Source organism: Herpailurus yagouaroundi, unplaced genomic scaffold (genome assembly GCF_014898765.1).
Source record: "Herpailurus yagouaroundi ecotype Mexico unplaced genomic scaffold, PumYag 28, whole genome shotgun sequence".
Lineage (NCBI taxonomy): Eukaryota > Metazoa > Chordata > Mammalia > Carnivora > Felidae > Herpailurus > Herpailurus yagouaroundi.
Genome location: NW_024412376.1, coordinates 98,226,436 through 98,298,524, shown reverse-complemented (window position 1 = coordinate 98,298,524; position 72,089 = coordinate 98,226,436).

The window sequence follows — 72,089 nt, the reverse complement described above, 5'->3', positions numbered from 1 at the left end:
ATACAAAAACGTAGCAAGCTTTTTTCTCTTGTCCTGAAGTCATATAAACACAAGCACTGTAATAATGGATAGTATCCAGAGAAATCAGACCCTTCACAGTTACTTTTTTTGCAGCTCTGTTTCAGACCTATCATTATTACAGCCCTTACCTTCTTTAGTCTTTGTTACTGTATAAGAGTAGTTTCTCTGTCATCTTAGGGTTTGGATATGAAAAAAAAAGGTCAGATCAGGTTCTTCCGTAACATGATTATTGTTTCATATGTATTCACCCTCAGATAAACTCAAGGTCCTCCGTAAAACAAAGAATTGTGTTAAAGTGGGATAAACCCTTTGTGCAGAGGCCAGATGGAAAGGGATCCAGGCATGTGCAGCAAACTCCTCTGGGAATAGAGGAACAAACACGAAGGGCTATTTCTAAGCAGAGCCTGGTCCCCAACTTACAGTTCATGAATAAGGTGATTGTGGAGAATAACAAGAGGATATCTGTGACAATAAACAAACAAAACCCATGTTTGTTTTTAACATGATTGAGAATTCTATGAACATGAATAAGCAAAGCATAAGTTTAAATGAAGGTAGAAATAAAAGGTTCATGAAAAATATAAAAAAGTAACAGGAAGAAAATAAAATATAAGGTAATTTTGGAACATTGTTAGGATAAATAATATATATTGACAATTTGCTATTTAAGCAATTATATTCTTTACATTTGCTTTTAAAACTAAATAAAAAAATTAAACCTGGGCAGGTATATAATCTCAGAGATGAGCATAAATAAATTATAGAATTTTAAGATACGTATTACCAGGACACGTAAGTGCTTAACTTACACTGGAACACAAAAACTAAATGGAATAGAAGCTTCAATACACATATTTTTAAATTACATAACCACTATATTTAAAATATACACCCATTTTTCCAAACTGTTAGGTAGAACAATAATAGCATATTATTTTTTCTTGTTTGAAAGAACCAGATGGAAGATAAATGGGGATTTCTGGGGTCTCTGGGGATCACGGAAATTGAATGACTATAAAAAAACCATATTCCAGACAAGGTTATAGTCTTGGGGTAAATGTTCAATTTTATTCTCATAATCGCTGTTCTTTTAGAAAAGACAATATTTCTGTTCCAATGTCTTCCTCTTTAAACGGACTGTCCAAAATATCAAGTGAATAATGACAAGCCATATTTATCTGCACTGATTGAAATTTAGTATCATTCTTCACTCCTCAATTTAGAGAACTCCTTATAATTAACTGATGAGCTGTCCTCGAGACATTGCCATTTAGAGTCATTACTGCATTCTAATTGGGGAGAAATGCTTTTAGAAAGTTCCAATTAGAGACTTTTTCTGTTCTTATAAATACATTCGAAGGAGGTACTGAAACATTTGTTTTGTGGGCTTTGTTTTGTTTTTTGTTTTTGTTTTTGCTTTGGTGGGGAGGAGGTCATAGATTGGTGCTTTGTTCTTGTGTTTTTGCTTAAGTAAATAGCAGAAGATAAAACTTTAAATTTTGAAAAGTAACAACCACTTGAAGAACCCAAATAGTAATAATTTTTGCTTTTGCTTATAATAATGATCATGATTATAATAGAAAAAGTGTTTTCTGAACACTTCATAATTAGTGAATTGTATTTCTACTTAAAGGTTGAAACCTTCCTTGATCTTTAACCCCTTTATATATACTTATGGAGAGTTCAGACTTTTAAACCAGTATGTTGGCAATGTTTTTACAAGTTAACTATTGTGCTAGGCAGACTAGGTTTATCTCACTCATAAAAAAAATATGTTGGCAAAAAATTTCAAATGGCTTATTATAAGCCATTTAGTGTATATTTAATGACACTCTGAAGAGTCTCCTGACTCTCAATGTCAAAAACTTCAGAGTTTAAAGGATAATCTTACAAGTGGGAAACTGAAGCCCAATGAAACTTTTAACTGTACCACATTAGTTTAAATATAATTTAAACTTTATTTCCAGAAGTACTGTTCAGCACTGACCTTTTTCAGAAATAAAGCTAAGGAACAAAGTAAAATAAACTGGGTTTTTATGTTGTTTACAAAAATGAGAATAATTGCAATAAAACAAAAAGCAAATTGAAAAAGAATTTAAGAAAATTCAAATTGACTAAAAATGTATGAAATTATTCTTTTAATCTAGAACATCCCTTATTCTATAATATTTAATTTTTTGTCAAAAAGTATAAAGTTAACCCTCAAAAATACTGTTATTTAATAGATTGAATCTAAATTAGGAGTCTAAGAAAGGAACCTCTTAGCTAAATAAAGTAAAACACTGCCATCTGCTGACCATATGAAAAATAAGTTGCTCTTTGACCCATCTGTAAGAAGATAAGAAATTCAAGGCAACAGTATTAATTTATTCCATATATCTTTTAACAATTCTAAAAAGTACTATGCTGGGCGATGTAAAATTAATTAATTTCCTATATAAAAACTTTGGATTCTATATTCTATATTAGCATGTGGTTGTTGGTAGCACTATTTGAAAGCAGGCTGCAAAGCAGAAGAGACTTAAAAACTAAGAACAAACTGAGGGTTGATGGGGGGTGAGAGGGAGGGGAGGGTGGGTGAAGGGCATTGAGGAGGGCACCTTTTGGGATGAGCACTGGGTGTTGTATGGAAACCAATTTGACAATAAACTTCATATATTGAAATAAAAAAAAAAGAAAGCAGGCTGACAGTTAAATCTGATCATATTAATAAAATAGCCATATTTGGCCAAAACCACATTTACTTTTATGGGTAAAATTTAAATGAGCAAGCAAAGCTATTAACTTGGAATTTTAAATTGGGTAAATTATATGTAAAGATTTTTGTTTAAAAACATGTAACCAGAGTGGTCCCTGGCTGGCTCAGTTGGAGGAACATGCAACTCATGATCTTGGAGTCATGAGTTCGAGCCTCAAGTTGGGTGTAGAGATTACTAAAAATAAATAAACTTCAAAAATATGGAACCACACTAAAAATTATTTGGGAAATAAAAAATTATAAAGTTTGATTCTTGACATATTTATTTCATTTTGCAAATATTTGAGTGGTTGCTATGCCAGAAACTTCATTGTCTAATGGATATATATCAGACCTAGTGTCTGCCTTCATGTAGTTCACAGTCAAGTGAAGGAAAGAGATATAAAACAAAGTACAATGTATTAAGAATTATAATATGTAATGGTACGTGAGTACCTCATTCTGTTCTACTAGGGCACACAAATAGTTATCAGCAGTTCGTATAAATGGAAGTCTAGTAAGCATTTATTCCTGTCTTTAATTGTTGTGCATAATCCTGGGACTTGTGCAAGAACTGTATTTTATTTTATTTTATTATTTTTAATGTTTATTTATTTTGAGAGAGAGAGAACGTGAGCAGGGGAGAGGTACAGATGGGGAGAGAGAGAATCTTAAGTGGGCTCCATGCTCTGCATGGACGCAAGGCTCAATCTCACAACTGTGAGATCATGACCTGAGCTGGTAAAAAGAGTCAGACGCTTAAGGGACTGAGCTACCCAAGCGCCCTAAGAACTGTATTTTAAAACTTTCTCCCTGAGTGTTGTTTTCTATTGCTTGACTCAGAAACCTCAAAAGGCAACATTTATAACACTTCAATTTCTCCCATTCCCTGCATCAAGTCTACTCCCTAAATCTCTCTCAAACATCAACACTTCTTTCCATTTTCTCGGTCACTACCCTAGTCTCACTTTCACAACTACAATGACTTCTTACTGGTCTACCCACATTCACTTGGATCCCTTCCAATCCATCATTCCCACTTTCAAACTTTCACTGGTTCTTGGGACCTAGCGTGGTTGGTCCACCATATACCTCTGTAGCATCAGCGAACACCATGATTTGTTGCATTTTTTTTGCAGTTGCCACCCTGGTCTGCTTTCAATCCCTCTTTCTTGGCATGCTCCCTCTATCACAGGGCATTTCCACTGTCTATTCCCTGTCTCTCTGTTCTTCACTTACCATAAAGAAGCCTTCACTGAGCTATGTAAGTCACAAAATCTCACCATTAAGTTTTTGCAGAGGCACTCAACCTTTCTTCATAGCTCTCATCAGAAATGCAATTTTACAGTTTTATATGTTAGTAATAATATGTTATTAATAACATGTCTGTAGGTGCAAGAACAATGACTCTCTGGGATTTTTATTGTTTCAATTTTTGGCAACATAATTTTGCATTACAAAAATTTTCCAATTTGTATAAAAAAGTATTAAATCAAACAATTAAGAGCTTTCACTACTTGATGATATATACTAATAGAAGGGATGAATAAAACAAGCTGGATGATTGAGATTCCAAACACGTAATACTTTCTCTTATTGGAACACCAATTTTCTTTATTATTTTTCCTGCTTCTTTCCTATATGTCACAATAAGACTAGGAAACATATTTGCTTTCTTTAAGATTGCCTACTGGATCTAGTTATCTCAATCAGAATGCTTGTTAACTTAGAGGTGTGCTATCTTCAAGACAATATTATACTAGGGGAGGAGCTACAAATAAAGATAAACATGGACCTATTTTTTTCTTGATCTTCCCCATCACTGAAATGCTCTGTGCTTCCTCTTTTGTTTTTCCTTATCTCCTGACATTTCTGCCAACATTATGTGCCTTTAAAAATCAAGTTCCTGGGGCGCCTGGGTGGCGCAGTCGGTTAAGCGTCCGACTTCAGCCAGGTCACGATCTCGCGGTCCGTGAGTTCGAGCCCCGCATCGGGCTCTGGGCTGATGGCTCAGAGCCTGGAGCCTGTTTCCGATTCTGTGTCTCCCTCTCTCTCTGCCCCTCCCCCGTTCATGCTCTGTCTCTCTCTGTCCCAAAAAAATAAATAAAAACGTTGGGAAAAAAAAAAATTAAAAAAATAAAAATCAAGTTCCTTTTTTACTGTACTTTTGAAACTTCCAGCCAGTGGGATATGAGTAGAGGGACATAATAACAAACAAATCAACCAAAAACACAACCTACAGCTTCTTTGTTTTACTTTTACATTTTCTCAATATCTTGAGTTTCTAAATAGAACCAGTCACTAATATACATCTCTATTTTCTTGCCTTGTCAAGAAGTTAAATCATTCTGAATTCAAATCGAGTTTATAGAAAGTCAATTTACTTTATACATATAATATCAAACATTCATTTTTCTTTAAATCAATCCAGATTTCATTTACTGACATAGTGAAATGGTTAATTTTATGTGTCAGGTTGAGTGGACCATCAGGTGCCCAGATATTTGGTTAAACATTCTTGGTTTGTCTATGAGGGTATTTCTTTTTTTTTTTTTTTAATTTTTTTTTTTTAACGTTTATTTATTTTTGAGACAGAGAGAGTCAGAGCATGAGCAGGGGAGGGGCAGAGAGAGAGGGAGACACAGAATCTGAAACAGGCTCCAGGCTCTGAGCTGTCAGCACAGAGCCCGATGCGGAGCTCGAACTCACAGATCCCGGGATCGTGACCTGAGCCGAAGTCGGCCGCTTAACTGACTGAGCCACCCAGGCGCCCCTGTGAGGGTATTTCTAAATGATATTAACATTTAAATAGGTACACTGAGTAAAGCAGATTGCCTTACCCAATGTGGGTAGACCACATCCACTCTATCGAAGGCCTAAATAGAACAAAAAGGCAGAATAAGAGAGAAGTTACCTGTTGCATGACTAGCATCTTCAAGCTGGGACACTGGATTTCTCCTAGCTATGGACTTGGACTTAGACTGGAAATTATACCATTTTTTTCTTTCTTTCTTTTTTTTTTTTTTTTAATGTTTGTTTATTTATTTTGAGAGAGAGAAGGAGAGTGAGCTGGGGAGGAGCAGAGACATGCTTCTTCCTGGTTCCTCTCAAATTCTTTACCCATTCTTTCTCTCCTTTGCCAAATCTGTTTCTTCTTCCTGATCTTTACAGTTATTGTTCTCTGAGGTGACACCATTATTCCAGTGCTTCTTTCAGCAATGCTTAATAAATTCAGTTCTATACACTGATTACATAATTTGACATCCCCAACTAGACCTTTCCCCATACGTTCAGCCTCATATCCAATTACCCCTAGATATTTTATACTCAACTCTCTAAAACCAAAATCATTATCTTTCCCCTAAACTGATTCCTGCTCCTATTTCTTATATCTCAGTTGTAGTAGTTTTCATTTAACCTTCTTCTTTATGAATGAAAATGCTAGCATAATGGAGCAGTATTTGTGACATACAGCGGGTGTAGTAAATTGCATTATTGTTTACAACTGCAGTTTACAAGTACTGGCTGTCCATCCCTAGGAGACAACTGTACTTCCCGGCCTTATTGACAACAGGTTTGACCATGTGACTTGCTCTGGCCAATGAAATGCAAGTGTAATGACTTGTCACTTCCTAGCAGGTACTTAAGAGCCAGAACATACTTTGTCATGCCCTTTTTGCCCTATGCAGGACAACCATAATATTCTAGACGTTCCGTCATCTTAGGGGTAGCATGAAAATGAAGCCAATATGCCAAGAAATAGTAGTGTGACTGGAAATAAAGCCTTAAAATTCTAGTCACTGAATTTTGGGACTCATTTGTTAACATAACACATCTTAGCCTCTACTGACTAAGCTGGGACTAGAGAAGTTTTAAGCAGAGAACTTTATATCCATCCATTTAATAATAATGTGTAAAGGCAACAGAAAGATGTTCTCAGATATGTAAGTCCTATCAGAGAGTCTTTATATGATTTTTAAAATAAACACCTTAAATATTTCTCCAAGGAGTGAAATATGAGGCAAAATTTGGCACTAACAGAAAATGAGAATTTAAAATGACTGACTGCCAGCACTGAAATGTGGTAAAAGAGTGATATCTGAAAAAATGGATGCAAATCTGCTTATAAACTGAATGCAAATATCATAGATAATTCCTAAAAGGAATATATAAAAATATTAATATAGTAACACCTTGAATCTACATCCCATATTGTATTAGCAAAGATGGATAAATTGGAAAAGGAAAAAAGTTTATAAAATTCATTGTATCAAATAGAAAGAATTTAAAATATATCATTCTAACTCTCAGCTATGAATATTATAGAAATAGAGATTAAATAATTATGTTAAAGCTCTTAAAGAGTTTAGTAGAGACTTTTAAATATGGCAAAATAAAGACATTTTTACTTTATTCTCCTCCTTGAAACCTACTAAAAATAAAAAAAAAAATTGAAAAACAAGGTAGAGAGGGAGAAAACCCTCATCTTCAATGAAACAAGGAAATGATACAACCCTAAATTACAAAACAGGAAGCAGGTCTACCAGGCAATGAAGTGAAATGAGGAAAGAGACTGAGTGTATTGAGAACCAAAGCATGCCCTCTCTAACCTTTAGCAGGACATGGACTTCTGTCAAAGGAAGAGCACAGTCCTGAAAGACTGTGATTTGAATAGCAAGATCTGGGCCTGGAGGAGCCTCACAAAAGTGGAATGTCTAAGCTGAAGTTTAAGGGGTGGCGGAACTAAAGAAGACACCAGGCTGGCATGCCATCTTTACAGCCTTCCGCCTGCTCTCCGAGCCAAGGAGATTGCTGGAGCTAAAGCAGAGTGAGGAAAGGAAATGAAGAGCCAACAATCTCATATCACTCTCCAGCCCTGGATGAAATTTTGCCAGTAACTCATTTACAAGTACTTTGTGTCATGGCAACCACTAGCTGTAAGGACGACAGGGAAAACAAATACCTATTATAGCTTCTGCCATAGAGACAAGCAAAGGAGAAAGGTAGGCAAATCTGCATTTTTTGCCACTATACAAAAAAAAGACGACGAATCAGAATAGAATCTAGGAAAAAAAAAAAAAAGAGGAGAAAAAGAAAATAAATGAACCGGAAAAGGAGAGTATACAGTGCAAAATAAATTACCTAATAAATAGACCAAGAGTTAAAATATGTTTCTGCGTACTCTTTGAAGTGGGTTGAATAAAGTTACCCCAAAATTCATGCCTTCTTAGAACCTCAGAATGTAATTAAGATATAAGTCTTTGCAAATGTAATTAGTAAAGACAGGTCATATTGGATTAGGGTGGACCCTAAATGCAATGACTGGTATCCTGATAAGAAGAGGTGAGGACATGCAGAGATACATATAGAAAAGAAGGGCATGTGAGAGTGAAGGCAGAAATTGGAGTGCTGTGTCTACAAGCCAAAGAATGTCATGAATTCCAAGGAGCTACCAGAAGCTAGGAAGAAGCAAAGAAGAATTCTTCTTTAGATCTTCAGAGGAAGCATAGCCTGGCTGACATCTTGCTTTCAGACTTCTAGCCTTCAGAACTATGAATCAATAAAATTTTCTTTCAAGCCACCCAATTCATGTTACTTTGTTATGACAGCCCTAAGAAACTAATACAATCTCCAGGAATTTATATACAACATGAATGTGGTAGACACATTCTAGGGTAGTTCCCATGATTTCTATTTCTTGGTGTTAATGCCCTTGTATTATTTTTTTTCTCCTTCAGTACAGGCAGGACCTGTAATTTGCTTTTAACTAATAGAATTCAGTAAATGGAATAGGATGTATATAATTATATGAATGATATGGAGGTTAGTCAAAAATCCCCCTGTTCAGTCAAAAATCCACATAAACTTTATTTTTTAATTTATTTCATTTTTTAAGTTTATTTGTTTTGAGAGAGAGAGAGAGAGAGAGAGAGAGAGAGAGAGAGAGAAGGAGCTCAAGCGTGAGGAGGAGGGGCAGAGAGAGAGAGGGAGAGACAGAGAATCCCAAGCAGGCTCTGCTCTGTCAACGCAGAGCCCAATATGGGGCTCGAATTCAAGAACCGTGAGATCATGACCTGAGCCAAAATCAAGAGTTAGACGCTTAACTAACTGAGCCACCCACGCGTCCCCACTCTGATTCGTGAATCATTTAATAAAGCCAATTAGATCATCACATTCACTTGATTGAATCTTGTTATTTAACAAGAGTGATAGTTCACTGTATTCCCGGGAGTATGCTGAGCAGTAATTCACCACCATGTTGTGGGGCAGGTATGACGGGGTGTTTATCCTTTAAAACTTCTATTCCCTCTGTACATATTTGTTCATCTCAAAAATAAAGGCCAATTTTCAGATTTCTAAGAAAAAAAAAAGAAAAGAAAAAAATTAGACTGATTATACAATCTAATGAAATCACAATGTAAAATGATATAGCAATATACCATGATCTGACATGAAAAAAAAGATACCATATAGGCATAAGGAATAAAATAGATTTGAGGAAGAAAATAGAACAAATGTAGTTAAGTGAATAACAATAAAACAATTACATGGCATTTTCTGGACATTAAGACCAGAATTTGCAGATTGCAAGAGCAAACTTTATCCAAGGGGGGTGGGGAACTGATGCAAAATGAGTACTCCAAAAAAGTATCCTGGTACCCAATTCTATGGAAATTCTATGCAAAAAAGCAAGTAGCATTCAAGGTGGAAAAGAAAAAAGGCTCTCTTTGGATTTCCTCATAGTAGTACGTGAATGCCAGAAAACATAGGAATAATGTCTATAAATTTCTGAGGGAGAGAAAGTGTGACTGTAAAGTTTATCCCTCGCCTGGTTGTCCTTCAAGTATACAAAGAAAGGCACATATTCTCAAAGGTACAGAAACTCAGGGGATACATTTCCCATAGGTCTTTTTGAAAAAAAGTATGTCAATGCAATTTAGTCAACTAAGAGGTGTATAGAATCATAGAACTCAAGAAAAAATACACCAAGGTAAAAAGACTGATAATGAACACTGAATCCCTTTAAGTGTAAAGCCACCATTGAAAAGTGTCAACAATTTTTATTGCAGAATAAAATGTAAATGTTATAAATCTTGACATTATATAATTAAAAATATGAGAAATGCAAATCTGGGAGAGGGTAATGGAAAAAGCTGTAAGTACAAAAACCTCCCCTTCTTTCAAACAAAAAGGCTATGACTGTGCAAATTCACATGTGGCTTCCAAAGACATGACCCCAACCTCCTAACAGTTTTCTTGACTAAAGAGAAATGTTTTAACTTATTGTTAGCAGTAAAGAGACATTGACTTCAAGTTCACCAATTCCTCCAGCTTCATTTCAGTTTCTCTTTTCATTCAATTACATTTTAATTGAATAATTTATCAAAAACAATCCTTTAATCCCCATTTTGATTCTATTTGCATAATTGAACATAGAAAAGTGAAATTACACTAATCAAAGTTTAGTAATGGCTATTTTTGGGCAAAAGGACTTAGGATAAATTTCAGATATTTCCTTTGTACTTTTGTGAATTGCTTATTTAGATTTTCAAAATGATAAATGTGTACATTTTTATAAAACTGATTTTTCTTATAAATAAGTCTCGTTAATTACTAATAAAATTAAAAGCATAATGTATATACCTAATAAAATGAAAGAGAAGATGAAATAAATTAATGATTTCATAAATGTCTACAGTCAAAATTCAACTATATGCTATTTATAAATATATACAGAACAAAATGATTTAATAAGCCTATAGATCATTGTGCAAGAAAACTTTAGGAAAATGCAAGCAAAAAGAAAGCATAGTTGCTATAAGAAATGAATGCATTTCAGAAAAAAAGCCACCTACATTAAACAAGTTTTATAAACAATAAAGGAGACAATTCACAAATGTAACTTAAATATCATGTGTATTATAATGTATTAAGTAAAGCTATTTGAATAAAAGAAGAAATTAGCAGAGATACAAGTGAGAAAATTTAATTTAGAGTAGGCCAAAAAATAAAACAATTAAAAATATACAAAATATAAATAAAATCAGTTTGTACCCTACAAACAAAGAATATAATTTCTCATTGTCCAAGAACATCTATGAAATCTGAATATATATTGAGTGAAAAAAAAAATGATGATTTCTGAAAGAAAGCCATATTCCCTGACCAAATTCGATAAAATTAAATAAATAAAAAGTGACAACAAGAACAACAACAAAAGAGGAACTATCCAATCACGTGGAAATAATATTTTGCTAAAGAAATCATTGGTTAAAAAAAAAAAATGAAACCTGAAATTATATACCAGTTAGATAGACACAACAACAATGCTATGTATCAAAATATGAGTTAGACCCAAAGCCTTCTCAGAAAATAATGCATAGTGTTCAGGTTTTTATTTAAATTCCACTGTACTTACTCTTTAACAAGATAAGGAAGAAAGTGGAAGAAAGGTAAGCAGGAAAGAAGGAAGGAAGAAAAGAAGGAAAAGAATGAAATGTATCTAAGAACCAAGAAAAATAACAATAGACAGCTATATAGAGAAATGGAACCAGTAAATATAAATCGGGTATTAATGAATTAGAAAATGGTAGGACTATCAGAAATACTTAGCTTTAGGGAACAGAAACTATTTTAACTATTTTCAATAGAGATGAATATAGTACAGTGAATCTGATACTTATAACCTAATTAGAAGGGCTGGAAAATCAAGCTTTTGCGTAGGCCTACAGGAATTGCCGGAAAAAATTTCTGAACAGCACTGCCAGTTGTTTTTTTAATTCATGAAAAAAAAAATCCCTGATTTTTCTTCCTAAACTGTTTTTTTTTTCCTTCGTGAAAAAAACAACCCTGTTTTTTCTTCCTCAACTGAAACACAAAAATCTTATCAAGGAACAGATATAAGAACAGTCCACCTAATACCTGTGCAACATTCAATTCCACCTTGTTATACTAAGAGGCTACAACTGGAATGGTTGAATTCAAGAACACTGGTTAATATACAGGAACTGGAAATCGTGGATCAGAAGCTACCACTGTTGCAATTTCCTCTGCGCTGCTCTCATGGTTTGCTCTTGCAGGAAAAAAACAGCATTTCCACCATATGGGCAGGCAGTGGCAACAGCGGCAGCTGGATTAGATACCATCTATTTTGCATCCAGAACCCTGCCTCAAATGGACCTGGAAAATGTAGTTTTAGGTTTAAGATGCTTCAGTACAAAAAGTGACATTAAAAGCAGGCTGGAATAAATGCTTCGTACTAATAACCTATATCTACCATCATAACTAATATTTCCTAAGCAGTAATACTAGGCATTGTTTTAAACATTTTACATGTTTAAATGTAAACTTAAATTAAGTTACGTGTTAAATTAACTGATTTAATCTATATACTATCCCTACAATTTTGGTATATTTATTAACCTCTAGTTTATAGGCAAGGAACATGTGTATAGAGATCAAGTAACTTATGCCAAGTCTCGTGGTAAACGTTTGAGTCAGGATTCGAATACACACATTCTCTGACTCTAGAATTGGCACTCCAAACTTTATATACAACATTTGTGGGTTTTTTTTCCTTTTTAAAGACCAAGAAAAATGTAAAACTTCCATGAAAGTTATTGGAGAAAAAAAAAAGGAGCAAAAAACCAAATATACACTACTAGGAGTTAGGGGTTCTACAGCTGAGACAAAGGACATGACAAATATTATATGATGGTACCAGAGGTACCTCGATAGTATTAAATTCATAAATCTTAATGAAATGGATATCTCTAAGTAAATATAGTAGTCTAAAAGGGATGCAAAAATGAATTTGGAAATGTGAGTGTATCAATAATCATGGTAAAAAATAGCCACCTCCCCTAAAATATAAGATCCAGACAGTTTTGTAAGCAACAGCTGAAAAATCCTCAGGGATTTTTATACCATTTTCATACCAATTTCTATACCATTGTGCTATTTATAAAATTTCTGAGCCACGTTATCAAGTATAGTGAAAATGTCACATTGCTTTTCTATAGTTCAACTTAACCACATTAAAAACAACCACATTATTTCAGGGCCCCTATTACAGCAGAAAAATAAGATTTTCATAGACATAATTCTCCCTATTGCTTTCTCCCTGCGTCTCCCTCTCCCTGGGTTAGCATTTACTCAAAGCATTTTTTTGAAGGACTTAAAAAACAAAACAAAACAAAAAATCAAAGGGCTTAAGTATAGTCTCCTCATATGATGGTGTGAGCTTTCTGCAGCTCCTGGGCAGGCATCTGCCTGAGGGTTCAACCCCCAGTTATAGTCACCTTTCCTGAATGTCATCTGCCGACTCCGGGTTGACCTTATCTGTTTTCCAGTCATGCGATTCCATTACTGTCTACTGCCTAATTACCTCTCTCTTACCTGAGAGACTTCTTCAGTCTTCATAGGGTTCAAACTATCAGGAAGAAAAACATTTGGCTGCTCTGTCATTCCTTCTTAGGACACAAAGTGGCTCTCCATGAGCCTGTCTCACTTCAGAACTCCTAGATGTTGGGCAGAGGTTTTACTCGGCTATCCCACACTGTAAGTTTGAGGACATTTCTGGGTTCAGTATTCTGTAGATGCAACCAGACCTGATACTGAGCACAGGTCTCTTCTAGTTTCAGATCCCCAGTATTTCCTGAGAGATCATCACTATCCCCTCTCTCTTTTAGGAGCTAATGGATCAGAGTGGAGGCTCACATGGAAAGGCAGGGGAACACTTGGCTTTTTCTTGGAGATTGTACCAGTGTCTAAGCCTTGCTTCCTCTCCATCTCTATAGAGAGAAGAGAGGGAGAGACCATACTGATAGGAAACTAAATTATTTAGAAACTTGGAATCAGGAATGTGGTGGTCAGGAGTGGTTATTTACATGTCCTGTCAAAATATTTCTTTCTTAAACCTAGACTGGACCTTTGATGTTCAAAACTAAGAACTTGATGCTTTTGTTTCTCTGCTTTCACTAGGAAAGGAAATTAAAAAAGGAAAAGAGTTTGCTGACCTGTGGACTAATAACCGTCAACACTTTTAATCGATTGTAAGTTCAGTGCACACTTTCCTCAAAAAGTTACCACCAGAGTGCAGTTTAAATACCAGTCTCCTTTCTCTGGACTTTCTCTCAAGGCATGGTTGCAAAAATGGTCAACTTTTCTGCCATGTACTCGACCTTTATTTTCTATACCCAGTCCCTGGATCCTTATCTATTATCCTCACCAAGGTATACTCAGTCTAAAATGGAGACCAACCTATTGCTAAAAGTTATAAAGTAAAATCAAGTATATTAAACTTTCACAAAATGAATTTGAAACTGGGTAGGGATAATTGTGCTTCATTGAAAGATTTTTGTAGTTGTTGTTTTCTCAGGTAAACATGAGGTTTATCTAATTGGGTTGTGGATACCCTGGGGCTCACGGACTAAATATTTATAGTTCTTTGTGTATATGATACGCTAAGTGGGAGCTTCCACAACAGCTCCAGCTGCAGAATTACTTTCTTGGTCTAGATGGAAACACAAAGCAACTCTACCGCTAGCTGAAGACTCCTTACCCATTTTCAGAATTTGTTGGCCACTCTCCTCACCTTCCATCTCTCCCATCCCTCTGCCAGCTGGTCCTATATTCTTCCCTCTCATTCTGATATCTTCTAAGTCTCTGCTCTGACTGCATGAACCCCTGGCACAGATCTCACTGTTTAGTTCTTGACTCTGAACAGAGCTTGCCTTCTCCGCGTCCACTCCACTTTGCCTCAGCTTCCTTTATTCCTTCTGAGAGGGCACAGCCAAAACATCTCCTACTCTGCCTCTGCTTCATCTCTCTTATCTTTTCGCAATCTCCTCCTTTGTTATTATTCCCAACATACTGCACTTACTCTCTAAATATTTGTTGATTGATTGGTTGGTTCTGCATAATACAAAAGGGTTACTGACTCTATTTAAAAAATAATGAGAATTGTGACTTCCCGCAAGCATGAGTAGGGAATAAACTCCTGCATGACTAATTGAGAAAATAAACACTTTATCTTAGTAGATTGTTTCCACCGAGATGCGAATGAAACAAGTGATAAATCACCACCAACTAAATTATAAACACTGCTTAGGTTTATAATAATCATTATTATATTTGCAACCATTTTTTGTTGTTTTTAAAATTACTATCTTGGTCAAAGGGAGTATGAAAAATGCCCATCGGATCAATAATGTGTTCTTTTAACTTGACCCAAACTCCTAACAGTGGTTGCAGACATATTAAATGTTGGTTACTGTGGGGCTCCATCAGGGGATAAGGGATCAACACCAACATAAAGGGCAGCACTCCTGTTAAAGCTACACTATCTTGTATCCCACTTCTGTTCCGTTAACAGCTAGTCCATGGGTTCCACAATGTTTGATATATGAAGATCTGGATTTTGTATTCATTTTAATTCATTTGATTTTTTTTAATGTTCGTGAGAGAAAGAGAGAGAGAGAGAGCATGCACGCAAGTGGGGGAGGGGCAGAGAGAGAGGGAGACAGAGGATCCAAAGCTCTGAGCTGTCAGCACAGAGTCTGATGCGGGGCTCGAACCCATGAACTGTGAGATCATGACCTGAGCTGAAGTCTGATGCTTAACCACTTAACCGACCGAGCCACCCAGGTGCCCCTTCATTTGATTTTTCTGAGTGATGCTAGACTGGTTTCACTCACTCCCTTACTGAATTGTGTTCTCCATCCTCACCATGGTTTCATGGTTTCAAAAGACTGAGTCATTCTTCTCAAAATTTAGAAATATAATAAAATAGATTGAGTAGCTGATTGCACGTGAGCATCATTCCTCTTGTTTATGCCTCTATTGTAGGATTATTACATTAGTTGCTTTTCTGTCTTTTTAATTTACCAGATTAAAATGTCAGGGGATCATGGCTTGTTCACTCCTATTTATATACAGTCTGGAACATTGGTGATGCTCATTATATATTTAACGAATAAATAAATGAGTGGCTATGAATACAAGAGTTGGGAACAGAGAAGAAAAGGCATTTCTATTGGTTTACGATGTGACAAAACAGAGAGAGGCAGGAAAAAGCAAAGGGTATTTAGGATAAATAAAGGATAAAGACATTTCCTTACCTTGGTTGAAAGTTGTGACATGTATGCTGGGAATGGTTGAATGTGTTCAAATTTGAATCCTAGAATGAATGCCAGATTTAGGAGTTTGGGTCTTTATTCTATAGATAGTAAGAAGTTTGAACTATTTGTAACAGAAAAATGTCTTGGGGGAACAATGCTTTAGGAAGATTACTCTATCTGCAGAATGCAGGAAGGACTAAATTCGAGAAAGATTGGAGATTATGTTATATTTGGGTTTGGAGAGCAAAGAACTATATGAAAGATGACTTTTGACTTCAGAGTCAGGTTAACAAAAACACTGTTAGTTCTAATGCCAATAAAATAGGAACCTGGTGCCATGTTGGGAGGGGGAAGGCATTGGAAATAGATTTTAGATATTTTACTTTTTTTTTTTTATTTTACTTTTTTTTTTAACGTTTATTTTTGAGACAGAGAGAGACAGAGCATGAGCGGGGGAGGGTCAGAGAGAGGGAGACACAGAATCTGAAACAGGCTCCAGGCTCTGAGCTGTCAGCACAGAGCCCGACGTGGGGCTCAAACTCACGGACCGCGAGATCATGACCTGAGTCGAAGTCAGCCGCTCAACTGACTGAGCCACCCAGGAGCCCCAGATATTTTACTTTTAAGGAGACTGAGAAATACATGCATATAAATATCTCACACATTGTTTAAGATGAGGGACTAAAATTCTGTGGAGAAAACTAGACCAAAAATAAACATTTGGTAGTAATCTATAAAAAAGTGATAGCTGATTTTTAGAGAATGGAAAAACTCTCTAAGAGAGATGCTAAGAGAACAGTAGTAATAAAAATTAAACCTTGGGATCATCTATATTAGATATGGTCATTTGTGGATGATGTACATGGAAAAGTAAGATTATCAAATTGTTGTTTGTAATTATTTTTCACTTTACCAGACAACTTAATTGTATTTTAATCTTTTTAAATAAATGTCTTAAAATAACTTAAGCTGAGTTCAAAGAGCTAATGATGATTAAAGGAATTCCATCCATCCTCATAGTTTTCAAAGTGGGAGATATTTAAAATCACAAACAGGGATGTTATTTTACTTATCATCTCATTCTACTCCTATATATATTTTATATGAATATAAAAATAACTTTGAGAAATTTATTATTTGTCAGTTTTGGCATTCCATGATGTTATAATATCAGAGTACACCCTTTCCACCCTCCCTAGTTTATTGTGATAATAGGACATCTTAATGTCAAATTTCTAAAAAGTCTTAGAAACAGTTACGCTTTTATCCAAATAACATTATGCAGATTGTCTCACATAATTCTTTTACTTATCTTATGTCTCAATATCCTGCAGGCTTATAACTCCCACTGAAATGTTATTAGTATTAACCAATAGTTATACAGTGTTTTATAATGTACTTTGTACATAATATTCAATTTGATGTTCATAGTAAATCTGTCAGCATGATATTATTATTATAATTACCAGCTTACAGATGAATGAAATGAAGCTCAGAGAAGTGAAGTAACTTTCCTAAGTTTGTTTTTTTTTCTATTTTTCTTTTTACTCCAAAGGCTCATGAACTCCCCATGGTCTCTAAACAATGGAATCAAGGAATGCACAAAAAATCCACTAGCTGTGAGAAATAATGATTACTTCTGTATTTTAAATCTAAAAATAAGAAAGAAGTTCAATTTTACTGATACTGTTATACAGACTGATCCGTGTATGCCAAATAGTTGGTATGTCATATGGTCATACTCTCAGGCACTCAGAGTCCACAGGTTCTGGAGGGAGGTGTGGGAGCTCCACATGCAAATGACTTCACAGGGGCCCCTCTTGTTGCTCTCTCTCAGTATATTATGTCACAGAGCAGCTTGCATGTGCCCATTTGAGAGGATTTATGGATTAGATGACTCATTTTTAACTAAACTCAGCCCTACAAAAAGTACAAATGACATACAGAGATTCTTATAAAAAAAGGAACATTGGAATAAATATTAACAATGCTTAAGCAAGTGAATTACAAAATGGCAGAACTGCCACTTCTGTTACTCATAGTGTAAGATTTTTATCAGCCATATTATAAGATAAAATAATGATCTGAAGAGCGATTGGCCAAAAAAAAATTTTTTTTGACAATCAAGGATATTATTTAAAATACAGATTTACATTCACTGTCATTATTCATGAATGTCACATGAAGTGTATTTTCCCTTGAGATGTTGGTTAATGATTAGTAAGCCATGTTAACACTAAGTACCTAACATGAAGACAAACTCCATGTTGGAAATCAAACTCAATCCAGTATTTTACAAAATTTTGCTAAAACCTAATGAAAAATTTCAGAGCTTTCTTTAAAATTTCTTATTCAATTGCAAAGGCAGCAGGACACACTTGCTCCAGACTTCCCTGTTTGAGGGATAATCTAGACATTGTTGGCTTCCATCAAAGTTTGATTTCTTCCTCTACCCCACTCCATTTTCTTTCTCTTTTCATTATAGACCTCTGTTCTTGAAAAACATCTTGTCCCCAACTCAGAAATATCTGCTTTCTGAGAACCTACCCTGCAACATGTATCACTTAGTAAAACCCCCTGTGCATAGTAAAAATTTGGAAACAGATTTTCTTAACTTGCTTTAAAATCTTTTTTAAAACAAAACTTTAAAATAGTTTTGAAAATATTTTCTAAAAAAAAATTTTTTTTTTTCCAACGTTTATTTATTTTTTGGGACAGAGAGAGACAGAGCATGAACGGGGGAGGGGCAGAGAGAGAGGTAGACACAGAATCGGAAACAGGCTCCAGGCTCTGAGCCATCAGCCCAGAGCCTGACGCGGGGCTCGAACTCACGGACCGCGAGATCGTGACCTGGCTGAAGTCGGACGCTTAACCGACTGCGCCACCCAGGCACCCCTTGAAAATATTTTCAAGAATGTAAAAATTAACTTTTGATGAGTTTATAGGATTTTAGTGATCAAAATCATGGAAGATCAAAATTTACTCTTCGAATTTCAACAAAATCTTCACTTATTTAGTAGGTTGAAGTGAATTATTTTAATAAGCAGAATTAATGATGAACTTTCTGGATTAAGTGGTGTATTTTTGAGCCAAAAACCCATTAATTCCAATTATTGGAATAAAATGAACTTAGATTTAGACTGTCAAATTGGTATATTACAAAGTATTAAAACAATGTTTTCAAGAATAATAAAATATTCACATTATTCTTCTAAAAACATTGGTCTCACTGAAGTAATTATTACTAGTGAGAGCAAGAATGTTTCACATACTCAATGAATAAAAATTCTATTTCGTCTTTTCAATATATTTTGTTTATATGTATATAATTCATAAATATATTGGGGGTACTTAAAATTTTTTCACTGATATGGATACAACATTAAAAATTTTGGTCATAATTGTAGTATACCATGCACCATCTTTGATATTCCAAGAAAAAAGACCTGTGACAAAGAGCTAGATGAACATAGGTAACATGAGAGGAGAACAGAGAAAAAAGTTTATATTTTAGCAATTAGGACACATTCCCTTATCCTGGAATAACATAAATTACTACCACAGGAGGCTAGACTCTCAGGAGGTTTTATTTGCCTACCACATAGTGTATTTTCACACCCTGGAATTCAGGCAATGTTGTAGATTAAGAGTGTGATAGTTGGGGCACCTGGGTGGCTCAGTCGGTTAAGCATCAGACTTCAGCTCAGGTCATGATCTCATGGCTCGTGGGTTTGAGCCCTGCATCGGACTTTGTGCTGACAGTGAGAAGTCTGCTTGGGATTCTCTCTCTCTCTCTGCACCCCCAACCCTTGAAATAAATAAATAAATTAAAAAAAAAAAAAAAAGAGTGTGATAATTAATTCTACATGTCAATTTGCCTGGGTCACAGGGTGCCAAGATGTTTGGTCAAACATTATTCTCGGAGTATTCATAAGGGTGTTTCTGAATGAGGTTATCATTTGCATCAGTAGACTGAGTAAAGCAGATTGACCTTCCTAATGCCGGTGGGCTTTATCCAATCAATTGAAGACCTGGAGAGAACAAAAAGGCTGAGTAACTAGGAATTTTGAGTGCCTGAGCTGCAACATTGATCTTCTTCTTTCAGACTAGAATATATGCTATCAGCTCTCCTGGTTTATAGCTTGCTAAATACAGATCTTGGAACTTCTTAGCCTCCCTAATCACATGAGCAAATTCCTTATAATTGTCTGTCTGTCTATAACTGAAGTGCAAGGGTGCAAGAGCACCTGGGAGCAGGGATCCCAAACAGATCAGATTCATCCACTTGCCACTAACAAAATCCAAAATAGAGAGAGTATGGTGAAACAAGAAAGGAATTTATTTCAGTGAGGCCAACACTGGGAAGACAGCAGACTAGCCTCTCAAAGACTGTCTACAAAATGCTGAAAATACTTACAGGTTTATATAAGGAAAATGTGGGACAAAGGTTGGTGGATATATGCAGGTGGGAAGTAAAGGTCAGGTGGATCATTATCTTGGAGTCTGTCACCTGGGGCTTATTGTCTCAGGGCAGTCCTTATTGCTTAAGGGGTAGTTTAGTTCCCATCAGGTGATGGTTTGCCAGCAGGATCTTTTGCTTGAGTCAAGAGATAAGCTGGAAAGATGAATTTAATCAATTAGTGCAGACTGAGGTCAAAATAAAGGTAATTGAAGTTCTTCTTTATGTCTATCTATCTATCATCTCTCTATTGATCCAATTATATAGATATAATTATATGTATAATTATATATAGATGTACCTATTTGATTAGATAGGTAATTCTCCTGCTTTCCTTCATCACCTTCTTCACAAAAACACTTTAACCTCTACCTGGTAAGCATAGGGAGGTGGAGGGAATGTTACCAAGTGAAGTTGAACTCTTTGTCCTTTGTCCTGAGAGGTCTCTAATTCTACATTGTTGGAAGTTCTTGGCATTAAGAAAATTCTAACATCCACCCTATTTGGCAAAGAATCGAACTATATTACTCACTTTATTACTTAGATCAAACTTAAAAAAAACAAGTTTAGGTATCAGGTAAGGAAAAAAGACTATACTTTTCCAAGTTACCTCAAAACAGAGAGAGTTAAATAATGAACCATACTTCCATTGTCAAACTGAACAATTATCAATATCTGCTATCCTTGTTTAATCTACTAGTTTATTCATTCTTTTCCTCTTATTTTTTTCTGTTCTGTTTAAGATAAATTCCTGAAACTATAAATAATTTAATATGCACCACTAAAAAATAAGAATTTATTTCATTCTGACACAAACACACTGCCAACACCATTTTAAACCCAATTAACATATGTTCATAATAACAGTTAATGTATAGTTCATATTTCAATTTCTCCAATTGCATCCAAACTCCCTTTTCATGGTTGGTATATCTGATTAGAAATGCACATAAGATTCACACTTAGTATATTATTTGCTCTATTTTAACCTAAAAGAGTCTCACCTTTTTTTTTTTTTTTCCAACTTGCCATTGATTTATTGGAGAAACTGGGTCACTTGTCTTGGGTCTTGAGAAATGACCCATTTGTCTAATTGTTTTCTTGTGGTATTGTTTAACCTGTCCTCTACCCCCTATATTTCTTAAGCTAGAATTTGGTGTGAAAGTTCTAATTAGATTCAGATTTAATTTTTTTTTTTTGCAAGGCTATTTGTGCTGTATACTATATATTGCATCATACCTGAAGACAGATGATATATGACTTTCCAATTTTATTGATACTTTGATCGCTGGTTTTTGGTGGTGGTAAATTGATCCTCCCATTGTTAAAGGTTCCTAGCAATTTTTCTCCTTGGATTTTCTTCATTCCATGAATTCATTTACATTTATTTTCTGTAATTTTTCTCCAAGAAACTTTCCTTTATCAATGAGGACTATTTTAAATATGTTACACAGAACTGATATGAAACCTTATTACTTTCTCAGTCATTGCCATTTTCAAAGAAACAAGTCAGTGCTCTAAATACCTCCAATGATTTCTGATGGGTTCTTGTTAATTTTTTGTTTTTGGCTACCTCTCTGTTGGAATAGCATTATCACTTATGCATTTTTATAAAATTATTTTCAATGAATTGAAATTATTGTTTTTATGCTCAAATTGTTGGCCAAGCTGACTCTTTTGTCCTTTTGACAAAACCCTATTCTATTTTGATGGCTGCTTTGTCTCTTGTCACTACAAGATATCTAAAGTTATAAATTTCCTGACCTGGACTAGAATCCAGCCATTTTTACAAACAGCCCAGTTTCTTTTATTGATGAATGATAGCTAGAGTTCATAATCTGTCACTAGACATGGTCATTGCTTAGACCTTTTCAGTAGACAGAGCTAAATTCTTCTCATTGAAAATTTAACCTCATATTATAGAAAATTTTAAACATACCTATAAGTAGAGAGAATAGCATAATAAATCCCTCATGTGCCATCTTCCAGTTTCAACAGATATCTGTGTTTGCTCATTTTGTTTTATCTAGTTCCCACCTTTCTATAAAAAGCTCTTGAAAATCTAGAATAGAAATATGGACAAGGGACAGGAAGTAAAACTCCATAAATGAGAAACCACAAAATGGTCAGAATACTTGGAATGATATTTGAATTTCACAATAATTCATTTTCAAATGACAAGAAATAAAGATTTAAAAAATGATTGCCTGTTGTGTTATAGGTTATAGAAAAACAGAACGTTCATACAATGCTAAAGGGAATACAAATTGGTGTGAGCTTTCTGGACAGCAATTTAACAATCATATAAGAAACCTTAAAACTATTCTCTCTTCTGTAACAAAGAGACTGTACAATGTAATGATTTAATTAAGAAAGAGGTTTATTTCTTTCTGCTCCATGGAGTCATTCAAGGGCACAGGTCAGCAGGAAGGCTGCCACATTATAAGGCATTTTCATCATGTGCATGGTAAATGCTGTATCACCACTACATCCAACTTCCTGGTGGCAGAAAGTGGGAAAAACATGGAAGAGGCATGTCCAATGTTGTCAAGACCAAGCCTGGCACATGTCACTTCTACTCATATTCTACTGGTGAAAATGTAGTTATATGGTGAAAATGTAGTTACATACTAATTTGCAGGCAAACCTGGGGAACATAGATTTTACATGGGCAGCCATGTAAAAGAAGAAGGAGAAAACAAATTTTTGTGAACGGCTAGTAATCTCTGTCATACTTTTGACCCACTAATTTCGTTCTAAAAATTTAACTTTAAAAATTATGACTGTTCCCAAAGTTTTACCTATAAGTATCACAGCTTCTAATTGTAGAAATTGGAATCAACACAAATGTCTAAACAGTGGATTCTTTACATAGATTATTATGCATCATTATGAAGGAATACTCTGTAGCCCTTAAAAATGATGTATTGAATATTTAATGACAACAAAAGGAGTTCAATGCTATGGTAGAAATGTTTGAAACTCAAAGTGAATTAAAGACCTAAATGTAAGACCTGAAACCACAAGACCCCTAAAAGGATATAGAGGCAGTAATCTCTTGGGCATAGCCCTTAACAACACATTTATACATATGTCTCCTCAGGCAAGGGTAACAAAAGCAAAAATAAAATACTGGAACTACACCAAAATAAAAAGCTTTTGCATGGCAAAGGAGACACTGAACAAAACAAAAAGGCAACCCACTGAATGACAGAAGATATTTACAAATGACATAATCTGATAAAGGGTTAATATCCAAACTATATAGAGAATTTACACAACTCAACATCAAAACAAAACAAAACAACCAAACAGTTTAATTATAAAATGGGCAGAGGATCTGAATATATATTTTTCCAAAGAAGACATACAGATGGCCAACAGACAAATGAAAGATGTTCAACATCACTAGCATCAGGGAAATGCAAATCAAAACCACAATGAGGTATCACCTCACACCTGTAAGAATGGGTAGTATCCGAAGGACAAGAAATAACAAATATTGGCCAGAATGTGAAGAAAGGAGAAGCCTTATGCACTGTTGGTGGAAAGATTAATTGGTGCAGCCACTGTAGAACACAACATGGGGGGCTCTCAAAAAATTAAAAATGGAACTACTGTATGATCTAGCAATTCCACTACTGAATATTTTACCCAAAGAAAGTAAAAAACATGAACTTGAAAAGATAAAGGCACCCCTATGTTTATTTAGCATTATTTACAATAGACAAGATATGGGAGCAATCCAAGTGTTCATCAATACATGAATGGATGAAGATGTTAACACACACACACACACACACACACACACACACACACACACACACACAGTGGAATATTATTCAGGTATAAAAATGAGATCTTGTCATTTGTGACAACATGGATGGACCTACATATATTATGTTAAGTGAAACAAGTCAGACAGAGAAAGACAAATACCATATGATTTTACTTTTATGTGAGCCTAAAAACTAAACAAATGAACAAACAAACAGAAAAATTACTCTTAAATACAGAGAAAAAACTGGCTGTTGCCAGAGGGGAGGTGGGTAGGGGGATGGGCAAAATAGATAAAGAGGATTAAGAGGTATGAACTTCCAGTTGTAAAATAAATAAGACACAGTGAGGAAGAGTATAGCACAGGGAATATAGTCAATAATACTATAATAACACTGTGTGGTGACAGATGGTCACTATACTTACTATGATGAGCATTGAGTAATGTGTAGAATTGTCAAATCAATATGTTGTACACCTGAAGCTAATATAACATTATATGTCAATTATACTTCAATAATTAAAAAGAAGAGAGAGAAATGTTAGAGGTACTCATCCAGCTCACAATATTTTACAATTAAATTTTAATCCCTATTTAAGGGGTGGGCTTAGGTAACCATTTTCATACCAAGTGATACTATTGTAGTAATCATTGGTGTTTATGTGAGAAATAATCTTAAATATGTTTTTTCTCAATGTTTTGAACAAAGATGCACAGAACGTACTCATATTATATTGGGCACTGATGTTATAAGATGACATACAGTCTCAGCTGAATGTATATTTTCATGTTCTGTCCATAAATTCTACTTCTGTTCTAAGATTCTTTGAATATTTTGTTTCTTGCAGTCAATGATCTAAAAGATATTATATATTTTTACCTAAAAAAGAAAACAAGCAGGTGACATGAACAGTATGATTCCTCTTTTCAAAAAGACAAGTGATAGAAAACAGTTTCTACTACTGACAATAAGAATATCTCTGGGTGGTAGTATTACAGTTGATTTTTATTTTCTTCTATTGATCTGTATTTTCTGAACTTTCTAAAATGAACATGTTTTCTTTTTATTAAAAAAATATGAATATTGTTTTCTAAAATTTGATAGAAAATTCTAAAAATCGGTAAATACTAAAAATCGGTAACTTCACTGTCCTTTGGCACATCAGTCTGTCCCTGCTTCTGGGTATCGCTCCCATGAGAAGCTCAGGCAGAACTTATCAATACAGAGCAGTTGAAAAATTACCATATGGGAAATTACAAGCTTTGCATCTTATGGATTTATTGAAAACATTAATGTATTGAGTATGTATAAATTTTAATCTAATTTGCTTTTATAATCCTCAGTGTGAGATTAAGGAATAAGGAGAATTGCAGGGAGGTGTGATAGGTATTGAAATCAGATATCAGTGTAGCATTTGTACCTGGATTTGTTCAACACACAGAGGGAAAAATTCTCAAAGAATGAGACATAATGAGAATGCTTCAAACCTGAACAGCATATGCACAAAACAGACATTGTTTTGCATAATCTGTATGAACCCTCTAACAAAGATAACAAAGATAATTTGAGCCTCTCGGCTGAGGTGGCCCGCAAAGAAACAGCAAGACAAAAAAACCACAATTAGAATAAGGATTAAATTGTAGAAAAACCATTTTAAAAATAGCTGTAACACTTCGCAATTTCAGTGGCAATCCTGCCTCTGATGCAATATAAATCATGTATTAGACTTTCAGCCTCCACAATAAATTTTTTATCAGCACCGCAAATTTAGACTATATAAAAATATCAGCACCATTATCCCAGTTAGCGGCATAACACAGTTCTCGCAGCTGTGATGTTCTGAAGAGCAGACTGAGAGAATCACCAGAACAAATTAACAATACAGCTTAATAGAAGACTTTATGAGGGTATAAAATGTATTTTCTTAGGGAATAATGATTTGTTTGCAGACTTTCAGTTATAGATAGCCCACCTCATCCAAAATCATCTTCCCTTCCTATTTCCTTTTGTCAATTTCCTTTTCCTTGTTTCCTGTCATTTAGGTTTAACATACCAGCATAATCTCTGATTTGTTCCAGTATTATTAATTGTCTACAGTCGCAGGGCACTGCATAGGGAATGGATGCGATATGAAGATAATATATCACTTTTGCCCTCAAGGGGTTTGTAACGTACATACAAAAAATTTTACAAAAATGTAACTAAGACTTTTAGAAATAATGTGGCTAAAACATTAAAAATAATTCATCAACATTTTGTAGTTCATTAGATTTGTAATTTTAGTGTGAATATTGATAAGTTACTCTTGTCATGATATAAAGTCATATTCTCTTACTTTAATCTCTTGAAAAAAGTCACAAATCATTCATTGTATTTTAAGACAAAGTGTGTGACAGTTGAGTAAAAAGTTAAAAGTTTAGCTTTCTGAATTAATTCAAAGCTATAATTCAAATGAGCTTTGGAAAACACGAACTTTTGTCCGATTAGTCACTTTAATGGAGCATCTACAACAATCATTGCACTTTAATACTCAAAATGGGCAGTAACAGAAGTATGGAGATTATTCCTCAGTACCTTTGTCAGATTATTCCTCAAATTTTGTAAACCTATGCACGCCAAAGGGCAAGGCTCATGATAATCTGATAGCAGTCGGGCCGGAGGTCATGCTGCCCTGAAATGTTATCTCCCTTCCCTGCTCTGCCGTGTGGGGGAGGCAACGTGGAGGACGTGACCGCCGCTTGACCCAGGAGCTACACCTGGGTAATCAATCAGAGGCTCCTCACCCCGCCCGCCCTTCCCCCCCCCTCTGTCTTTGGAATGTACGCTTCTCCCCTGTTCCGGCACCAGGAGCCACTTCAAGAATAGAGACAGAAATGAATTAGGAATGTGTTCCTGAGAATCTCTGGAGTATACACATGACTGAACCCTATTAAGGCCTTTATAAACCCTTGTTTCTGGCAGGCTGGTGCGGAGGTCTCACCTGGCTGGCCCTCATTTGACAGACAAGCCTTGTGTATAAAAATAAGTTCCCTTGCTAATGAAACCTGCCATCTACAGACCCGGATCGGCCTGCCTCTTTCTTGGGTCTCTCCTTGCCCTCCCGCACCAGCGCCAGGTCAGAATTTCATCTGAGGAACCTCCGAGGTGTTCAAACCAACATATGGTAAGACGGTTTTGGACTGTTTAATTTTTTAAACTGAAGTGTTCAGATAAATATCCTAAATCAGTATCAAATTGGGAAGGGAGGAGTTTTGACTTTAATTACATTTGCTCTCATGTTCTACATGAAGCCTTTTAAGACCCATAGTCTCCTCTTTCTTCCCATGGCTTTCTTACCTCAGTCCCTTCATCAAGTACGCCCCTTCCTTGTGTTCTGACTCTTCCCTGGGGAGACTCCCAACTCTCTCCAGGTGACAGAAGAGTCTTGAGGGAATCCCAGCTCCCAGACCTTTTTATACCTCCCATTAGCTTTCCTGTGGCAGGTTTCCGCTGGGAGGGCTTCACCTGTCCTGGAGACTCTGGGTCTCAGGGGATAGGAGGAGTCCGATCTCTGGAGCAGCACTGAACTGGTAGGTGCTTTGACTTTGCTTCAGGGTCTCCATCAGCAAATGGTGAGGCTGTTTATTTCCTGAGTTTGCCTATGCCCAAACATGCCTCACCTATGTTAATATTCCTCTGAAAACCGGTCTATTCTCAACATGAACCATTTAAAAAAATTTTTTTTAACATTTATTCATTTTTGAGAGTGAGAGAGACAGAGCATGAGTGGGGGGAGGGGCAGAGATAGAGGGAGACACAGACGGAAGCAGGTTCCAGGCTCTGAGCTGTCAGCACAGAGCCTGACACGGGGCTTGAGCTCACGGATCAGGAGATCATGACCTGAGCTGAAGTTGGATGCTTAACCGCTGAGCCACTCAGGCACCCCCAACACGAATCATTTTGATTCTTCCTATTAATAGGACTCCGACACTAAGCTTTAGGGCATAGTAGTGTTAAAGTCATTAAACAAGGAGGCCATTAGACTGAAATGGTGCTAATGTGTTGGCAGCCTGTGTAAACAAAGCAAAACCTAAGTCAGAGTCAATGCCTATTCAAGTCTCAGGGACGGGAGAGTAAAAACCAAGGAAAACCAATCGCGAACAGCCATCTAGACTTTCTCAAACAGGCAACTGCTTAAATTTAGCCAATCAAATAATTTCCTTGCTTTGCTTCTCTGCCTCTGCTCTATAAAGGCCTCTCCCCCAGCTCTTATTGGTGGAGCACTCCTAACCACTTTCAGTTTGCTGCTAAATGCTCAATTTGAGTAGAGGTATGTTCAAATACACAATTCAAAATTGTAATGTACCTCAGTTTATCTTTTAACAATAGTGTTATTATTATTAATAGTGTGCTATTTAAAATTTTTTTTTGTTAACATTTATTCATTTTTGAGAGGCAGAGAGACAGAGCGTGAGGAGGAGCAGAGAGAGAGGGAGACAAAGAATCCGAAGCAGGCTCCAGGCTCTGGGCTGTCAGCACAGAGGCCTATGCAAGGCTCGAACCCACAAACCGTGAGATGACTTGAGGTGGAGCCAGATGCTCAACCCGACTAAGCCACCCAGGCGTCCCAGTAGTTCGCTATTATTATTGTGCTAGAGGAGGAAGCCCCTGGAAGGGAAAGGTGATGTATTCTTTACATAGGTATTTTATAAGGCTGGATTGTTCAGAAACAATACCAAAGTTTTAAGCCTGAGTTTAGTTTTCCTCCTGATAGTAAGTGATGAATTTCAATTCAGTTTGCCCCCAAAATATTAACCTCATGCAACACATATAACATCTTCCCAGAACAGAAGCCAGGGGCTCAAGTCTCTTCTTACCAAGTCCAATTTGCCATCATATCTACTATCTCTTGATTCGGTTTCCTTTTTTCCAACCTTTCTTAAGCTATTGGACCTACAGGATAAATTCTAAACTTTGTAGCACTGAATTCAAGGCATTTTATCATCTGATCCTTGCCTAGCTACTTTGTGGTCTCATTTGTAGCTACTCTTCCATTTGTGGTCATGAAAATGCAGTACTCAGGTTTTCTACTGCAGGAAGCATAATTGACTGATGGCCCTTGTGTTACAATATTAAACCTTGTTAAGCAACTAGGGGCTCACCCTGTTGCATCTGATATTTCTGCTCTGTTCTTAAGGCTTCTGGCTGTTGATTTTTAGACTCCCCAGAGAGCCTTTTCTAGGTTTATATGCTCTGGTTCCTCCCTACCTCTTCAGCTTTGCCTCAGAGTAACCTCTTAAAATAAAAGATCATTCATTCTAAAAGATTTACTTATTGAAAGTCTACTGTGTGCCAGGCACTTGGGACACGTTACTAAACAAGATAGAAAAAAAGGTGGGGGGTGGTGGCTGGGTGGCTCAGTCCTTAAAGACCCTTGATTTTGGCTTAGGTCATGGTCTCTTGGTGGTGGGATTGAGCCCTGCAATGAGCTCGGCACTGGGTTTGGAGCCTGCTTGGGGTTTTCTCTCACCCCCTCTCTCTCTGCCCATTCCCTGCTTGCGTTTTCTCTCTCTCTCAAAATAAATAAATAAACATTAAAAAAAGAAGAAAAAGACAACAAGTTTTGTTTTTGTGGGGCTTAACTTGTAACTAGGGGAGATAGTCAATAAGTAATAAATATAATATATAATTTAATATAAAGTATGTAAGATGATATGTAGTATGGAATAAAATTGAACAGAGTAAGACACATCTTGAGTGTGTATGGGGATGGTGGGTGAGTTGTAATTTTCAATAGTTTGCAATATATTCAATCTTCTGCTCAAAACCCTCCAATTGCTCAATGAAGTTCAGCATTGGACAGCGAGAACCCACACAGTGTGGTCCCTACAATCTCTCTGACCTCATCTCATTATACTGTCCTCCTCTTTCCCTCTATTTGACTACACTGGCCTCCTTGCTGTTTCTAGAATAGTCCAAGCATGCATCTAACTCTGGCTGGACCAAGCTCTCTCAGATATTCACACAGTTGGATTCTTTATCATGTTAGGGGTTCTCAAATTTCACTTTCTCAGTGAAGCTGTTTACAACCACTTTATTTTAAATTGCTTTTTTTAATCCCCTGTAAGCCTTTCTCCCATCTCTTTAATCTGATTTCTTCTCAGTTGCATGTATATGTAATATACCATGTAATGATTTATTTACTCTCTGCCTCTCCCTGGTCTGAATATAAGCTCTATGAGGGCAGTGTTCTACTGTGCCCTGCTGTTCTACTGTGGAACTTAATAAATATTCAATAAATATTGGTAGAAAAAGAGTCTGAGCCTGGATCAAAATGGAGAACCTGAAAGATGGTGGCAGATGGGACTTGTTCATGTGCAACTTGAGACCTATAGGATAAAATTATCTTAGATAGTCTCCTTAGATTCATGTGTATTTTATCGCTTTCTGTAGTCTGGAGAAATTTGTTATCAAGTAGTAACTATAAATAGCCTCGGTAGCTTTGATGATTGTGATGTCTCCATACTTTGGTCTGTTGCATATCAGGAGCCAGCTTGTTGTGATCTGCTAGGAGACAACAGAATATATACTTAAAAATCTAGAAAGGTAATTTTTCTTTACCTCATAACCATAGAAATGAGATTGTACCTGTTGCTAATTTCTCTGTCAAGTTAAAATTACTAGTGTTGAAGTTGTGTTTGTACCTGCATGTATTGATTTTACCATTTTCCATGAACTGTGAAATTTAGGTTTTGCAATTCACCAGAGCAGAGAGAGAGAGAAATTTACATATTTTAGAATCTCAGTTGTAATTGCTACTTTCTCCCCAAAAGTAGGGTTACTACACCTGAAGTTATGTTTATTATTTAGGTTTATACCTGCACATGTTGCTTTTACTATTTTTCTACTAACTGGAAGTTTGGTTTTGAAATGTATCACAGCAGAAGGATGGACATTCATACACTACAGTATCTCAGCTGTAATCAGCTGAGCACTGCTGCGAGCCATGATTTCCAAGTGTTGGGAACAGATGCTATGTGCTGATTTCTATTCCTCTTATCTCCTGTAGAGAAGATTAGGTTACTATGTAGGACATGCAGGTATCCTTTTGGGCATGAAATAGAATGGATTGCTTTTTCATGAACGTAATAAAGGCTTATGCAAGACATAGGCTGGCATGGTTTGATGCTATATTTACGAAGTTTTAGACTATATTAAAATTCTACCGTTCCTGTCAGACTGTATTTTAAATATCATTATATAAGATGCACAGCTCACATTTTGTTTATTTCCTTGACTTCTACCTTAGCTAGTCTATCTCCTAAATTAGGAATTTTGAAGACATTGTTTAGGAACTCTATCTGATCCTCATAGTTTCTCCTTTATTTGCTGGGTTTCTAATGATTTTGTTTCTTAGTCGTAGGTCCCTGGAATTTTCTAAGTGAATACTATTAATTCAAGTCTCTAAATTCTCTGGGAACTGTTTTTTTTTTTTTTTTTTTTTAATTTTTAATGCTTATTTATTTTTGAGAGAGAGAGAGACAGAAAGAGGGAGAGAAAGAGAGACAGAACGTGGGTGGGGAAGGGGCAGAGAGAGAGGCATACACATACAGAATCCGAAGCAGGCTCTAGGCTTTGAGCTGTCAGCACAGAGCCCTCTGCAGGGCTTCAACTCACAAACTGTGAGATCATGACCTGAGCCAAAGTTGGACGCTTAATCAACTGAACCACCCAGGTGCCCCTGGGGACTGGTTATTAATATCACATACACCTTTTTGGTGTTCGAGCCTTTTAATAACAACATTGTTGATATCGTTGTTATGCTTACTGTATTCCCTGTATTGCTTTCATCAAAATGACTCTCTTTTGATTAGTTTACTTGACAATATATTTGTTTGAATTTTCTTTACTATTCCATCTGGGTGGGCTAATTTACAAAGGTATAGTATACCTAATATACATCTTAACCGTTGAAATATTGACAAATCTGGGCATAACAGCAGGTAACAAAAGGTGAATATCTGAATTCAACTGAGTTGAAGCATTAGTTATTGGGATGTTCAAGTTAAATATAAACATCAGTATTGATAAGCGTTGGTCTTTCTATAACAGTTTTTGTGACTCTTTTTATATTGTAACTTAAAAATACACTGGATGACAGGAAAGACTTATTAACATTGCTTTATTGAGTTGCTAGAAGTTTATGCATCTGAGAGAAAGAGCTTTCCAGTAGAAAGCTTGATATTTGTGAGAGATGCATTCATCATTCATATATTCAACAAATATTTTATAAGAAAATGACATGCTAGGTAACGATAGTAACTAACAATACAAGAAATAGTCTTGGCTGTTATCAGCTAATAGGTGAGGACAACAAAGGAACATACAAATACATGACAATTCTGGTAGTAATAAGTCCTGTAAAAACACTAGGAAGAATAGTACTGACAGTGACTCAGATAACTTTAATGGAATTCCAGAGAAAGTTTCTGGAGAAAATGGCATTAAAGAAGAGATGAATAAATTAGCAAAACAAGGGCTGCAAAAATCCAAGAAAGTAATGGTATGGCTGGATTAAAGGAGTGAATGGTACAAAATCAGGTTGGAGAGAAAAGCAAGAGTCAGATCATGGGTGGCCTTGTGGGCCATAGCAAGGAATTTGCGTTTTATTCTAATTGTGACTGAAGGCCACTGAGGAGTATGCAGGGGAGAGATACAATCTAATGAATTCTGAAAAGATCGCTCTGGTTTCAGTGGCGAAAATGGAGAGGGGAGTAGTGTGGCTGCTTTGGAAACTAATTTTTCTACATCATGAACAGAAAGCAGGCAGTAGCATGGGGAAAATAAGAATCACTATACCTTTTTTACATACTTGAAAATCTGGAAATGGTTGATTTAGCTAGAACTTGCTGCTGCCTTCAACCAAATTGGGTTTATGCTAAACACACATACATTATATTCGATAAATGTCTAGAATGCTTATTAATATGATTCTTTTTGATGGTTTTACCCATTTTTCTTTTTTTTAAGTTTATTTTTTTTTTAAGAGAGTGAGAGGCAGCATGAGTGGGGAGGGGCAGAGAGTGAGGGGGAGAGAGAAAGAGAGAGAGGGAGAGAATCCCGAGCAGGCTTTGAGGCTGCCAGTGAAGAGCCCACGGCGAGGGGGGGGGGCCCGGCGCGGCGGCGGCAGCTCAAAATCATGAAATTGTGAGATCATGACCTGAGCCAAACCCAAGAGTCAGAAGCTTAACCCACTGAGCCACTCAGGTGCCCCTTACCCATTTTTCCACTCTCTTGTCTGCCTTCTTCTCGAGGTTTTCTCATTTCCTTGAACTCAGGTATAGGAGAAAACATTTCCCTTGTTAAGGATTTCTCTCTCTTTAAACCTTCTGTCAAATTTCTATAATGCAGATTAAATCCTTTAAATGAGAATAGGTAAAGATGAAAGTGAGAAATGAAATGTAACGCATTAAGTCAAATGTTAAAGAAAAGGCTTGTTGAAGAAAAACCCAAGCTGGAGCATAAAAGCAGATTTGATTCGGGAATCATTGTGATAGGGAAAAAAAGATCTTGGTATGCAACTGGGCTCAATTCTGAATGCAATAAGGACAAGTGGGGTATTTACTGCCAAGGAGCAGGCTAGGGGCTCAGTGTATAGAAAATTACTAAGAGGAAACACCAGGGAGGATTCTTGCTAAGTGGACTTGCCAGGATTCTTGATGAACTGGGCAATCCAGGCCCAACAAGTGTGGACACTGAAGCTCAAGGTTGAATCCTACTTGAAAAAAGGGCTCCGGGGAGCCTAGCTGAAGTTTGGTGGAGGAGACAGTCTGTCAACCAGGCAGAAATAATCACCTATGTATTGCTACCTCTTCACTGCTAACATGAACAGGAAGGATTAATCTTGTGTAGACTGCAGGGTCCAGGGAATGATTTTTATTCAGAGGTAATAGTGTTAAGTGGATCTTAAGGGCAGTCTTAAGGGGAAAATAAAATGTCATAGGAGAACCATGTGCATTTTTTTTTGAAGGATGTATAAAAGGGAGAAACAATAAACCAGTTATATGTTCAATACCTTAATGACTTAGGAAGCAGTGGATAAGTATTTTCAGAGCCACTGAGGGCTCTACTTTATTCTAGGAAAATGAATTACAGTGCTTGCTGCATTCATGACCTGTATGCTACTCTACCTATATCCCTCATTTCCATACTCACAGCATGAAGAAAAAGATGAATCAACAGCCACATTTTATATCATTTGGCTCTGTCCCTTTGGCTATTGGTATTGGATTAGGAGCACTTGATCTAATGGTAGCTAATGCATAGATCTGTCTGTAACCTATGACATATATGACTTACCATGAAATGATGATTTGGGCCAATCACATTCTCACTCCCATTTACATGAATCAAGAAAAGAAAAAAACAGGCCATTAATATTGGGTTTGAGAGGTGTCTGGGGGATCAGTTGGTCAAGTGCCTGACTGTGGCTCAGGTCATGATCTCATGGCTCATGAGTTCAAGCCCAGTGTCGGACTCTGTGCTGACAGCCCAGAGCCTGGAGCCTGCTTTAGATTCTGTGTCTCCCTCTCTCTGCTCCTCCCTGCTTGTGCTCTGTCTATGTCTTTCTCAAAAAAAAAAACAAAAAAAAAACAAAAAAAACATTAAAATTATCTTGGGTTTGAAACTGAGGGTGCATAGAGGGAAACCCTTGAGATGAATTTGTAGCTATGTATGAGAGATTAGGTTTAAGTCTATGAAAGGCCAGGACAATCCAAGTTATAAGCAGAAGCTGTGGGGAAGTGGGGGTCAGAGGAATTCTAGAATACAGAAAGAAAAAACTACGCTAATTGGTGTAGTAAACTAAAGATGGCTACAAATTCTTTGACACTCTGTCCTACGTGAAGTTGAGGTCTGTATCTCCTCCCTTTTAATCTGAGTGGATTTTTTTTCTTTGTTACTTGATCAATAAAATACAGTGGAAGTAACCTTGTGCTATTTTGGAATCTCAAGAGATTGTTAGCATCCAATTTCTGTCTCTTTGAAAACTTGATCTAGGAAACTAGCCAACGTGTTATGCCACTAAGAAGGCTCAGGGAGAAGCCCATGTGGAGAACTAAGGCCCCTCTCTTTTCTCAATAACCTAGGGTGGGCTCCCAGCCAACAGCAGCACAACATACCATTCATGTGAGTAACCCATTAAAGAAGTGGATCCTCTAGGTACAATTGAGTGGCTCCAGTTGAAACCATGTGAAATGGAGATAGTGCCATCTTCATTCAGCCCTGCCCAAATTGCAGGTTCATGAACAGTATAAATGACTACTATTGGTGTTTTTATTTTTAATTGTGGTGAAATACACATAACATGAAATTTATCATCTTAACCACTTTTAAGGGCACAGTTCAGTGTCATTAATTATATGCACATTATTGTGCAGCCATCATCACCATGCATCTCCAGAACTATTTTCATCTTGCAATACTGAAACTCTGTACCCATTGAGCAACTCCCCATTCTCTCTCCCCTGATCCCTGGAAACCAGAAATACTTTATGTGTCTATGAATTTGACTACTCTAAATACCTCATATAAGTGGAATAATTCAAGACTGATTGATTTTCTGTTTTTGATGACTGGCTTATTTTACTTAGTGTCATGTTGTCATCCTTAGCATAACAGTCATCAATGTTGTAGTATCAGAATTTCCTTTTTTCTTTTTTTAAGTCTGAATAATATTTCATTGGGTGTACATATCACATTGTGTTTATATACCACATTCATCTGTCGGTAGATACTTGGTTGCTTCCAGTTTTTGCTTATTGTGAATAATGCTGCTATGAATATGGATATACAAATACCTGTTTGAACCCCTGCTTTCAGTTATTTTGGATGTATAATTAGAAATGGAATTGTTCACTGTCATTTGTTTCTGAAAAGTGGAAATATATTAAACTAAGGTGGTACTATTCTACTCGTTATATGTTTCCCAAACTGGTCGAGAGCAAGCAATCCCTTTAGTATAGAATATATGGCAAACAAATCACTAAACAGACACCTATAAATTTTCTAGATAGTATTTTTACTGGATATTATGGTGCCTTGTTCCAGAAATTACACTTAAAACTTTTAAATGAGACAACTTTCCCCAAAATCATTGAAACTTTGAATCCCTACAAATGTAGATGTTCCAGAGCTTTATAATATTAAAAATATATGTTCACAAATTGTTTTATTTTCAGATAATTTATTACTTAAAAGTACACACTTTATTTTGTCTCTGTCTTGTATTAGTCTTTTGATTTCTATTTGATTATTCTAAAACTCACAGGTTAAAAGAACCATTGATTTTAACCATCAGCTTCAAGTGACTATCCTCTCCAGCTTGTCAATAAAATTAGCTACTTTTTATCTGCCTATATTCCTACCTTGATAGACTCTCTGAAAGGAGATAATGAGGAGCATAGAAACAACTGGAAGAGAGAGATTTCAAGCATTAGATTGTGGTTTTCAGACAAAATTCCAACCCCAATCCCTAACACCAAGCAGTTCTTGGACACCAGAAGGGTGTCTGTCTAGCTGCCAACCACAAGCCCCAGGCTATTACCACTGGCTGCAGATTGGAGGTTTCAAGGTTCCTCCTTAGGTTCAAGGTTCAAGGTTCCTCCTTAGGTTCAATTAATTTGCTATAGTGGCTTACAGAACTCAGGGAATCACCTCATTTAACCGCTTACTAAAGGATATGATAAAGGATGTGAATCAACAGCTAGATGAAGAGACACATAGAGTAAGATATTGGGAAAAGACAGGGTGCTTCCATGCCCTCTCAAAGGCATCACTCTCCCCACAGTTTTTTGTTTTTTTTTTTAATGTTTATTTTTGAGAGAGAGTGCTAGTGGGGGAGGTGCAGAGAGAGAGGGACAAAGGAATCAAAGCTGGGTCTGTGCTGACAGCAGAGAGCCCAACACAGGGCTCAAACTCACAAACCATGAGATTCATGATCTGAGCTGAAGTGGGACACTTAACCAACCAGGTGCCCCTACCTGTATTTCTATAAGCTCACCATCTTGGAAGCTCTTTAAATCATCCCTTTGGGTTTTTTAAGAGGCTTCATTACCTAGTCATGATTGACTAAGTCATTGGCCACTGGCTGATTCAAACCCAGCCTCTCTCCCCTCCTTGAGGGTGGTGGTGAAGTGTGAGAGGGACAGACTGGGACTGAAAGTTTCTACCCTCTCATCACCTGGTTGGTTCTCTTGGCAACCAGCCCCACCCATCTTTAGGCTACCCTAAGGGTTTTCCAAAAGTCACTTCATTAAAATAACGAAAGACACTGTTATTGCCTTTATCACAGGAAATTCTAAAGGTTTTAGAAGCTGTGAGCCAGAAGCCATGGATGAAGTTCAAATACATGTAATATCACAAGCATTAAGACATAATTGTCCTGGCTAATCATTCCCTGAATATTTGGGTTGGATGTGTGAAGGATTATGAAGAGTAGTAATACATGAAAGGGTTATGTGTGTGTATGTTACATGTGTTTCTGTAGGAGCCCAGAACTGTAGTTCTTAACCCCAGATGCATAATGTTAGTATCACCTGGGGAGCTGTTAAAGCTATTCATGCTCAGATATTGCCCATTACCACCAAGTCAGAATGTCTGGAGATAGGATGTTATCAAAGATATTTTTTTAAAGTTCTCCAGATGATTCTAATGAGCCCCCAGAGTAGAGAACGACTGGACAAGAGAATAGAAACTGTATTTGTACATTTTGCAGATTTTGCACGAGGCCAACTCTACTTGGAGTACTCATTAAACATTAAGGATGCCTCTATTGGACTTTGTTAGTAGCAGATGAGGCCTCAATTAGCTAGCTAGCCACTCTATTCGATAGTGCTTTCAGTTTTCAAGTTCACACAGATAAGATGAACAGTATCCATGACAACGGCAGATGTGATTCATCCATTCCCTAGTTTTCTATTTCCTTTGGGACATTTTGTTCCCTAGGATGTCATTTAGGGCAGCTCATGTACTCTATCAGCCATCTGGCATTGCTGGTGATTTGACCACGTCTTCATCAACACCTTTTTAACATGATAATCCAAAGGCTATGCCTAATGCATGATATCAGTTTGCATACACTTTTAAAAAGTGACACAATATTTGTGTGGTTGTGATAAAATATACTGATTAGTTAATTTACTTTTTGAGCATTTGCTGGATATTTGTTGCACGGTCAATACTTGAATGTATTGAGGGGCGCCTGGGTAGCGCAGTCGGTTAAGCGTCCGACTTCAGCCAGGTCACGATCTCGCGGTCCGTGAGTTCGAGCCCCGCGTCGGGCTCTGGGCTGATGGCTCAGAGCCTGGAGGCTGTTTCCGATTCTGTGTCTCCCTCTCTCTGCCCCTCCCCCGTTCATGCTCTGTCTCTCTCTGTCGCAAAAATAAATAAACGTTGAAAAAAAAATTAAAAAAAAAATACTTGAATGTATTGAATGAATACTTGAATTTGTTGCACGGTCAATATTTGCCCTTAAGGATCTTATATTCTAAGTGATGATGTTAGTGCCCTATTTTATGCTGTCAGATCTATTTTATGATTCAGATTCTCAAGCTTGTATAATTGTATTAGTCAAGGTTCTCCAGAGAATACAGAACCAATAAGATGTATCTGTATAGATAAAGATACTTCTCATAAGGATTGGCTCACGTGATCATGGAGGCTAGAAAGTCCAAATCTGCAGTGTGGGCCAACAGGCAGAGACTCATGAAAGCTGATGTTCCAGTTCTCTTCCAAAAGCTGGCAGGATGAAGACCCAGGAAACCTGACAGTGCAGATCACTTCCCAAAGCAATCTGCTAGAGAATTTCCTCTTGCTTGTGGAAGTGCGTCTTTTCCTTTTATTTGGATTAGAAGAAGCCAATTGGAGGGCAATCTGTTTACTCAAAGTTCACTGATTTAAATGTGAATCTCATCAAAAACAGTCTCCAAGCTGACATATAAAATAAGCACTTCTAACCTGGTTAGAGGTGTTTAGAGCCGATGGTGGTGATGATGATGATGAGAGTACACTATATTGAACGCTTACCATGTGCCAGACATGGTGCTACTCTGTTTACACTCTTTAATCCTCACACTGACCATATGAAGGAACTACTGATACTATCTTCATTGTACGGAGGAGGAAAATGAGACTTACAGAGTTAAGTAATTTGTCCAAATCAAACAGAATAATAGTTGTTGCTGTGGTTTAAACCCAGATCTGCCCTTACCCTTAACTACCACAAAACTTCACAAGATTTTTTGGGAAATTTTCTTTCTGCTGTTCTCTAGAGTATACTGTTCAGGGGGAACAATGCATCGTTGTACCTTACAAATAAATTTTTTTCATTATTTGCAATGTTTAATACTTACGTGGAATATGAGGGGCAACTGCATTCTAATGTGTAAGTTCAGAACAAAGGTCTTTTTGCACTGGAAAATTTTCATTAAAATTAAGTGTGCCTCTTCTTACCATTTGAAGTAGAGAGGAAATACATCTCACTAAAGTTTTATGAAGTGCCTTGAGATCCTCAAGTGACAAATATTCCAGATAGAGGTGTTGCTATGCTGGCTTAAATAATTGAGTCAATTAACTTAATCTCTCTGATCAGTGTAAAGTATTAATATAGCTTTTTGGCTCTTCTGACTTAATTGCATTAGGTCATTTTATGAGCGTAAAAGTAATGTTGTCAAGAGAGCTGTGCTGAAAATCAGTTAGAATAGGAATCATGATCTTACCCATCAGGGGAAAAGAGAAAATTGGTTGAGTCACACAAATCATTCTTCAGTACAGTACCTTCTTATTTTTCATGTCCCTGGCTCACTTAGCTTTTATTTTAGCTAATTGTTTAGTTAACTAGTAATCATTCATTCAAAAAACTTTTAATGTGCGCGTCTAATGTGAAAGGTGGATAACTAACACTTGTTTAGAACTTTAAAAGGCAACTTCACCCACGACGCATTTATCCTTGCTCCTGCTCTAAGATGGAGAGCATTAACTCTTCTTCCATACACATTTATTATTTTTGTCCATGTTTTACTCTTCTGTTTTACTAGATTTGTACTGGTGAAGCTGCAAATCTGGGCTTTCTTCAGAAACAACTTAATAGCTGCTCATTTCCAAAAGTGTATGGTTTTCTCTGAAATTGTCCTGTTTGGTCGTCCCATTTAAGTCAGTAAGATTTATTTTTACTGTCTGTAATTCTTTAGTTGAACAGATCAGTATCCTACTGGTTCTTGTCATTTCCTTTAGAAAGTATCAATTATCAGTTCAGGGTGTCAGAATTTTTGGAACATTGTGAAAAAATGTTACATGATGAGACGGAAAAACTTTATTAAGCTTTATCTTGATATTGAAGTGAAGCATTAGGTACAGGAAGATTGTGTTATAAAGGCACACAAGGGTATTTGGAAAAGAAATTCGCATTTGACCAGTCAATGATTACCTAGCTTAAGTCTTACATACTGCAGAAATAATGACTGCTGGAAATATCTATGACCAATATGAACTGGCCCTTCTCCTCTTTACTTAAAAAAAATTTTTTTTTATTGGGGTGCCTGGGTGGCTCAGGTGGTTAAGCATCTGGCTTTGGCTCATGTTATGATCTCACGGCTTGTGTTTTCTATCCCCACGACAGGGTCTGTACTGACAGCTCAGAGCCTGGAGCTTCTTGGGATTCTGTGTCTCCCTCTCGCTGTTTCTCCCCTGTTCATGCTCTCTCTCTCTCTCTCTCTCTCAAAAATAAATAAATGTTAAAAAATTTTTTAAAAATGTTTATTTATTTATTTTGAGAGAGAGAGAGAAAGCGTGAGTGGGGGAGGGGCAGAGGGAGAGCAAGAATCCCAAGCAGGCTCCATGTTTGGTGCAGAACAGGACACAGGGCTCGATCTCATGACCGTGAGATCATGACCTGAAGTGAAATAAGGAGTCAAATGCTTAATCGACTGAGCCACCCAGGCACCCCTCCTCTTTAAAGAGAAATATTGTGTTCACATTTTCCCACTAAACATACTATCGTTTGCTTTGGAAAAGGCTGTCAATTAACTGCCAGGTCAATTCCAACATGCTGGACTATGGGATGTACAGTAATAAGTAATGAGATCATTGTGACTGTGAATATAGAAAGGTTTCAGTGAATTCTTCACTCTAGCAAGTTGATTTTATTTTTATTGATACTTAACATCAACAATCGTGGAGCCTTGAGTTTTGCTTTTTGTTTTAGGATTATATACAATGATCTTTCTTTTTTTCTTTTCCTGATAAACACAGTGGTCATAAACATATTAAAATTAATTCATATGTGCTGATGGCTTACAGATCCTCAAAATTTTATTTTATTAGACACTTTAAAGTTAGTAAAAAAAAATCTCTTGTTGACTTTTTGGGGAACATTTTCTGTATTTCCTGGTTCCCGTTTGCCTACCTTATCTTCTCTACTCCACTCCAGTGAGGGAAGGTGTTGAATGGGATTCATCAGGACATTATCCAGGCTTTGTTTTTAGGACTGGATGCATGCTCTCATCCACCCTTTTCCAGCTTCCTATATAGCATTGACAAAATAAGATCTGAGATTTGAACTTGGCTTTGGAGTGGAAATAACAGAGAAGATTTTCTAATTCAGAGTTCCTTAGGCCTATCTAGTGTAGAGAGGAGTTTTCTACTTGGTCTAATCTAGGAAATCGGGGCTTATCATGGGGTTTTGTGGCAGGACCCAGGCAGGAATAAAGCGTGACTTTATTTTGATTTATCATATGTGCATATACCTCCCATATGATATTCTGGGGAGAGGTGGATTAAGGAAGGTGAGAGTATTTACATGTCCTAGCAAAGACTACCATGATGTTGTTTTAATGGCATTCATTCAATCAATATTTTTCGAGCGTTTAATAGACTATCATACCAGGTACCCTAAAGTAGACTTAAAGTAAGCCCACTCTATCTGTTTCCACCCCAAACCCAAACCAGAGTCTTGAATTTTACCATATCAATTCAACAAAAGTCTTACTCGCCTTCTTCAGAGAAAAGGGGGATGAGAAAACATATGGTGTTAGTAGAAACTTAATCCTTAGTGATGGACCAAACCTGTAATCTGATCTGGGGGGGGGGGATATAGATAAAGGTGGAGCAAAAAGGTGAAGAGAAATTTCTTTCATTGGAAGCCAGCATTCTTTACTCTAGATGTAGTCTGAATAACAACACCCAGCACAAATCAACACCATAAACACTGAAACATAACACAAACACCCTGAAAGTAATACAACACTAATAATTGAGTTCCCTCCCTCTACCCAGTGCAAATCTGGCAAAAAAGTACAATTATATCCAGAGATAAAATAGTCAATGGCATGTCAAATATACCTAGTGAAGAGTTTAAAATCCCAATATATAAGTTTTTAAGATATCCTATTTTAGAGAGAAGAAAACAAGTCTCTCTTGCTTAATAATGACACCATTGTTCGATTTCTTCCCTAAATCACAACATTTGACACTACTCATTTATAAAGAAAATTCTCCCTGAAAGCAAGATATCAGGTTAACTTAATTAATCTTAAATATTCATAATGAAGATACAAAAACAAAGTATTTGGTAACATTTATGGAATACTTTGTATGTGCTATGCATTCTATTATACTCTTGTTTAATTTGCGGACCACTGTATGGCTGACCTTTAAAGATTAGGAAACCGGGGCTTTGAGATATTAAGATTTTGGAGGTCATACAGCTTGTAAGTAACAGCCCAGATTCTTTCTCAGGACTGTCCTACTCCAGAACCAGCCTATTTGTGATACTATTCTGCCTTTATTATATACATATTAGCATGGTATAATTTTTCTAGTTTAAATATTTGGTTCTGTAACAAAAATATTGTTATGCTGGGCAAATGTCTTCCCAAATATTTGTATCACACTAAGTGCTATTCATTGGCACTCTTTGTAAGTGTCGTACTATTTGGATATTAAACTTGTGAAAAACAATTAAAATTTTAATTTTTTCCCCTACTGAGAAGAAATTTCTATACTTTTAAATGTCTATACAAAATTACCATTCTGTGACTTCTCTCTATTTTTTTCCTGGAATACATGATAGTTCTTAGATACACCTTCATTTATTTTGAAGCAGAAATAGAGGGGTCCCTGGCTGGCTCAGTTGGTAGAGCATGTGAGTCTTGATCTCAGGGTCATGAGTTAGGTGTAAAGCTTACTAAGAAAGAAAGAAAAAAAGAAAGAAAGAAAGAAAGAAAGAAAAAGAAAATCTTAAGTACAAGATTTAAATATCTTGTCCCTTTAGAGCTTGAATACAAGATCTAAAGCTTCAAGTCTCCTATGAACTCAATTTGGGGAATAGTTTTAAATGGCTGGGATAGAGAGTCCCTGAGTGTATAGAGAAATAAAGATGTGGTTGGAAAGGTAGATTGGTGACAGCTTGTAATATGGCCTACATGTAAACCTTGTTGGAATAGTGTTGATTTCAGCTGTTGAATTCCCCACGCCTTGAAATTAGTCTGCAGTGGGCACTGTACTTGGCACATAGTAAGCACTTATTAACGTTTGAAGGGAAATCAACTCTGGCAAGACAACAAAATTTTAACAGAACATCATTAAGAATCACAGATGGATTAATGTCTTAATATTCTTATTTTTAGTAGCAAAAGAAGAAAACAGGTAAGAATATTGGAAAATGCTTAACTCCAAATTAGATAATAATATAACGTAGAACAAGGTTTCTGGAATAACATTTAACGCAGTGCCTAGTGCACAGAAAGGGATTCAAGAAATGTTGAATAAGTTAATTAAAGAGTGAATGAAAAAAAAAAACAACAAAAAAGCGAAAAACAAAACAAAAAGATTAGGACAAGAAAGGAGAAAAGGAGTAAATGAAAAGTGCACATTATGTGTGTATATGTACACATTCACACCGATTATACCAGTAAATTATGAATAGGTAAAAAATAGTAAGACTTCAATGTATTCAAATATATTCACATAAAACTCAAAGTTTAACTTTGGAAGATCCCAATGGGAAGTCAAATTCCACAAAGCTTGTTCTTTATCCAGTGCTGCTAAGCCTTTTGACAGCTTCCTTGAAATCTCACGTTCCCTAGTGAAGTACTACAATAATTTAGGGAAGAAAATATGAAAGATGGTGTTGAAGAATAATTAGCATTTAACTGGATGTGAATGCAAGCATGAAACAATGTCCCAATGGTAGCAGATATGAAAAAGACTTAATGAAGAAAAGTAATGATGATCAAAACAATAAAAAGATAACTCTTTTTAGACTTCAGGGTCTGAAGTCTCTGAAATACCATTGACAGTTGCAGTAACAGAGTAGCTTATGGGATACCTGAACATTTCTGCTTTGTTTGGTTTGGGGAAATTTAGAGGTAGTCTTGGGGCTAAAGGGAGAGTGTGGCTTTGTAAAACAATCATTTAAAACCACACCATCCTTCTCTTACTTCTTCCACATTTATGTGATCTCACTCTGTGTGAATTACTTCCTCTGTACGTGTCTCAAGCAAGTCAGCTTTGGAGGCTGAGTCTAAAGTTAAACCTCATTTGGGTAGAATTTTTTTTTTTTAATTTTTTTTTTAACGTTTATTTTTTTGGGACAGAGAGAGACAGAGCATGAACGGGGGAGGGGCAGAGAGAGAGGGAGACACAGAATCAGAAACAGGCTCCAGGCTCTGAGCCATCAGCCCAGAGCCTGACGCGGGGCTCGAACTCACGGACCGCGAGATCGTGACCTGGCTGAAGTCGGACGCTTAACCGACTGCGCCACCCAGGCGCCCCAGAATTTTGTAGAATTGTTAAGGATGGTGGCATTTGCTTTTGTTAGAAAAATCAAACAAGAAGGCAACATTTTAATTTTGGTAAGTCATTAATTCAGTTTTAAAATCTGACCATTCTGTGGGGAAAAAAATACTCAAATTCTCCATCTCCAACTTTGATCTTTTGTGAATACATTTTTTGCCACATTTTTTGCATTTCTATAGGTTTCTCTATTTTTTGCATTTCTATAGGTTTCTCTATTTAGACGTTCTGCCAAAATTTTCCTTTGTTCCACCAACCAGCTTTGCAATCTCCCTATTGACACCCTGGTAATACATTTGGAATAATTTTTCCTTATGTTTCTTTCTCTGTTCACAGTTTGTTACCTTGTCTTAGTAATTTTCCTTTGAAAAACTGAATACTTAAAATTTACTTAAAAATTAAAGTTAAATATGGGGTGCCTGGGTGGTTCAGCAGGTTAAGCATCTGACTTCGGCTCAGGTCATGATCTTGCCGTTTGTGAGTTCAAGCCCCAGGTTGGCTCTGTGCTGACAGCTCGGAGCCAGGAGCTTGCTTCAGATTCTGTCTCCCTCTCTCTGCCCCTTCCCTGCTCACACTGTCTCTCTTTCTCTCTCAAAATAAATAAACATTAAAAATTTTTTTAAAAATATTAAAATTAGGGGCGCCTGGTTGGCGCAGTCGGTTAAGCGTCCGACTTCAGCCAGGTCACGATCTCGCGGTCCGTGAGTTCGAGCCCCGCGTCAGGCTCTGGGCTGATGGCTCAGAGCCTGGAGCCTGTTTCTGATTCTGTGTCTCCCTCTCTCTCTGCGCCTCCCCCGTTCATGCTCTGTCTCTCTCTATCCCAAAAATAAATAAACGTTGAAAAAAAATTAAAAAAAAAATTTAAAATTAAATAAAGACTTGCACTCTTATTGTGCATGTCTGAATTGTCCTCACTAATTAATGGGTTAACCTAAAATATTCTTCAGAGAAATAAAGGTAATCATTGGGTTGTTGTAGGGTTGTAAGTTTTAAATGAATTAATGTATGCAAGAATATGCAGCATATACTTGATGTTTAGTAAATGATACTTAACCCTACAAAGCTTGGAAGCTTGTAGATTGTAATCGAGCAGGGGAAGAGATAAAAACCAGATTAACAAAGAAATAAACACAATGTGGTATATATACATAATGAAATATCATTCAGCCTTAAAAAGGAAAGGAACTTGACAGTATGCTACAAAGTGGAAGAAACTTGAGGACATTATGCTAAGTAAAATAAGTCAGTCACAATAAGACAATTACTGCATGATTCCACTTATATGAGGCACCTAGAGTAGTCAAATTCATAGAAACACAAAATTGAATGGCGGTTGCCAGGGGCTGGGAAGAGGGGGAAAAGGAAGTTGTTCAATGAGTGTAGAGTTTTAGTTTTGCAAGATGAAAATATTCTAGACATCAGATGTGCAACAATGACGTGTTGTTAACAGTGCTGTAACTGTTCACTTAAAAATGGTTAAGAGAGTTAATTTTATGTGTTTTTACCACAATAAATAGTAGAAATTATGGAGATAATCTCAGCTAAGTATAAGTTATTATTAAGAAACTAAAACAGGATAAAGCATAGAGTTACTTGGAGGCAATGCTACTTTAGAAAGCTCGTCTGAGGGAGTGGCTTTTGAGCTGAGACCTGAATGATGACGCGGATCAGTCATGAGAGTCTGAAGGAATAGTCAGTGCAAAGATCATGGGCAGAAACAAATCTATTCTATGTAAGAGAAGAAGAAGAAAATTCAGAGGGCATGCAATGAATTTGCTGGTGAAGGCAGACAGATTCTGTAGACAGACTGGTGGGCTTTGGAAAGGAGATTGAATTTTATTTAAGCATGATAGAAATTCATTCGAGAGTTTTAAGTAGTGGATGACAGGATCTGATTCACAATTTTTATTTTTATTTATTTTATTTTTTTATGTTTCAGGTTTTTATTTAAATTCTAGTTAATTAACATATAGTGTAATATTAGTTTCAGGAGTAGAATTTAGTGATTCATTACTTATATACAATACCCAATGCTCATCACAAGTGCCCTCCTTAGTGCATATCACCCATTTAGACCATGCCCCCACCCACCCACCCCCAACAACCCTCAGTTTGTTCTATACAGTTGAGTCTTTCTTATGTTTTGCCTCCTTCTCTTTTTCTTTTCTTTTTTTCAAGTTTTTATTTTTTTTTAATTTTAATTTTTTTTAATGTTTATTCATTTTTGAGACAGAGAGAGACACAGCATGAACAGGGAAGGGGCAGAGAGAGAGGGAGACACAGAATGTGAAGCAGGCTCCAGGCTGTGAGCTGTCAGCACAGAGCCCGACGCGGGGCTCAAACTCACGAACTGTGAGATCATGACCTGAACCAAAGTCGGACGCTTAACGGACTGAGCCACCCAGGCGCCCCTCAAGTTTTTATTTTAAATTCCACTTAGTTAACATATATGGTAAAATTGGTTTCAGGTGTAGAATTTAGTGAATCATCACTTACATATAGTACCCAGTGCTCATCACAAATGCCCTCCTTAATACTCATCACCCATTTAGCCCATTGCCCCTCTCCCTCCATCAACCCTCAGTTTGTTCTCCATAGTTAAGAGTCTCTTATGGTTTGCCCCCCTCTCTTTTTTCCTTCCCTTATGTTCATCTGTTTTGTTTCTTAAATTTTACATGAGTGAAATCATATGGTATTTGTCTTTCTCTGACTTATTTCACTTAGCATAATACTCTCTAACTCTATCCAGGTTGTTGCACATGGCAATATTTCATTCTTTTTTATTCCATTGCGTGTGAAGATGTTCAACATCTTCTTTATCCTTTCATCAGTCAACAGACATTTGGTTTCGTGCCATAGTTTGGCTCTTGTTGCTAGTGCTGCTATAAACCTGGAGGTGCATGTGCCCCTTGGAATCAGCATTTTTGTATCCTTTGGGTAAATACTTAGTAGTATAATTGCTGGGTCATAGGGTGGTTCTATTTTTAACTTTTTGAGGAACCCCCATACTGTTTTCCAGAGTGGCTGTACCAGTTTGCATTCCCACCAACAGTGTAAGAGTGTTCCCCTTTCTCTGCATCCTTGCCAACATCTGTTGTTTCCTGTGTTGTTAATTTGAGCCATTCTGACAGGTGTGAGGTGGTATCTCAGTGTGGTTTTGATTTGTATTTCCCTGATGATGAGTGACGTTGAGCATCTTTTCATGAAGACCTGTATGTCTTCTTTGGAAAAGTGTCTGTTTATGTCTTCTGCCCATTTCTTCACTGGATTATTTGTTTTTTAGGTGTTGAATTTGCTAAGTTCTTTTTAGATTTTGGATACTAACGCTTTATCAGATACTTCATTTGCAAATCTCTTCTACCATGCCACAGGCTGCCTTTTAGTTTTGTTGATTGTTTCCTTCACTGTGCGGAAGCTGATTCACAGTTTTTAAAAAGTCAGCTAGCTATATGAGGAAACAGACAGAGGTAAATATAGAAGCTGGAACACCAGTTGGAATGCATTTTCAATGGAACACAGATGATGGTGACCTGGCTGAGAGCTGGGAAGGAGTGAGGTTGTCAGATTGGGATATATTTTGAGGTAATGACAAATGGATTTGTAGATAGATTGGATGTGGGGAATGTATAAAGAAAAATCGAGGATGAACTTCTATGCTTTTGGCCAGGACAAAAATAGGGGGGGAAACTGGGAGAGAAACAGGTTTGGGTTTGAGGAAATAAGAAATTAAAAGTTTAGTTTTAGCTCCATTAAGGTTTTTCTTTTAAACATCTGTATTAAGATATGATTCACATACCATAGAATTCAATATTTAAAGTGTTCTATTCAAGGATTTTTTAGTATAATCACAGAACCGGTCAATCATCCTCATAATCTAAGTTAAGAGCATTTTATTACTTCAAAAAGGAAACTGTATTTTCCTGGCCCTAGGCAACCACTAACCTATCTCTGTTTCTATAGATTTTTCCAGTCCTGCCATTTCATGTTAAGGAATGCTATGACATGTGGTCTTTTTTTTTTTCAGTATATGAAATTTATTGTCAAATTGGATTCCATACAACACCCAGTGCTCATCCCAAAAGGTGCCCTCCTCAATACCCATCACCCACCCTCTCCTCCCTCCCACCCCCCATCAACCCTTAGTTTGTTCTCAGTTTTTAATAGTCTCTTATGCTTTGGCTCTCTCCCAGTCTAATCTCTTTTTTTTTTTTCCTACCCCTCCCCCATGGGTTTCTGTTAAGTTTCTCAGGATCCACATAAGAGTGAAAACATATGGTATCTGTCTTTCTCTGTATGGCTTATACAGTTCCAACCTCGTTGCTACAAAGGGCCATATTTCATTCTTTCTCATTGCCATGTAGTACTCCATTGTGTATATAAACCACAATTTCTTTATCCATTCATCAGTTGATGGACATTTAGGCTCTTTCCATAATTTGGCTATTGTTGAGAGTGCTGCTATAAACATTGGGGTACAAGTGCCCCTATGCATCAGTACTCCTGTATCCCTTGGGTAAATTCCTAGCAGTGCTATTGCTGGGTCATAGGGTAGGCCTATTTTTAATTTTTTGAGGAACCTCCACACTGTTTTCCAGAGTGGCTGCACCAATTTGCATTCCCACCAACAGTGCAAGAGGGTTCCTGTTTCTCCACATCCTCTCCAGCATCTATACTCTCCTGATTTGTTCATTTTGGCCACTCTGACTGGCGTGAGGTGATACCTGAGTGTGGTTTTGATTTGTATTTCCCTGATGAGGAGCGACGTTGAGCATCTTTTCATGTGCCTGTTGGCCATCCGGATGTCTTCTTTAGAGAAGTGTCTATTCATGTTTTCTGCCCATTTCTTCACTGGGTTATTTGTTTTTCAGGTGTGGAGTTTGGTGAGCTCTTTATAGATTTTGGATACTAGCCCTTTGTCCGATATGTCATTTGCAAATATCTTTTCCCATTCCGTTGGTTGCCTTTTATTTATTTATTTGTTTTTATTTTATTTTTTTTAAGGAATGGACTTTTATTTTTTTCTTTTTTTTCAATATATGAAATTTATTGTCATATTGGTTTCCATACAACACCCAGTGCTCATCCCAAAAGGTGCCCTCCTCAATACCCATCACCCACCCTCTCCTCCCTCCCACCCCCCATCAACCCTCAGTTTGTTCTCAGTTTTTAAGAATCTCTTATGCTTTGGCTCTCTCCCACTCTAACCTCTTTTTTTTTTTTTCCTTCCCCTCCCCCATGGGTTTCTGTTAAGTTTCTCAGGATCCACATAAGAGTGAAAACATATGGTATCTGTCTTTCTCTGTATGGCTTATTTCACTTAGCATCACACTCTCCAGTTCCATCCACGTTGCTACAAAGGGCCATATTTCGTTCCTTCTCATTGCCACGTAGTATTCCATAGTGTATATAAACCACAATTTCTTTATCCATTCATCAGTTGATGGACATTTAGGCTCTTTCCATAATTTGGCTATTGTTGAGAGTGCTGCTATAAACATTGGGGTACAAGTGCCCCTATGCATCAGCACTCCTTTATCCCTTGGGTAAATTCCTAGCAGTGCTATTGCTGGGTCATAGGGTAGGTCTATTTTTAATTTTCTGAGGAACCTCCACACTGTTTTCCAGAGTGGCTGCACCAATTTGCATTCCCACCAACAGTGCAAGAGGGTTCCCGTTTCTCCACATCCTCTCCAGCATCTATAGTCTCCTGATTTGTTCATTTTGGCCACTCTGACTGGCGTGAGATGATATCTGAATGTGGTTTTGATTTCTATTTCCCTGATAAGGAGAGACGTTGAGCATCTTTTCATGTGCCTGTTGGCCATCCGGATGTCTTCTTTAGAGAAGTATCTATTCATGTTTTCTGCCCGTTTCTTCACTGGGTTATTTGTTTTTCGGGTGTGGAGTTTGGTGAGCTCTTTATAGATTTTGGATACTAGCCCTTTGTCCGATATGTCATTTGCAAATATCTTTTCCCATTCCGTTGGCTGCCTTTTAGTTTTGTTGGTTGTTTCCTTTGCTGTGGAGAAGCTTTTTATCTTTATAAGGTCCCAGTAATTCATTTTTGCTTTAATTCCCTTGCCTTTGGGGATGTGTCGAGTAAGAGATTGCTACGGCTGAGGTCAGAGAGGTCTTTTTCTGCTTTCTCCTCTAAGGTTTTGATGGTTTCCTGTCTCACATTCAGGTCCTTTATCCATTTTGAGTTTATTTTTGTGAATGGTGTGAGAAGGTGGTCTAGTTTCAACCTTCTGCATGTTGGTGTCCAGTTCTCCCAGCACCATTTGTTAAAGAGACTGTCTTTTTTCCATTGGATATTCTTTCCTGCTTTGTCAAAGATTAGTTGGCCATACGTTTGTGGGTCTATTTCTGGGGTTTCTGTTCTATTCCATTGGTCTATGTGTCTGTTTTTGTGCCAATACCATGCTGTCTTGATGATGACAGCTTTGTAGTAGAGGCTAAAGTCTGGGATTGTGATGCCTCCTGCTTTGGTCTTCTTCTTCAAAATTACTTTGGCTATTCGGGGCCTTTTGTGGTTCCACATGAATTTTAGGATTGCTTGTTCTAGTTTCGAGAAGAATGCTGGTGCAATTTTGATTGGGATTGCATTGAATGTGTAGATAGATTTGGGCAATATTGACATTTTGACAATATTTATTCTTCCAATCCATGAGCATGGAATGTTTTTCCATTTCTTTATATCTTCTTCGATTTCCTTCATAAGCTTTCTATAGTTTTCAGCATACAGATCTTTTACATCTTTGGTTAGATTTATCCCTAGGTATTTTATGCTTCTTGGTGCAGTTGTGAATGGGATCAGTTTCTTTATTTGTCTTTCTGTTGCTTCATTATTAGTGTATAAGAATGCAACTGATTTCTGTACATTGGTTTTGTATCCTGCAACTTCGCTAAATTCATGTATCAGTTCTAGCAGACTTTTGGTGGAGTCTGTCGGATTTTCCATGTATAATATCATGTCATCTGCAAAAAGTGAAAGCTTAACTTCATCTTTGCCAATTTTGATGCCTTTGATTTCCTTTTGTTGTCTGATTGCTGATGCCAGAACTTCCAAAGCTATGTTAAACAACAACGGTGAGAGTGGACATCCCTGTCGTGTTCCTGGTCTCAGGGGGAAAGTTCTCAGTTTTTCCCCATTGAGGATGATGTTAGCTGTGGGCTTTTCATAAATGGCTTTTATGATGTTTAAGTATGTTCCTTCTATCCCGACTTTCTCGAGGGTTTTTATTGAGAAAGTTGCTGAATTTTGTCAAATGCCTTTTCTGCATAGATTGACAGGATCATATGGTTCTTATCTTTTTTTTATTAATGTGATGTATCACGTTGATTGATTTGGGAATGTTGAACCAGCCCTGCATCCCAGGAATGAATCCCACTTGATCATGGTGAATAATTCTTTTTATAAGCTGTTGAATGGTTTGCCTGTATCTTATTAAGAATTTTTGCATCCATATTCATCAGGGATATTGGCCTGTAGTTCTCTTTTTTTACTGGGTCTCTGTCTGGTTTAGGAATCAAAGTAATACTGGCTTCATAGAATGAGTCTGGAAGTTTTTCTTCCCTTTTTATTTTTTGGAATAGTTGAGAAGGATAGGTATTATCTCTGCTTTAAACGTCTGGTAGAACTCCCCTGGGAAGCCATCTGGTCCTGGACTCTTATTTGTTGGGTGACCTGTGGTCTTTTATGGGTGGATTGTTTCATTGAACTTAATATTATCCCTCAGTACTTTAATTGTTTTTATTGCTAAATAGTATTCCACCATAGAGATATACCACACTTCGTTTATTCATTCATCAACTTAGGAACATTTGTTTCTACATTTTGGCTACTATGAATATGCTACTATGAATATGTGTAAGTTTTTCTTTGGACATATATTTTCATTTGTCTTCAGTATATAATGAAGAGCAGAATTGCTGGGTTATGTAGTAACTCTGTTTAACATTTTGAGAAACTGCCAAACTTTTTGAAAGTGGCTGCATCATTTTCCATTCCCACCAACAATGAATGAGGGTTCTAATTCCACTACATCCATGTCAACCCTTTTTATTGCCTTTGTTTTTCATTGTAGCCATCCTAGTGGGTATGAAGTGGTATCTTGTTGTGGTTTGGATCTGCATTTTCCTAGTTACTAATGATGTTGAGTATCTTTTCATGTGTTTATTGCCCATTTGTATATCTTTGGAGAAATGTGTGTTCAGATCTTTTGACTATTTTTAAATTTATTAATATTATTATTTTGTTGTTGATGAGTTGCACTGCTTCTTTATATATTCTGGATATAAATCCCTTGTCAGATATATAATTTGCAAATATTTTTTTCTTTTTCTTTGGACTGGATTTTCACTTTTATGATGGCATTGTTTGCAGCACAAAAGTTTATAATTCTGATTAGCCTAATTTATTTTTTTCTTTAGTCATTTCTGCTTTTAGTGTCATATCTAAGAAATGGCAATGTTAAATTTTAGATACCTATTAGACATCCAAATGGAGATAGTGGGTAGGCAGTTGTGTATGAGTCTGAACTTCAGAGGAGAGATTACATTGGGTAGAAATTGGGGAACAATTAGTGTATAGATAATATTTAAAACCCTGGGCCTTGGGGCACCTGGGTGGCTCAGTCGGTTGAACATCCGACTTCAGCTCAGGTCATGATCTCACGATTCGTGGGTTTGAGCTCTGTGTCAGGCTCTGTGCTGAGAGCTCGGAGCCTGGAACCTGCTTCAGATTCTGTCTCCATCTCTCTCTGCCCCTTCCCCACTCATGCTTCTGTCTCTCTCTCTCTCAAAAGTAAATAAACACTAAAAAAAATTAAAACAAACAAACAAACAAAAACCCTGGGCCTTGATGGAATCACTCAGAGAGAGAGAGAGAGAGAGAGAGAGAGAGAGAGAGAGAGAGAGAGAAAGAGAGAGAGAAGTAGGCAAGTCCCAAAGGACACAATTTATAATCATTACACATAGCATGGGGTTCAGTGTGTGCCCCAGAATACTAGGATAATTTACCAATAAGGAGAACATAACCTAATGAATAAACACAAAGACTACCCACTTAGGGGTAGGGCAGATATCTCCGTAGAAGATCTTGTGAGATCGTTTCCACTCTGTGGCCACTATAGTAGAATTGACTTTTCAGAGTAAACTGGAATAGAATTTTCTCCATATGATCTTAACTTCCTAGGAAGCTTCCAACGTTGTCAGTACTCCTTCTTTATCAAACCTCTGTATGAGGTGTGCAAACTGGTCAAAGTGGCAAACCCAAACCATTCCAGCTCGTTTAAGCTAACAAAGAATTTAGTAGGGAAAATGAGGTAGCTCACAGAATTGTCATCAGGTCAAATTACCAGGAACCATGTTCAACCCTAGAAGCATGCTACAGGACTTGCCTAAGTGGAAACTGTCCCTGTCACTGCTGCCACAACCCAGACTTCTGATGCCAGGAATTCAATGTCTCTCAAATTGCTGTAGATGCCAGGTACTCTATATAATTGAAACTTCTGCTGCCACCTCCTTTTTGTTTGTTTGTTTTTTTTTTAAGTTTATTTATTCTGAGAGAAAGAGAGAGAGAGAGAGCAAGCGCACATGTGCACATGAGTGGGGGAAGGGCAGAGAAAGAGGGAGAGAAAATCTCAAGCAGGCTCCACATTGTTGGTAAAGAACCTGATGCAGGGCTTGAACTCATGAACTGTGAGATCATGACCTGAGCTGAATTCAAGAGTTGGATACTTAAGTGACTGAGCTACCCAGGCACCCCTGCTGTAGCCCTTTTAAAGCAAGATCCTCAGTTGCCACTTGTACCAGGAAAATAGATGCTCAACACAGCCTGTTTTCTCACACTGTGAACTGAAACCTCACGTGGGTGCACCTGCTTGCTGGAACCAAGGTGATCTGCTTGTATCGTAGTTGCCTAGGATGGGGAGAAATTGGGTTTTCTGGATTTTCTCTTGGGAAGGTAAAGCTGGCAGTGGAGAAACTCATAAAATGTAGAAGACAGTTCAAAAGGTGATGGGAGGCCATGCAGGAGAGGTCTCCACTGTAATGTGCCATGTATACCTAGCAATTACAGGATTTCACTATTACCATAGGGGAGGGGTGGTTCGTCTTCAAATAGCATCTAATTAATGATGGTTACTGTCAGATTCTTCCATTTTGAAGTGACAATTTCTCCACCTAAATATAACATGAACTATATTTGTGAATTCATGAGTTTATCAGCTATTTGCATTTCTTTTAGAACAGGCCTAACAACTAGATGGTAACTCATTACACATATGGAATGTTATAAACATTTTAATATACATGAAAAATTCCACTGACCTTACATTATTGAACATTAATAATTTCTCTTCATAGAGAAAGAGGTTTTACAATGTTACTCATTTAACAAGATCTACATGAATTATTTTTGTCTGTGAGATATCTGGCAAAAAAAAGTCACCATGAAGATATAGTACTTACTATTAATTTATTATAAATTCTTAAAATAGCAATTTAATGCTATTTTTTTTGGATAAAAAATAATTTTGCTTTGCTTAGCCATTGATTTTTTTTTTTACTCAACTTTATTGAGGTATAATTTACATAAAATGAAATAAACCCTTTTTTATGTTTGATAAGTTTTGGTAATATATCCACCCAAATAATCACCAGTCACAGTCAAGATGTAGAACATTTCTATAACCCTCCAAAGTTCCTTCACGTCCCTTTATAACATCCTCACCTCCCTAGACCTATGAAACCACTAATCTACTTTCCGTCACTATAGATATTGATTTTTTTTCAAATTATTGAGGCATAATTTACATACAAGATAATGCATTCGTTTTAAGTGTGCAGTTTGCCAGAGCCATTGATTTTCAAAAACTAAAATTACTATCTCTATAATGTTTTGCTCTTGAATTCTCTTACTGATCATTTTGTTATCTAGGAAAGCATTAAATAAATTCTTTTTGTTTTCTATACACACAAACTTACTCAGAGTCACTCCATACTTTCTGCACAGAGCTGTGTGATATCACAATATTCTTGATCCATAAACTGCTCTTGAAAAATTGCTGATACAAAGGCCAGGAAAAGCAGATATAAAACTAAGCTACTGATTTAGACCCAAGCTACTATTAGCTACTGCCACACACCCATGAATCATAAGGTCCCTGAAATGTAGATACTAGTGTTATTCCTAGCTAATCACTCTTATAACATTATTTTAAGGAAGTTGGAGTATGAATCATGAGTAAACAAATAAATAAGTAAATATACACAGTTGGTGATTTAATGTTTTATGTGTGTGGGAAATGCTAGATAGAGTACATGTTATCCAGGGACTTCTACTAATGGTACAGTTCTAAAAAAGCTTATTTGAAGCTATTAGCATGTTTTATGAGTTATTGATTTCTAAACGTCTCCCCAGTTTGGCAGAAGAATCAGATCTTAGAGGATAATGCCAGCTAATCCCTTTTATCAGGTAGGATGGATAATGGTTTAAGTGTAGTCCAGCTCTCTGGATGTGAAATGAATAGAATTTTCCACAGTATGATGTCCCAATTTACATGTTCGTTATAGTAATAAATGCTGGGAGCTGCTGGGAGCAAATTATTATAGCTTAGAAATATGAAGCCCTTGAGAAAATTTTCAGGAAGGGGCTCCTTAACCATTTACAATTTGCAAATAAATAAGAATAGCGATTGTACAGTTAATAGCCATCATACAATCAATCTATCACTTCTTTTTAGCAAGCATGTATTGTGAACATATTATGCCTGAAGCACCACTAACAGCCACAGTGATACATAGATGAAGAAAGGTTGCTCTCAAGTTCCTGCTTTAAACAGGCAGGAGAGAAAAAACATTAAATAAACAATTGAAACATAGAATGCTAAGGAGAAATATGTCTAGGGTGCCATGGTGTCAGGGATAAAGAACACTGGATTTAGGCTGAAAGAACTAGAGAAAGCTTTCCAAAGGTGATGATATTTTTGTTAAGTCAAGGAGGACCAGCAGAAACTAGCCAGAGAGAGGAAACAGAGTCTGTCTGGCTCCCTAAGAAACTTCCTATTATTAAAAGTCACATTATAACACATTATATGCTTTGGTGGAGAAATATAGGTAAGAAGCTAGAGGGCTACAAGATTGTAATGTAAGTTTTTTTTTATTTCCACAGAAATTTCAATGGTAAAGATATCTCTATTGTTGCAGGGTTTTGTTTTGTTTTGTTTTGTTTTTTGTATTATAAACAACAACAACAAAATCAAAATAAGCAAAATAAAAACTAAACATTTTTTCTTTTACTCTTTGGTCCCTGCTGCCTCAGTTCCTTCTGTTGCTGAGTCCTGACCTCACAATGTGCTTGCTGCATTTATTATAGGTACCAAAGGTAGGGAAGACAGCCCAGGATTTCAGGTCCAACGGAAAATGTTGGCAAGCAGTCATGTGTTTCTATGCTTTGTCTGCATGAGGTTTTTTTTTCCCTCCCTCTACTAGTGAGCTATTAATTCCCAATAGAGATTGTCTTGTAATCAATAGTAATTTACAGAATACAAAGTAGGCTTTGTAATTAATTGATTGCTTTATGTCTGATTCCCATGTATAAAAGCTTGTTCTGTTGGAAAAATGCCTGAAATTTGGTGTGATTAGAGCATGAGGGTCTGTTGAGAGTGAGGCTGGACAAGTAGCCAGATCCTGGAGGCCTTTGTGTTCCAAGCTAAGGGATCTGGATTTTATTCTGAAAGCAAGAGAGGGTGATTGATTGATGAATTTCAGGGAAGGTTGAGAGATAGCATAAAGTTTGAATTTAGAAAAGCCCCAGCTCCAGCCACAGTGTGAAATATAGATTGGTGTGTTGGGAAGTGAGGACAGAGACCAAATTAGAGGCTATTAAGATAATGAGGACCTGAAGTAAGGCAGTAGTAAAGCAGAGAAGAGAACAATTTAGAGAGATAAGGAACATTGAATGATTTTACTTAATGACCAACTGGATGTAGGGGTGTGTGTGTGTGTGTGTGTGTGTGTGCGCGCGCGCGCGCGCGGGGGGGGGGGGTGGGGGTGGGCAGTGTCTCTGATTCTGTAAGGGGGTGTCTAAATTAACTCCTTAAGGCTGACTTAAGGCTCCCAGGTGAGATAAGGGAGAAGCAGGAACAGGATTTCTGGAGGGGAGTGGTGGAAGAAAATAGCTCATGCATGAATTTAACGTGTATATGGAACATCTAAGAGGAAATACTCTATAGGTAGGTCTGGAAATCAAGGAATTTACATTACAGATACAGGATTTGGGAAAATAAAATTTTATCAAACTAAAATGTACATATAGTTAAAAACATCAAACTGTATAAAGAAAAATCATGATTATCAATTTATGCAGTTATCATTTTATTGCCTCTCACTTCCGAGTCCACCCTCATTGCCTGCTTTGCAGTAATGGGCCTGGATCTTGTGAACATTTCCCCTTTGCACCAAGTACAGTGTTAAGCTTTCACATTCAATGGTGCTGGAAAGGCACTGGAAAAGGAAGAGATTTTTCACTGATGCCTGTGTGTTCCTTCAATCAGCTCCTTCAATCTGGCTTCTGTTGAGGCCAGAGCTAAAAGCATAAGCTGCAGGCTCTAGCAATGTGCACAGCTTCTCCAACATGCAGTGACCCTCAGCTTCCTTGGATGTCTCCTCCGGCCACGTTACAGCAAGTTCCTAGATTTGGCGTCTCTCTGTAAATGATTTTCCTATGAATGGCTTTTCTGGCATCTCGGAAGGTGGATTTCCAGTCAGCTCCAGATGACAGACTGCCAGAAAATTCCATGGCATGGCACCACAGTGTCTCCTCTGTCATCTAGTGAGCCACAGCTGTGCTGTCTACTGCAAGGTCTGGATCTCATCTCAGCAGCATGCACTTTGCCCAAGCCCTCTAGCTCAGCCCTAGACACAGTGGCTGTTCTTTTTTCATCTGCTGGTCCTATGTTCTTCAGAGTTCTCTTTAGTTCCTACTAGTCAATCTTTTGTTACTTCAACCCTAGGTTATAGTCAGTAGTGTATTATATTTGACTTCCCATCTTCAAATTACTGGGGTATTTCTCCTGATTGGAGTCTGGCTGATATAGTGATCATTTCTACCCCTCCACAGACCTAATGCTATTCTCCAGAGGCAATAACTTCTCTCTACACCCAACATGGGCCTCGAATTCACAATCCCAAGATAAAGAGTCACATCTTGACTTGCCCAATTGAGCCAGCCAGGCATCCCTGTTTTTCCTATTTTTAATTACTTCTCATTTTAGTTTTTCTGATTTCATTTTGGCTATTCTAAGATAAATGATGTTTGAGTGTATTTCTGTACTATCCACATCACTTCCCTTCCTTTTTCTCTTCTGCCATCCCTTCCTTCTCCCCTTGAAACTAATATCTCTCTAAGTTCCTCCACTGGTCACCCTGCAACTTCAAATTATATGCATAATCCCCATTTCTTATTCTACTACCTAAAGAAAAAATATATATATTTGTCAACAACTTTATAAGGTGATAACATTATCGCTTTCCTACTTTGCCCCACTTTTTGCCCCATTTTCATCTCCCTATATGTTTCAGTTCTGCTTTTATTTTCTCAAAAATTTTTTAAGTTGATAAAATTTACATTCTAATCTATAACCTAGAATAAATCATATATAGATAAATTCTTAACATTGAAGGCCAACAAAATAGCATTCACAGTATTCCAAGCTGTTAAAAAAATATTGCTTGGTGAGCCAGATAATCTACTGAGTATATACCCTTGTTTAAAATTACAGTCAGGATTCAGTGTCATCCAAAAGAGAATAATTCCAGTGTCAAGTTCAGAAGAATTCTTTTTGCTATTTACTCACACTCATGCCATGTTTTAGTTTATTTCAAATTTAAGCTGCCTTTCTTCTATAGCTTTTTCTGTTTCTTTTTCTCCTGTGTTGTTTTATCTCTCATTCTCTATTGATTTGCATCATGAGCATAAATGCATGCAGTCTTGAGGTTTTCATGTCCTTATCCATACCTTAGGTTGTATTGAATTTTCTCCCCTTCCCCTTTTCCTTAGAGACCTCTCTCTTAGAGGTCTCCATTCTCCTTTTCTGGATAAAGATCTTTGTTTTCTATGCCTGCTGTTTCTATCTCATTGTGTTAGCCCCTCAGCTGCATGTTCCCCATTCGTCTCTCTGTTTGTCTCACTTTCTATCCTTCATCCTGTTGTATGTCCCAGGAGGGTGGTTTTTAATGGACTGCAAAACCTAGCTTTTTTGACCTTTGGCTTCAGTTGTTGGGTTTGAACAATGGAAGGGATCATATTGGAAGGTGGGAGGAAGGTGAAATTGATGTATTTGTTCCTATGGAAACCTCCCTGCTGAGCCACGTATGGGCAGTAGTTGAATTTCTCTACAGAGAATCATTGCTCCTACTAGGCTTAACAAGTATTAATAAAGCTTAATGAGTAGGTTTTTGGAACTGCTCCTTATTCTTGCCCTTTCACACCCAGGGATAGTAGCTGCTTCCTACTGTTCCTAGACTCAGGGTGGCTCATTATTTCTGATTGGATTTCCATTATCACTGACCACACTTCTGTAAATTATCTAGGTCTTAAACTATCTTCAAGACTCATTTTGGGGGTGCTATTTTGTTTCTATGAGGAACCTGACTGATACAGGCCCCATATCATTTTCTTCTTGGTAGATGAATATATGCATTCAGGGAGGAGATCAATACTTTTGCTTAATCTCCTATTATGACAGATAGTTGAGAGTATAGATGAATCAGAATCAGAATATAGGTGATATTTGAAGCATAGAATAAAGATAAGGTGACCCAAGATTATGTTTTGGAGCACAAGTTGCATTTTTGCTAATCTTGTAGGGCCTGTACTAGCAGCTTACCTTTAAGAAGTTAATCAACTGAATGTGAGCACATTTACAGAGGTTAGCTTCAACTGAGTATTATAGGAACCTTTTTTTTTTTTTAGCAACTTATTGGTTTTGCATAAAACTAGTAAATAACTGATTAATTTAGACAACTTTTCATGATAAGTAGGGAAGTTTTATTTTTGGAGATTGTTTTTTAGAGTTTATTTATTTTGAGAGAGAGAGAGTGCGAGAGAGCGCATGCATGCATGCATGCAAGTGGGGGAAGGGGCAGGGAGACAGGGAGAGAGAGAATCCCAAGCAGGCGCCATGCTGTTAGTGCAGTCTGAATTGGGGCTCCATCTCACAAACCATGAGATCATGACCTGAGCCGAAATGCAGAGCCAAAATCCAGAGTTAAACCAACTGAGCCACCCAGGCACCCTATTTTTGGAGATTTTAGTGTGATTGCTTATCTACTTTTTGTACCTGCAAAGTTTGTTGTTACTATCTATAAAGTAGAACATAACATCACTTATATTGACAATTTTAGTTGAAAATTTTTATTACTGCATGTTGTAATTAATAATACACATAAATATACATACATTCTAAAGGGCAAGATACACCCCAGAATTGCATATTATTAGGGAAATAATAGGTAGAGTGGAATTTATGTGTCTTGAGGAAAACGCAAGTGATCCCAGAGACTTTATAGAGAAGGATAAGTTGGGGTTCATCCTACCAGAAAGTTAAGTGCATAGTCACAATGGATTAAAGGATATATAAGAGTGCTCTCTCTGGTCTAAACTTTTACTCTTTTTAATCTTCCATGGCATCGTTTTCCAATTCTCTCAAACTTCTCTATATTCAACTCATTACTTTGGTTAGGTAATGAAGTGGGGGGTGGGGTGGGGGAGGAGGGAGAACAGGTACAGCTTGGTGTGGTAATTGACTACTCCCAAATCCCTGAGTCCATTGATAGGGGCTGAGATGGATCACATACACTTAAAATAAAACTGCCCTTTCCCCAACAGAAGCTAAGAGACAGATGATACATTAGATTAAGACCATTTTATTTCTGTTTATTCTCATTGTTAGGAAGCCCTAGAAATCCATCTTTCCCTATGTGCTAATACTCATAGCCTACCAGCATAGCATCTGTTATAATATCTACCAGGACTACTCTATTATTCCATTTATGCCTATTTATGTCAGCCTCCAAAGAAGTCCCCAGACATCCAGGTCACCTCACCTCTCCTATACTGTAATCCCCATTGAGTTCCATATACCCTCATTCTGTTCTCTTTCCCTGCCTTTCTCCAACCTGTAAATTCTTCCATGGTGCCCTTTGGAATTCGAGTTCTATTAGAAGTAAAATCTCCTGTTCCTCAACCAATTCTTTGAATATTATTTTCATCTTCTCACTCCAAAAGAAAACTGGCTGTCTCCTAAACTTTCTGCTTTCCTGACATCTGTCTCAAGTGATGGCTGTTGTTGTTCCATAGCTTTCTCACCACTGGGCCTGAGAGTGGAGAAGGTCTCTTCCTCACACCTTATTGCTGCTTCCAGACCATTCTCCCTTTTGCCCACCTACAACCTTTCAACATTGAATCTTGTGCCATCATATTATATCCATCATTGCCCCCTATTATTGCCAGCATTTACTGATTCCCGGTCTTTTCCTCTTATTTTCTCTGGTTTAACTTGTGGCTCATTTTCTAACATACTCATAATGATATGGTTTTGGAGTGATGGAGTGGAGATCCAGAGCTGATGGCCAAGGAAGACTTCTTGAGATGTCTTTGGTTCAAAAATGTGGTTTTATTAAAGCACGGGGATGGGACCCATGGGCAGGAAGAGTTGCACTGGGGTTGTGAGGAGACACTGATTATATACTTGGGAGTTGGGAGAGGTAAAGGCAAAAAGTTTCCAGATCCTTTTGGATTTGCTACAGAAGACTCACAGATCCTGGAGGCCTAGCTATTGTCCAGCTAAGGTTGTTTTTCCCTTTAGCAAAGCATTATCATTAAGACAGTAGGGAGTTCTTGGAGAAATGTCATACTCTGCCTGTCTCAAGTATTTGTCAATGGGCTGCAGGTTACAAGGCAATTTAATTTTATCTATTGTTTGCTTTTGCCTTTGTTTCTCACATCAGTAATTCTTGCTCATTTTAATATGAACACAAAGAATCCTTCCAACATCCTGACCTGTTAGTTCCTTGAACTCTTCTCATGGCTATAGGCTAGACTTTGTCATTAATCTTAATTCCATAATCTTAATTCCTTATATCCTACTCCTTAACCAGCACCTCCTCTTAGCTCACCTCCTGCCATCCTTTTACCTCCACTGGGACCTACAGTTCATTGATCCACCACCTTTAAACTGTCTCTCTCTTTGTGACATCTTCATTATACTTCTTACCCAGCCTCATTCATGCACAATCATAACCATCTCCCTGACATTCACTCTTGACTCTCTTGCCCCACCTCTCCTTTCATTGTACTGCTTCCTGAAATCACAGCCCACAGCTGGGTTGAATTCTTCCTTTTCTGGGCCTACAACCATGGAGCTTCATATGGCTGTAGAAAGAACATGGAACCATGCTGACTGGTCTCATTTAAATTCAATATATAAACCTCAAGTGGGCCCTTACTGCTGTCAGACAATCATAGTGGCCCATTCAGTCTCCCATTGTCTTTTACAACTACTTAACATTCCTTCTCTTCACTCAAACCCATAACAGTTTCTTCCGGTCATCACTCTCAACTTCCTCACCAAGAAAATTCAAGCAATAAAAAAGAGAAATTCCCTGGAATGTCCACCACCATCTCTGAATGTCATCAAACCCTCATACTCTTCTTCCCTGCCTATTGCTACAAATTAACTATCCATGCTCTATTTAAATACCCATGCTCTATTTCATTCATCCTCTTGTGCACATGATCCCTTTCCCTCTTGTTACACAGTCACTTAACAGTTCTTTCTTCTACATATTTTCTTTGCTGTCTACTAGATAGTTCTCATCAACATGCAAATATACTGTTATTTTTCCCATCTAAAATCAAATCTCCTCTCGGCCTCATTCTCTCACCAGTTACCCCCCTTTTTCTTTAATCCTCATTAGTGCAAAACTTCTGAGAAGAGTTGTCTGTATTGGCTGTCTTTAATTTCTCTTCTCTTTCTCTCCAACTAATTCCATTCAGGGTGTCTCAGCACTCCATAGAATTGACCCCTGTCAAGGTAACCAATGATATCCATATTACTACTTACTATATCTGCTGGCCAATTCCCAACTCTCATCTTGATTTATCTATCAGCACATTTTTGGGGGCTACAATATGGTTATTCATATCTATCCGCATATTTGACATAGTTGATCATGATGAGGGAATCAAAGGCAAACTGAGGGTAAAGCACAAGGTAATTGGGGGGGGGGGGGGGGGGGGGGGGGGGGGGGGGGGGGGTCCTTAGGCACTCCTAGATGCCCAAGAACAAAGGAAAGGGAAAAACAAATGGTTAACTGATAGAGATCACAGTCTGCAGGACCTGAGTCTCTATCAATTTGCAACTATTTTAATGATTTACAAGAAAAAAGGTAATCTCCAGATACTTATAGACTCAACATCTCCCTCCATAGTGGAGGTGCCCTCCCCTCCATAATGATGTGGGGAACAAAGGCAAGAAGAAAAAGTAGATAAAATTAAATTTCTTTATAACCTGCAGCCCATTGACAAATACTTGAGACAGGCAGAGTAAAACATTCTTTCAGGAACTCCCAACTGTCTTAATGTGAATGCTTTGCTAGAGGGAAAAATAACATTAGCTCAACAACTGGCAAGGCCTCCAGTGTCTTGTGAGACTTCTTTAGCATATGAGAGTCCTTTTGGGAACTTCCCCTTGCTTTTACACCCCTCTCCCTCACCCCCCATAACTCCCAGGTATATAATCAGTCACTCCTCACAACCCCAGTGCAGTACTTTCTGCCCAAGGGTCCTGTCCCTGTGCTTTAATAAAACCACCTTTTTGTACCAAAGACGTCTCAAGAATTCTTTATTGGCTGTTGGCTCGGGACCCTACCACCACTCCAAAACCAAATTAATCACACCATTTTCTTTGATTCAATTTCTTCACCTGGTTTCCATTTCACCACCCTCTTTTGTTTTTCCTCATACCTCACTGTTAACTCCTCAGTCTCCTACTCCTCCTTTCTCTGAGCTTGTCATGTTAGAGTGCTCTGGGATTGAGAGCTTTTGATTCCTTGATCTTCTTTTTTCTATCTATACTCACTGAAAGCTGTCATCTATTATCAAGCCAATGGTTCATAAGTTCAGACTTTTCTTCTGGACTCTAGATTCATATATACAACTTTCTGCTAGACAACTTCATGTGGATGTCTACTGAACATGTAAAAATCATCGTGTAAAAGACTAAACTATGAATCCCCTCTCCTTTACCTGTAGCCTTTCCCATTTTGGTTGATGGCAATTCTGCCCTTAGGCTTACTTGCTCAGACCAAAATTCTTGAAATGATCTTTGACTTCATTTTGCCTCAGGTAGTTCTTACCCAATCCATTAAGATATCTTTTTGCTCTGTTTTCAAATATATCTGAAAGCCAGAGTCCTTACAATAGTCTCTGAGGCTCTAGACACTCTGGCCCCTATTACCTCTCTGACCCACCACGTACTCTTCTACTTTCCCATTCTACTCCAGACATCATTCCATATAAGAGGCTTTTTTCAACTGTTCTCTTTCTCTGGAGTGGTCTTCTCTCAGATGTTCAGCTGGTTTCTTTAAGTTTCTTGCTAAAATATTACCTTCTCAAGGAGACCTATTTCAAATAACACCCTTACCCCCATGCCCCCTATCCCCCATAGCCTGGTATATACAAGCTCAGAAATGAAAACTATCCCCTTAAAGGGCCTCCTCCTTTTTCATCTCTATTTTCCAAATCAAAGATTTGCAAAATGTATAAAAGGAATATATTTACTCTGAGATAACTTGTACGTAAGTAGTTTATACTTTTTTGAGTTTGTTTAGTTGAAATGGGATATATAGTAGGCAATTGTAAAAAAAGCCTTTCTTGAAATGTGATAAAAATACCAATGATGCAAATTCTTAGAGACTGGGGCACTGTGGTAGAAACCGGTTAGGAATACAGATAACTGTTGTCCCAATAATAACAGTTACTAGGGAACTTTCCATAATTCAGCTATTCTGAATAGCTAATATTTACGGAATACCTAATAAATGTCAGGCATTGTTCTAAATGCTTTACATATAACATGTTCTTATGCCTCACAGGAATACTGTGAAGTATTTACCTAGTGTCTTCATGGAGAAAGTGTGAAGGAAGGGGATAGGCAAGTGTGGAAGCAAGGACACATGAGCTTGTAGTCCTCCATGCTCCTAATTTGTTTTTCCAGTCCCAAGCTCTTACTTGAGAATCTGAAGGGATTGTGAATCAAGACAGAAGTGAGTGGACCTAACAGAAATGGTCAGGGCCAAAGGCACCTGGGTAACTCAGTTGGTTGAGTGTCCAACTCTTGATTTCAGCTCAGGTCATTATCCCAGGATTGTGGGATAAAGCCCCCACATGGGGCTCTGCACTGAGCATGGAGCCTGCTTGGAATTCTCTCTCTCTCTCTCTCTCTCTCTCTCTCTCTCTCTCTCTCTGTCTCTCTGTCCCTCTCCCCTGCTTCCTCGTGTGCTCTCTTGCTCTCTCTCTAAAATAAAAAAAAAAAAAATGTTAGGAAAAAAAAAGAAGTGGTCAGGGCCAGAAGAAACAAAACATTGAGGCAGAAACAATAGAAACATTCTGAGTGTTCCATCAGGGTTAAGTTTAATGGCTGCTACTGTCTTTTGCCTCAAATAAATGTAAATATTTATCATAAATACAACTCTTCTAAGTGGAAATGTCTCCTGAAATTCTGGGACTTGGGAGAAGAAGGCCCAGCACCCTGGAGATGAAGAAGAACCAGAGTGTACAAAAATCTAGTTGGAGAATCGTGAATGAACTACAAATGCAGGAAGGAGGGAACAATGAAGTTGTAAAGGGTTAGCAAACCAGGGTTCTGTGTGGAGCACAATTTTGTCACCTCAATCTGCATTTTATGCCCAACATGCCAAAGCTCGCTGTCAGGCACTGAGCACAGGTGAATAGACTGGAAGGTAGCAGCCTCAATTTCATGCTCATTACTGATTCTCCTCCAATGTGGCAAGGATAAATGATGGAAATCAATGTTCTTATCCTTGACTCCTTTCTATCAAGCTTCCCCACATTCAGTTTTGTATGAGGATGCAAAGAGCTCCGGTGCTTTTTGTGATAATGAAAAGATCTGATGGCATCTTTTGATATCCAAAGTTGTGAGAGTGATGTTTCAATGCATATTTTATCTTGACACTCTTCTGCCCTGTGGCTGTACTTGATGGGAAGGGACTATTGCTCCAGTAATGATTAATCAGTAACTGACTCACTCTGTAATTGGAAATGCAGCACAAGAAAGATAATGCAGCTTCAAAGACCTTTGTTTATGAAGTGTTTTATCATAACTTGAAAAATCTACTTGTTTTCACATAAACCTATGAGGTAGGTTATTATCACTGCCATTCTAAAGATGAGAATGTGAAGCTTGGGTAGCTCCTACAAGGTCACAAGAGAAATTATTGGCTTAGTCAGGATGAGAACTCAGTCCTTCTTTCACCAGATTATTACCCTTGGAGTCACATAATTATAGTGACAAATAGAATGACCAAAGATAACGTGTTAAGGAGTGAGATAGGCATAGAAGTCTATTGATGCAAAAAGCTGAAAGGCAAAAGGGGCCATTATTCAGGCAACAAACATAGTCTGTGCCATGCTTTTAAGCCACTAAGGACAAGTAAAATGAATACATATTTGCTTTTTTCATTGTTGTTATTTGTGCTGTCTCTATTGCCTGGACACTGACCTTGATTTTAGGTTTGTAGGGTGACTCCACAGTAACTCTTATCATTAGTAGAAACCACCTAGGTAGGCTTGATGTTCCCATGGTGCTCCATGTTTTCATGCTTCATACTCAGAGGGCAAATGGTGAGTGGATAATTAACTGAGAAATAAGATCAAAACATAGTAGAGGTTTTAACAATATCATTCTGCCTTTCTTTTTAGAATCTTCTGAGACATATTGCTCTCTTGAGAGAGAAGGACATTGAGGGTAAGAACAAAAGAGACTAGTTTATTATTTTACTTGATTTCCAAACGTGATGATTAACAAAGGGAGGTCTTTTATATATTAGGTATGTGAACCATAGACGAAGCCCGAGATGGAGTCAGAAGAAAAGCTCAGGCTTTATGATTCAGAGAAGGAAATTATTTTACTTGGATTTGATGCTGAAGATTTAAAAAAAATTTTTTTAATGCTTATTTATTTTTGAGACAGAGTGTGAGCGGGGGAGGAGCAGAGAAAGAGGGAGACACAGAATCTGAAGCAGGCTCCAGGCTCCGAGCTCCGAGCTGTCAGCATAGAGCCCAACTCTGGGCTAGAACTCACGAACTTTGAGATCATGACCTGAGCTGAAGTCAGTCGCTTAACCACCTGAGCCAACCAGGCGCCCCTGATGCTGAAGATTTAAAACAAAGGTCCTCATTGTCCCATTTTAATTGCTATACTGTCCAGGAGTGACAGGAGTGAAAAAGGCAAGTGTAGTGGTGGGAACTTAGTGACAAAATACACGAAAGGGATGGCCTCTGAGTGCTGGCAAGAGCAGAGCTTGTGGACAGACATGGGAAAGACTAACCTATAATACAGTAACAGCCCATTTAACTTATGTGTGAGAGAATAGGGAAACATTTCTAACCTCTGCATGTCAAGAGTAAGAGCAATTATAAGTAGGAGAAAGGGTGAATGCATGTTGGTGTGGAAAAAGCCTTGGGAATTCATGTCAAACTAAGATGGTGAAGGTGGGAGGCACCTGAGTGGCTCAGTAGGTTAACTCTGATTTCGGCTCTGGTCATGATCCCAGGGTTGTGGGATCAAGCTCTATGTCAGGCTCTGCATTGAACATAGAACCTGCTTGGGACTCTCTGTCTCTCTCTCTGTCTCTCTCTGTCTCTGTCTCCCCCTCCCTCCCTCTGCCCCTCTTCCCCACTTGTGCTTTCTCTCTCTCCCTCCCTCTCTCTCTCTCTCTCTCTCTCTCTCTCTCTCTTTCTCTCTCTCTCTCTCCCTCTCAAAAACTAAAACAAAAAAAGATGGTGCAAGGAGAAAGCAGTTCCTCCTGCCTTCCTCTCCTTCAGGAGAAAAAAATCTCTGAGACTACTCAAGTATAGCAGTAGACCATTGCTGATTTTTTCCTATACATCAGGACAATTAGCAACTGAATATTTTGGGGGAGGGAGAGAAAATTGGCTAGGTTAGGCTGCCTCCTTTGTTTTCTTACAGTGCCTTGTATCACCCACATAATTGTGCTTACAATGCAGTAGTTGTCTGTGCTCTTATCTATATCCCCCTTAGATGTAGACTCTATGAAGGGAGGGATCTTGTCTGCTTTTTCAGTGTGGTATCTCCAGTGTCTGGCACACTGTGCTTGGCACTTAATAGATTAAGTGGCTGTTGGTTGTCCAAAGGAGGACATGTTGGATCAAGAAAAGGGCTGTACAGATAGGAGGAAAAAGTCAGTTTTTGTTTCCCAAACCTAATCCTATTGGTACTCTTGAGAGACATACAGTGTGTAATTAAGACCCAGACTGCCTAGGTTCCAAATCTAATTTTGTCGATTCCAGGATATGTCATTACATGGCATTCCCTAACTTTATCTGTGAATGGAGACAGTGACACTCACTTATATCAGTAGATAATCAGGGATATAAGTTTGGTTGTATGTGTAGAAAACCCAAATAAGAGTACAACGACTCTTGAACAACATTATTTGAAGTGCACAAGTCCAACTGTACAGCGATTTTTTTCAATAAATGTACAGTAGAGTAAATACATCTTCTTTATGACTTTTAAAAAAATGTTTATTTATTTTTGAGAGAGAGCACAAGTGAGGGAGGGACAGTGACAGAGGGAGACACAGAATCTGAAGAAGGCTCTAGGTTCTGAGCTGTTAGCACAGAGCCTGACATAGGGCTTGAACCCATGAGCCATGAGATCATGACCTGAGCTTAACCAACTGAGCCACCCAGACTCCTCCCTTATTACTTTCTTAATAACATTTTCTTTTCTCTAGTTAGTTTTTGCACAAATACAGTATATAATACATGTAACATACAAAATATATGCTAATCGACTTTATGTTATTGGTAATGCTTCTGGTCAACAGTGAGCTGTTGGCTATATTATTAGCTATATATTATAATATATTATTAGTTATAAGTTTTGGGGGAGTCAAATGTTACACACAGATTTTCAGCTGTGCAATGTAGAGTGGGGTTGGTGCCCCTAACCTCCACATTATTCAGGGGTCAACTGTAATTCAAATAGGATAAGAGTTTATCTTTTACTATCTAATGAAAATTCGCTTGAAAGAGAGTTCAGAGCTGTGTGGCAGGTCTATGAAGTAATGACCCAGGCACTTTCTACTCTTTCTTTTGGTCAACCTTGGAGTGTGCCTTTCACTATGGTCACCTGGCAGGTGCTGGAGCTCCAGCTCTTGCATCTGCTCTCCAGGTGGGAAAAAGGAGATGAGTAAAAGCACACTTTATATGAGAGTGATTTACCTCCCTTTGAGGAGATTTCTCAGAAGTCTCAACCAAAAAGTTCCACTTGTATCTCATTGGCCAGAACTGTGTCACACGAATCCCCATCTGAATAGGAGGCTGGAAAATGTGTCCTCTTTCTTTTAGCTGGGCATACTGCTACTCCCAAAATAAAGAGGATTAGGCTGGTAACAAAAATTAGGGGTTGGATATTGGATAGGTAACTAACTGTTTTAGAGCGGATAAGACACACACGGTTGGTACTCAGGAAATGTTACTGAAGCCACACTTACATTAGGCTTAGAATTGTAATTTAAAAATGTATATAAATGGTGGATATGTAGACTTGACCACTGGCTTTAGAAGATAAGCCTTTTGAGTGGCTTCTCAGCACATAGATAATGATTAATGTTGATAGGGTATTTGTTGTGAACCTGGACCTTTGCTTGTATTCATTCATTTAGCCTGTGACAGTGACTCTGAGAAGTAGTTACAGCTATTATTTCACTTTGTGGATGAGGAAACTGAGAGTTAAGTAGGATGCTACCATAACCATCAAGTGGTAGAGCTAGGTAAGATTTGAACTCAGGCAATCTGCTTTCAGAGTCTGTGCTCTTAATCACCATGTAAGTGAGAGAATGTCTTCCAATAAAAGTGAATTTTTAAAAATCTCATCTTCTCAAAAAATTTCCCAGTTTTCTGGATGGAATAAGTTAACCATAAAATCTTACAGATTCATTAAAACTTGTTGTGGCTCTGTGATACCATGTTCAAAATAAAGAATAAATAGCAGATGGTGTTATCTGTTAGAATATAAACCCAATAAGGGAAAAGACTGCCATTTTTCTGGCTGAAGGAAGTGCCTAATTTAGTGTCTCAAATATTGTGAAAGTACTTGGCAAATCACATTTGTTACTGAAGCCCACACCACACTTTAACTTTCCCAGTTATCAAGCCTCAACATATAAATATGCTACAATTTAAGAGCTTCCTTTACAGATGGAATATTCTCGTCTTTAGTCAAAATGAGAATATTCTGTTTGTAAAAGCATTTAAAGCTGAATGATCACCAACCAAACAGCTTGAAAGAAAAGGCACATATAATCAGATTGCACATATACATACGTATGCATTTTACATGTATATATTATAAGCAGTCATGCTTGTAAAAGAACAGATTACCTGATTATTTTTAGAACATCTATCAGGAGAGGAGGACATTACCCAGGCACCCTTCAAGGAGGACACAGATGGTAGGTAGCCACAGACTAAGAGAAGTGCAAGTTATCTACACAAGGTCAAGCAAAACAAAGCTTTGAGCCATGTCAGTGTTAGAAGGAAGGCAATTGAAATGCAAATGTAAGAGGGAAGGAGGAGGTAGCAATTACAGGACTCTGTCAATGACCAAATATCAGTATTAACCCTGACTGCAAAGGCAGGAGGGGTGGTTGGCATTTATATCCTTTTCACTTTCTCTTGCCAACATAGAACGGGTTAGCAGTGGAGTGGGTGGCCTCTTGTAACCACTTCTGATTGGCTGATTTCACGTCCTTCGAAAGGGGAAGGTAGGGGAAACTGCAGGTGGGTTTACAGGACCTGTTTCATA